Source organism: Protopterus annectens, chromosome 6.part0, assembly GCF_019279795.1.
Source record: "Protopterus annectens isolate FY-2018-M chromosome 6.part0, PAN1.0, whole genome shotgun sequence".
Taxonomy (NCBI): domain Eukaryota; kingdom Metazoa; phylum Chordata; order Ceratodontiformes; family Protopteridae; genus Protopterus; species Protopterus annectens.
The window spans coordinates 1,890,671,696-1,890,743,784 of record NC_056737.1 but is presented as its reverse complement, the minus strand read 5'-3'; positions in this window follow the sequence as shown (position 1 = coordinate 1,890,743,784).

Below are 72,089 nucleotides of genomic sequence, written 5' to 3'. Positions count from 1 at the left end.
AGCTCATCTTTAAAACTATCTGCAAACTCCATAAATGGGAGAGCCAACACACTAAAAAACAAACTTTTGTGACGCCCCCCCATGGGTGGTCACAAAATGTTCTGCAACCGAACTGATACAATTTCTTCTCCTAACATGCCCTAAGTGTTCCATAATTCTCACTTTGACCTTTCTTTTTGTTTGCCCAATATAACATTTGACCTTTTCACAACCACATCCTATAATATAAACAACACCCTGTGAATTACAGTGAAAAGCCTTTCTGGCTTTATAAATTTACCATTTATTTTGGATCCATCAAGATTTTGGACTCTACTGCAAATAATGCAATTCCCAGAACAACGCATGCCCACTCTACTAACTTTTGCGGGCTGGGCAAAATTACCATTCAACATTTCTTTCAGATTACTGTACCTGCCGTAAGAGAAGGTCACATGATTCTGGAAAAATCTTCCTACATTCCCATCTTTCTTTACCATATACCAAAATTTTCTGATGACATCCTACACAATATGGGAAAAAGGGGAGAATTTTGTCACGAAAAAAGAGTTTTTCTTCCTTAGTGACACTTATCAAACTTGCTTCTCTATTCAAAAAGAATCCTTGATTTCACTGAAAAAACATCTGCTTCTTCTCCGTAGTTCCCAAAATGCTGTTTTTCTTGCACTTTGCAATAGACCTTCCAAATAACCCCTCTCCCTCAGTCTATCAACAGTTTCTTCTAGAAATGCCTGTTTTAAAGATTCTTCAGCAGTATTACGAATAATCTGTCTGAATTCTCATGAGGTAAATCTTTAATCAAATGGGGGGGGGGTGCATGCTATCTGCATGTAGAAAATTATTTCCTGAAGTGAATTTTCTATACGTTTTAAATTGTAACCTATTTTCCTACCCAGATATAACTCCACATCCAAATAAATTATGCTGTTGGAATTGAGATGATGAGTGAATTTCAAACCAGGCTCTGTATTGTTCATATCTTCCCAAAACTTCAAAATAGCACTTTGGTCACCTTTACATATCATCAGTAAATCGACCATAAAACACAACATTATCAATGAAAAATTTATGGAGATATAGGAAATGATTCTTAAAATCACCCATATATACCACCATATAGGAAGGGACAAAAGCTGCCTCCGAAGCCGTACCACGTTTCTCCAGAAAAAAATGCTTGTCCTATCTGAAGAAATTGTGAGTGAGACTAAATTCTAAAAGTAACAAGAGAAATTATGATTGGGGACCCTCCTCCATCATCCTTTCCATTGCCTCTAGGCCAGTTTTCATATCAATGTTTGTATAAAGTGAACTGACGTCCACCATGGCCCAGTAATAGTCCTTCTGCCATTCAATTTTCCTAAGTCCCTCTCACAAATCCCCAGTGTTTTTAATATGTGCTGGTACTCTTTTCAAATATTTTTTCAAGTGAAAATCAAAAAACGGCCCCCCTCACATTTTCCAAATAAGAGCCTATCATAGAAGCAATAGGCCTGCCTGGGGGAGATCTTAAATTCTTATGAATCTTAGGTAAAACATAGAATTTTGGGTCCTAAGGTTCCTTGTTGAACAATCTCTTCACATCTTTATTAGTCAAAAAACCCAATTTTTCACCCTTCTCCAAAATTTCAAGCAGTTCCACATTAAAACTGCATAAGATATTGTCTACCAATTCAGTATAATCATCTTGCACTAGATTCAGGTCTTTAACCATTCTGTCATAGTCCCTCTTCTTCAGGATTACCCAGTTTTCCCCTTTATCAGCTTGCCTGAAAACAAATTCCCCTGATTTCAAACACATTTCCAGCAGTTCCAGCCATTCCCTTTTTCATAAGCTGTAGTTTTTGTGCTCTCAAGAAAGTTATCAAACTCATGCTCTGTTTACTTACAAATCACATTTTCAAACATCTTAATGCAAACAGATTGCTTAGGTGGCATGAATTTGTTTGTATTTAAAGAAGGTGTAGAACAATCAAATGGCCATACCCAGTATAAAACTCACTGCTTATTTCCACCACAGACCCACATTCACAGCCTTCATTAACATCATTTGACATTTCACAATAGAAATCAGTTTCATGGATGCTTACATTTAATAACTCATCTTCAACTTTTAAACTAGTTTCATCAATATTAGAAACACATTCACTGCTGTTCAATGAGTTGAAAAACACTTTCAAATACAGTTATCGACAAAAACGTTTTGCATCTAAAATAATGTCAGCCAGACAAGAAAGCCTGGTAGGAACAAATTTAGGACCTTTCAAAGGTACATTTTCAATTTTTTTTTTTGTAAGATTTAACTCAGACATGTTAATTTACCCTAACTCTCTCCCCACTATCAATGTCAAAACTTGTACCACTGCAAAGACCACCTATGCCCCTCTGTCTGTGCAGTCATGTTCTCACCAAGCATTCTAGCAAGAGCTACCATCATCAGCTTATCAGCATGGACAGCCAGTCCCAAGTCTTTCCAGTACCTGTATCTTTGCTTTATGATATGCCTTTGACCTTCAGCTAAGGGATTATAAATAGACCAGAGCTACAAGTTGGTTGAGACCCTCTACCCCCCCCCCCCCCTTAGAATAGACACACCCATTCTCTTGCTTCTGCTTTTAAATGTTTAAGCCACAACTCAAATCCAAGTCACCTGATCTATAGTCAGGGCTTCATTCCTCTATGTCATAGACAGTGTTTGGGCAAATTATTAATTCTTACTTTGGTACAAGACCATTATAAATTGTGACGACTGGCAGTTACAGCAACATATTTGGAAATTAAAAGACCCTACTAATTTGTGTAGATCTGGCTTAATATGGGTCCTTCTCCTTAATGTAAACTATTCCTAGCCAGTAACTTTTCAACCTATGGAATGACAAGAAATTTAGTATGAGATTTTTAAGTATTTACCTTTTCTGTGGTTGTTTTTGTATGCGCAATCATAAGTATTATAAGTGGTACCTTTCAACCTCTTACAAGAAGAATTCTGGACAAAGCCCAAAATAATGGGTGGACAAAGGAGCAAAAATGAAGGGCAGATTTTTAAATGTTGCTGTTATAAACTTAAAATGGTTTTAGAATGACAGGCTTTACATTAACATGCATCTGAAGGATATGAAGTTTAAATCTTAAATGAATGTAATTATTTACTGACCTCAGTCCTCAATGCTGGGCTAGAAAAACCTAAATCTGGATATTTCTTGAAATCCTAGAAAATTAAGAGGTGTGTGCTAGCCATTAGTTAAAAAAGTTGAAGTGGTGGTCAGATGCAGTTGCTTGGCTGGAAAGGATGGTGCCACAGTGCAGGCAAACACCTTTCCAACCACTGGTTGGATGTCTTATCCATCACTTGTTTCTTCCCCTTCCACTATAGGAGCATTAAATATACACACATACGTGTGTGTGTGTGTGTGTGTGTCTGTGTGTGTGTGTCTGTGTGTGTGTGTATGCGCGTGTGTGTGTTTGTTTGTGTGTATGTATATATATATATATATATATATATAGTATAGTAGATATATATTAGTAAGACACAAGAAGCTCCCCATGGAAGTGTCATTTGGTTTTGTGGGGATTGATAGGGTGAGTTCCAATTCCAACTCACCAAATAAAAATGACAAACTATGATTTCTGCAAATAAAAGAAAAAAATGTGGATTTTTTTTTAAATTTGGGGACTATTTATGGGGTCAATTTAAATGAGATGATCTGAAAGAATATATTTTGTAATAAATTCTGTTCAGATCTTTACCCATTTAAAAAAATAAATATTTATAATAATTAAATAATGTTCAAGTGGTGATAGCAAGTTCTGAATGGGTGATTTCTTTTTTTGTAATTGTATGTAGCTTTTATATATTTGGGTCAAATGTGTAACATATTTCTACCACTGGGTAGCATTATTTACATATGTATGGGTGGATTTGAGTTCACTGTTTTAATTACTTAATAATTTTCTACTAACTGGCAATGTTTTCTTCTTGTTGCTGATGATTTTCATGAATTTATTAGGACAGACTTTGCTTTATTTATAAAATAGGTTATATAAGTAGCTACATGAGACAGTACAAGTAGCACTGAAGAAGCTCCTCCTTTGAGGAGGTAAAATTGGTTTGTGGGACAGTTTTGGATTGTGCCTTTATCAATAAACATTGTTTTTTGTTTTGTAGCTAGGTGCTGTCTTACTCATTGGTGTATATTATCCACATGTGCACCCTATTTTGAATTTGGAGGTTGATATGTATATATACACACATACATAATATATTTATATATATATATATATATATATATATATATATATATATAGGTCCTTGACCCGAAAACAGTGAAATGGCACAATATCCAAGTGTCATATTATCAAACGATTGTGCAGTACAAGTGGCTGATTAAGTGAGATTTTATTAAAGCTAAGTTTTAGGTTTTACCCATTCTTAGCTGTAATGCAATGCCAGAGTTGGTATAATTAGTTGGCAGAGGTGTGGGAGGTATAGGGGCTTGTCCTTCTGCAAAAAACATGTATAGGTCATGTTTTGAGTGTTGGTATTTCCCTGTTTTATGGTCGATATTTTGAACACCAATGTTATGTTTTTGATATTCTAACATAGACCCGTGTGTTTACATATATATATATATATATATATATATATATATATATATATATATATACACACACACACAGACACACACACATATATATATATATATATATAATATATATATATATATATATATATATATATATATATATATCTATATATATATATATATATATATATATATATATATATATATATATATATTATTTCATTGAACGCTTAAAAAAGCGAACAATGAATAATCGACGCCATGTAAGCGAAAGCTTACAATCTCTAAAGCTCAGAACAGCGATTTTTTTCAAAGGGGAAAAAAATCGCTGTTCCAAATTGAAAGAATGCATAAAGTGGGGGCTTTGACCCCCACATCTCCCCTACTTAAATATACCAACTCCGAGATCACACTACAGTGCCGGAAATGGCAAAGTAATGGAAATGGCCAAGCTTTTTCTTTCCCTGGGAAAGAATTCGCATAAAAGCCGCTTTGCTATTTTGCCTTTCTGCCTTTTTGTTGTTTTAAGTTCAACCAAGACACATTCTATTGAATGCGTCTTTGGTCATCTAATAGGAACCCTCTCTCTCTCTCTCGATATATATATATATATATATATATATATATATATATATATATATATATATATATATATATACACACATATATATCTACATATATATATAGGAGTGTTACGTAATCCTGAATGCCCAAAATCCTGAAAATGAAAATCCTGAGACCAAAATCTTGAAAGTTCAAAATGCTGAAACCTCAAAATACTGAATCTCATAATGCTGAAAACATACAGGATACCAACACTTAATATATTCCAGTGCAAGTACATACAGAAACATATTACCATTCAACTATGACCTTTGGTGCAAGCCCCCGTGCACCCCCCACACCCCCTGCTACTTAAATATAGCAACTCTGAGATTGCACTTCACTATACTAAGTGCAATCTCGCAGTTGATATATTTAAGTAGCAGGGGGTGCTTGCCCCCTGCTTATACTTGGAGAAGAGTAATATGGTTTTTCTTTTCTTTGTTTCTGTATGGACTTGAGCTAGAATATAGTAAGTGTTGGTATCGTGTGTGTTTTCAGTATTATGGGATTCAGTATTTTGAGTTTTCAGTATCTTGAACTTTCAAGATTGTGGTCTCAGGATTTTGGGCTTTCAGGATTATGTAGTGCTTATATATATATATATATATATATATATATATATACACACACACACACACACACACACACACACACACACACACACACACACACACACATATATATGGTTCTGTTGGTTTGGTCGACAGGGACATTGGTCAACATCTATTTAACTGACCACATTTTGTCAACTATACAGATAGCTGACAAGTGTGCAAGATCAACAATCCACAGGTAGGGGAATATTTCCTTTCCCAGAGGGCTATGCAATCACTGAGTTAATATATAGAATTAACAGTGGTGTGGATGGCTTGGAACCCTGCAAAAAACAATGTTTTACAGTTGCATATACCAAGCTTTTTTCTCGGTGCATATGTACTAGGAAGTTGAGGTTTCTGTTTTCAACACAGAGTAGTTTACTTTCAGGATTCTGACATTCGTGTTAGTTGACCGACTGAAGACAGATCATATATAGATAAGCACTAATGGGCAATTACCAGAAAATCAAAAGACAAAGGAAAAACAGAGTACATTTTTTTCTGCAGGGGCAAGCCTTATGTACTCCCAAGTGTGTCTGCCTGTGTGTCTGCATGTGTGTGTGTGTTTGGGGGGGAGGGGCTCTCACATCCCCTGCTAATTATACCGACACTCAAAACATCACCTATACATGCTTTTGCACACCCCTGCTAACTATATATAGCAATGTCAGCATTGTACTATATCCGAGAATGGGCAAAACTTTAGACTCAGCTGTACCACAATCTAACATTGAAAACACCAGTATAGGCGATCCTCTGCCTTTCGATCATATCCGCCAGCTTTCTGTTTTCTCACTGATCATTGCTACATTTGACCTACTTTAGTGAACACAGGTTTGGTCGACACAGAGTTTGGTCATCATCTTTTCAATTGAGCACCATACCTCTAAACCTCCTAAAGCAAAACATCTTGACAAAGCAAAACATAATGGGGGAAGGCCAAAAAATAGGGGCAGATTTTAATTATTTCTCTTATAAACTTAGAAAGTTGCTAGAATAACATGTTTTGTGTTATCATTCATTTTTCTGAAGGATATGAAGCATGCAACTCAAATATCTGTCATTATTTAGTGACTTTAATCCCCAGTGGTTTGCCAGAAAACTACACATTTTATAAGGAACAGACCAAAAATATTAGACAAAACTCTGGACAGTTGAGAGGTATGTCAACTGCAGAGATAGATAGAAAGATGGAGTGATAGAAAGATAAAAGATACACCCCATGATTCAGCAAAATCTATGTAAGCTTCATCTAGAGCCTACATGGACTGTGCCTGTGTACACGGCCATGGTTCCCCCTCGGCAGCACACTATGCATATTAACTATGGCACACTGCCGAGGGAGATAACAGTGACACGGATATTGAATCCATGTAACCATTAGTGTAAAGGCTGTCCCATAGCTGTGGATTGTATGGGAAATTCATGGATGGGTGTTATGCTCAGGATAAGAATCCTTGTAATGTACTCTGGTAGTGTATAAATATGTTTGAATGATTATTGTTTCATTTTTTTATTTTTTTGTTCTTTTTATTTTTTTAATGCCCCTTTGTGTGGAGCAGCATGGTATTTAGTGGTGCCAAGCTGCACTTAAACAAATGCAGCTGTCACCTGCCAGACATCTAAAAATAGAAACTGGACGTAATTTTTTATTTATTTATTTTTTAAATATATTTTTAATATCCATTTAAATGGCGCAGCACAGTGTGCAGCAGTGCTGAGCTGCACTTATACATATTAATGTCCATTTAAATGGTGCAGCACGGTGCACAGCAATGCCAAGCTGCACTTATACATTCACAGCTGACACCTGCCAGACATCTAAAAATTTAAACTGGATGTTATTAATTTGTTGAATTTTTTTTGAATGGCTGTTTGCATGGCACAGTGTTTAGCAACGCTAACAGGTAGCTTAGTAGTATATGTGAAGGTATACTGATTGTATCACTATACAAGTAGCTAAATAGGTTGAGTTATGGTCTCAAGTGTAGTAGGTCCTGTGTGGTTCGAGTTCTGAGTACTCGTACCTTTTAAATTTTTTTGCCATGAAAATGTGTGAGGTGACCTAAAGAGTGGTTTAATACAAAAACAAAATTGTTACATTTGGAAAAGCTGTGCTATGTTAAGCACTGCTTAAACATGGTCAGTGGCTATTCTTGTTTGCGGGCTGCTAAGCTCTGCTGAAACACCATTGCATGAGTTTGCACAATGGTCAACTCTCCTGAAATGATTTGCGCAATGCTAAGCAATGTGGCACTTTTTTAAAAGTTGCTGTATGACGTGTAAGGGTGTGAAAGCAGTCTATATTAAGGCCAATAGGTGGGAATTCTACAGCATTCAGTGGAGTCAGTAGTAACCTGTCAATATGCCTGGTGGTGTTATTGAGGGAGCGCGCATTTTCAGGAGCAGGCATCAGGTGTGCAAAAGTCCAGAGTGTTTGTTGGAATCCTGGTCTGCAACTGTGAATGTCAGCTGCTGCAGGGTGATTACAAGGGCTCCGAATGTTAAGCCGAGGCCTGGGATTGGTTGGCCAGGGATCTTACCAGTGCTACTGGTATTCTCCACACTGATGAGCAGTGTAATCAACGCTATAATGACCTGAAGTGAAGGAAGAGGGGATTCTTAGACATCTGGTTCCAAGGGATTAGGACCGGGCATACCCCACAGATATGTAAGCATGTTTGCTACTACTTTATTAATATACAAGCTGAATCCATGTAAAACTGGCTTGCATAATGCTTTGCTTCTCCTCCAACAGCTCCAACTGAATGGGCTAGCAATGTCCAGTCTCATGCAGGGCACCTGTCCCCGATGAGGCTTGAGTGTGTTAAGTGGGGAAAATTTCTGATAAATGTAATGCAATAAACAATAATAACAACAATAAACAATACAGTTTAGAGCAGGACAGTGTTTTGCTAAATAATCTGTGCAAATAACTGCAGTAGGGCTGTATTCACTGCATGTGTGTTCTAATGTAACTCCAGTCAACTGAAAAAGGAAATTAATAAAGACTGCATAAATAATTGCCTGAGAAATATATTGCACTACCCACAGTATGGTTCTGGGCAGTCTGCAGGCCAGTTTGAGTCAAATAATTCTCTCTGTTCCTCCCACTCCAGGACCAAAGTATATGGGTAAGGTAGCACACATTCTGGGCAGATATCATATGTAGAGATGACAGATTCTAAGGGACATCAACAGTAAAGTTTAAAGCAGGATTGTGCTTTGATATGTAATGTGTGCAAATAACTGCAGTAGGGCTGTATTTACTGCATGTGCATTTTAATCTGATTGCAGTCAATTGTTAAATTAAATGCACATGTCCCCTGGTGTTACAGCTTTCGGGTTCTACTCCCATGCCAGCCAACTAAGACATGACCGGCTGTCTAGTCTACTTAATGTACATGAACATACCTCTCAACTGTCATGATTTTTCATAATGTAATGACAACTGTCCAATCTGTCTAGTCCTTCATTAGCAGATAAATGATTACCTGGAATGCAATTTATTTGCAAATCCATTTACAATACACCTTGGTAGAAATGTATGAGTACAGTATGTGAAACAGTTCCCTGTAGTTGTGTACTTGCATTTGTTAGTGCTTAGCTCATACTGTCCCATGCTAACAGGTTGAGAGTTCTGTACATGTAACATAATCTATACAAGAATCAGAGTCACTGTACTCACAACTAACACTGCACACCTGTAGAAGTATGTATTAGTTGTCTGTGTAGTAATATCATCTGCAAGTTCACTAATTGTATGTTTTTCTCTCTCTCCCCACCCTTTATCTTCTTTAATTTATTAATGTTATTTATTATTATGATTTGATATTAACATATTCTGTTAAAATAACTGTTATGTTGGCCTTATGAATTATTTCATACTTGTTTGCTGTTAACATACTTACTGTTATGGTATTTATTGTTGTGTTCCACATAATATACCTTAATATGCGTTTTGAATACTCAATATTATGTTCCATTATGTTAATACTACCATTGGTGTGGTTATTACTAATCTTAACTTGTTTATATCTAATTTACTACAGTGCAGCAAGGTAGGCCGGTCATAGGCAATCCACTTACCTTTGTTCCCCCCAGGCCTGGCACTATAGCCCAGCATGTCTGGTCCACAGCCTGGTAGTGCCCCCTCTGCTGCCCCTGCACTACCTGTGGTATTGGGTAGTTCCAACCCACGGGCTGGGGCTAGGCCCTCCTCTGGGACTGACAGTGGAGGGGTGATTTTGTCACCCATAATAAAATACCAGGTATGGTGTGCAGGTTGCTCCATCACACTGTTGGAGGTCACCTGCGCCGGATGAAGAGCATGCTCACCACACTTGTGGGGCAGCCTCAGTCTGGGTTCCAGCCTCCACCAGTGCCACCACGGGGGTAGTGAAAGAACAGTGCTGACAGTCCCATAGGTACAGAATTAAGTCATGCTGCTACCTTGTGGATGCTCCTGAGACTGGGATTTCACAACACCCTCCCCAACCAAGGTGTTCACTCCCCTCTTTTATCACAAACCAACCCTGTCTGCTGTCTGCTTGTCTGTCTTGTCTGTCTGTAAAAGCTTCCTCACCTTCCCAACTTACCTCCCCCACATGTACCTATGTCCCTTCCCCAACATTTCACTCTCACCTTAAAAGAAAGGGCACCTGTCCCAAAAAAAGAAAAAAATATTGTCCCATACATAGCTCTCCATTTCACACATGTTTCCACTGGACAAATGTAATTTGGTCCAATTGGCTTGACATCACAGTTAGGTTATCATCACCCCGCTTTGGGGGTGACAGTCCAAATTCAACTAAATGATCTTTTAGAATGCACAGTTGTTGCTGATGAAGAAATGGGTAGCTTTGGTTCATTCCTACGCCTGTCCTGCACCTGCCTTTCACTATGCTTTTCCCCTTGCTTGCACCCCTTATCACTGTCCTATCTCCCTATTTTTCTTTCCTTTAAAGATTTTTTTGAGTGATGCAGCACTGTATGCCACATCACTTAGCTATGCTGAATAGTGCTACATTGATGTATGCTTTTGGTAGCGTTGTCGCCTCACAGCAACAAGTTGTCACTTTCGATTCTCAGCTAGAGTGTCTTCTGTGTGGAGGCGTGCGTGAATGGGCGTGCCTACGTTGAAGGCTGTGCATCAGGGCTGGTAACTCAGCAGGTAAAAATCCACTACCAAACATTAGCGGACCAGAGTTCCGCTGTGGCGACCCCTAACCGGGATAAGCCGAAAGACACATTAATCATGTTCAAAAATTACACCTGCATCCTATTTTGAACCTAGGACCATTGCACCTGTAGAACAGTGGGTCACCCCAACAAGCCACACAGCTGCTAATAAAAACGTGTTTTAAACAGAACATAGTAATGCTGTAGTTCCCCCATTAAGTATTTTTTAAACAGTGTGGCACATTGCACAGCACTGTGCAAACAATCTAAGAGATTCATACAAAAATAGCACTCCAATTAGCACTCTAGTGCACAAATGCATCAATATAAAGGCACACACATAACCTTACACATAATTGAAGTATCCGATAGCAGGTAACCCTGCAGTTTTGTCTACAACATGTAAGAACTCACTTAATAAAACACTAATGGAAAGGAGGACATTAACAGTGACTCTGTTATACAAATTCACACTATAAGCCATTCACATAATACTACATGTAAGTGCAGTATTTAACAGCAGATAACTGTGGAATGATAACTACAACATGTACAAATTGAGTTACTAAAACACTGACTCTGTAGCTCAGTCTACGAAATGCATTGAAAAAAACAAACTTTTTGGTACACATGGTCCTGAGTTCAAGTAGAGCTGCCTCTACAAATGAAAATACATGTATGTGGCTATCAATATTATAAAGTTTGATATGTATGTATGTCTCATCACCTATTTATCCACCCAAAGCAGTACACTTGGAATATCTGCATCTATATTACAGAGGGCAGAGGCATACAGATAGGACCACTTTCATCCTACACCTACTGCAACAGGTAATGCAGTGGGCTGCATTCCCACTGGATGTTGAAGTGTATACTGAAATTGTGCCCCAGTAATGTCTCACTGCATTCCACAATGTTTGCTTGTGATATCAAAGACAACCACAGATGCACAAGTAACATACATATATGGTGGTCGAGCTAGACACAAGAGTTGCCAGCAAACTCTCAACAGGGGATTACCATGGCATAACGTAATCTGGCAGTTGTCCACATGCCTGACATTGATTGTTTTGTATGACACACCAAACATTTTGGCTTGCATTGTTTTACTGATACCGTTGGCTGACACACTTACCTGACATACATACCTTACTTCCCAGTGGGGTGGCTACATTAAATGTGGCTCTGCCTATAAAACAAGGCTACCACAGATTCCACACTTACTCATATAGCTTGTTGTCCTACAAAGTGTTCACCCGGTCTGCTTATGCCTCTTGCCTGCAGCATCACCTTCAGCTCCAGCCTGTGGCACACACATTCTTATGTAAATAGTAGCTGCTATAGACATCCTCTCTGCAATGATGTAGGATCTGTCCCCCACTATTTCCAAATCCAACATAGAAAAATGGGTTGTGATGTACATCGAGGCCTTATATCTTGTTCAGTGGTTGCATGGGATTGACTGATTATAATGCAAAGCAGATGTGCTGGCTGCAATTTGCAGTACAGAAGCAAAGACAGGTTCTGAGGCACTCACTCCCTAATACAGAACCATGTTAAAAAGGCAAACAGCTAGGGAGGGAAAACATTTGCATGAGAGTTGCTTTTTATGGTCAACTCATTGCCACAACATCTATATATCAGTATTGTTCAACAGAGGAGTATTGTACTCCATCAAGTATGTAACCATTTTGTTTCCAGCATGATGCATATTTGTCTATGTACTTAGGGGGAATGGGGATTACAGCAATAAGCCTTGTGTGGAACTGTACGTTCGACATGTCATTGATCTGCAGATGGGTTAAACCTACAGAGGAACTAGTGAACAGTACTGGCAGAATGTTCTCTGTTACATAGGTATGCCACTCACTTGGGAATTTCATGTTGATAGAGGTGGTAATACTATACTGCTATTTTTGTGGCACTGCTTGTTTCACATATTACAAGGGGGGGTTTATACATATAGGCCACAACTTAATGGACTTTTGTTTTGGTTGTGTGACCATACAACAGTATCTATTATGGCACAAGCAGGGATAGATGAGTATTGTCACTCTCCTACTCATATCCACACCCTTACTATTTGCATGCCATCGAATCTGAGATGTGTAACCAAGCAGTGATTACTGGCAGCCATCTGTTACTGCTGCATCTCTACATACTATACTGCTATGTATGTGGTCTTGACATACATTCCCATTTTGTTGTCTGTCAGGAGATATTTATCCGAGATGCCGGGGCCCTTTTACAGAGGCCGAGAATGAAGTTATTCTGGACACCCTGCATCAGCATCACCAACTCCTGCTGTCAAGGGGGAGGACAAACAGGGAAGAGTGAGCAGCATTGTGGGCTGGCCTGGTTCACAACATGAATGCCGTTGGACAGCTGAGCAGGACATACGAGTAGGTGTGACATTGTGCCACAGATATGATAAATTCTGCCCACAGAAGAGTAGCAGATGTAGCCAGGGATCATAGTGTCACCAGTGGAGGGCCTTTAGTGGAACAACCACTGTTAGCCACAGAAGAATCTCTGGAGAACCTAGGAACACAGGACTGCTCCCAGGTATCCATCACATGGTATGTTGTGGATGTGGTACCACTATTTCCACACAAGAAGAGTGTCCAGGTATGATTATTTGTTAAGTACTGGAATACTATAGCATTTGGTGTTTAACACTGTACATACTTTTATGTGGGTGGCAGGTATTGTTTTTTGTGTGGGGGGGTCAGTTGCAGTGTGAATCTCATGGCCAGATTGTGATCTACATACAAAGTAACATAGTATGCACTATAAATGTGAAATCTGGTGGACATATTAATCTGTCATAGTGCAACATAAATTTACATTACCTCTCCCTCAATTTTTGACAGAACCATCAAGAATCAGATGCAACAATGATCCTTGCTCCTGGTTAGCATAACACTGTTGTGATACAGATGTAGACAGAGTGCATTGTACTTGCTAAAGTATCATCCCAGGCCTGCCAGCTGGATTGATGTACTTTCTGCATGACTGCCAAGCTCACAGAGTTTTACTAATGGAACACAGTTTATAGTCATACCTATGCCTTGTAGTTGCAACCACACTGAGAGATTTGCAGTATTTGTAGGACAAGTCAGATTGCCTTATGTGTCAACTATGCAGAGTGTTACCAGATGTCAGCAGTGTACATCACTGTTACTCATAAGAGTCTTGAATAAGCAACTATAGAAGTTTTTTAGAAAGTAATGTCCTCAGGTCTTGGTATATGAGGGTGGGGGTTAGACACATCTGTAATACTGACAGCATTGTATACAGCTTGACATATATTACAAGATAGTACTTTAGAGCAAAGTAGTGCCTGTACTAATGTACACTTTTTCCTTTTTATCACAGGTGACGGGGGGGGGGGTCTCTGTTCCCCTCACAACCTGATGCCAGTGTCTCTTCAGACACTGATGATGAAGGTGGCCAAAATGAGGCATGAGGGGGCTTGCAGGGGCTGAATTTGTCTGAAAGGTTGACATCCCTCTTCTGCCCTCATTATCACTGTGCACAGTCAGTATGTTTATGCATACCCAGTCCCCGGAGACCACAGATATTGGACAGTCAGAGGGTGTGAACACTGAACAGGAAAGTGTGGGTACTTTGGCTGCAATGAGTGTTGATCCTGGCCATAGCCAAAGAGATGGTCAGGTTCCACACAGGTGGATTGATAGGGGTGCTCGTAGGAGGCCTGCTGTCCATCCACCACCTATTGTAGGTGTCCCATCAGGTGTCACTTGGCGTATCTTTAGGGCAATCAGGTAGGCACAGGCATGTTCCAAAAGGACTTCCAGACAAATGCTCAGGATTATGGATGCAGCACAATCTGACATCTGTGACTGCCTCCACCACATTGCTGATACCCTGGATTGGCTGACTGATGCAGTGGAAAGACAGTAGTTTGAGAGAGATTGCAGATTATCTGTCTTGGAACAGTCATTGTCTATGATGGAATGTCTGGTTGGAGTTGAGCATCGGACCCATGGACATAGTCCAGTAACTACATCAGCTGAGAGTTCACTTGGCCATGCTCACTCACACTCCCATAGTGGCAGTCCATCTAGTGCCCCAGAGGTAAGTGTGCTGTTCATGTCAAGACATGGCAGGCCATGGGCTCATGGTCCTGGTCATTCCCATGGAGGACATGGTCCCAGCAGACAGCAGTCACCCTCAGGTAGTAGCGCCACTTCTGACCTTGGGCATGGAGGTGCCAGCGCAACTCCTGGTAGAGGCAGTTCCCATATGTGGGGGCAGAAATGGTGAACTGACAGCTCTGCCATGCATGGCTCAAAGTTGTCCAGCATATATTCACATAGGGCTAGCACTGAGCTTGACTGTGTTCAAACAGACACTCACACACCACTGTCACAATCAGGTCACCTGCAGACACACACAGTGCTTTCCATGGTCCATCTTGCCTGCTTTCCTTCCTGACTCACACACACACACACACACACACACACACACACACACACACACACACACACACACACACACACTTGCCAACCTGTTGAGTTTGCTTTAGTCTCCTGCACCACCACACAACACCCTGTGCAAATGATGATACCTATGCCACATCCCTGTCATCTTTGTCATTGATGCAGGGAAAATAAGCTATGTGCCTGATGCACAGGGTGACTATCCAAATTGCTATGTAGTCCTTTAATCCACTGTTGTGTTCCACATGCTACTTGTACTGGTCACTGACAGATGTCTGCTGGCAGTTGTACTGTGTACACCACATTATGTTTTGTAGATTAAGTTGGATGATTTTGTAATGGCTGTATACTTACAAAAAGAATGGTGTCTCATAGAACTGTTTATGTTTCAGATTCTGGATTTCTTGGGACACACTTATGGCTACTTTGCTACAATATACCCATAACCATCAGAGCACAGGAAGGAATGTCAGCACAGAGCCAAAATGTCTTCACACAGATAAAGCATTAGCGGTGCATAGCTTCATATGTGCAGCACTGGCTAACAGGGACAATGGCATCATAGGGCCTATTTCTGCATCTGTAATCTCTGTAAGCAGGGTTCTGGGAGGTGACACATCTACAAGCTGTGGCATAGGAGATGCATCATCTACAACCCTGTGTCCACTACAGACATTTGTCCTCATCTGGTTATTATTGCCTTGTTCTGCATCCCATTGTGTTACTTACACATGATGTGCATTACAGCAGAAGTGTGGCTCACATGGATGAGGATCCTGTTACATGTAGTGTGTAGTGTCATGGTTACACACCTGTCTTCCCAGTGTAGCGTATTTATACCACAGTCAAAGTGCAGCTGCATAGAACAGGTACATCCCATACTAGTCCTTTCATGGATGTGTAGATGGTGCACAGATGGCACACAGTGGGAGATGACAGCTCTTTGTATGGCAGCCATACACCTCCCCTGCAAAGCACGTAGTGGACAGATTACAAAATTTTGGCCTTGACACATTCTGCATTGGACATGTTATGTTTACTGTGTATTGGGGTACTGTGGGACCTCTCTGGCTGTTACATGTGTCAGATATGCCTGTGTACTTGCATACCATAGGTGTCATTGCACTCAATGATAGATGTGATGAATGTCACATAAAGTTTTACAATGAAATTCTGGGATTTACATGCCATACCTTTATCTATAGGTTGTGAAACAGTGTTCCACATCTTACTGACCAGTGAAAGGCTACATTTCTTTCTGTGTTCATAAGTCCCTGCCTACTGAGTCAACGGTTGAATGTGAGCAGACAATATGGTATTGTCCAGGGGATGGCTGACTGCCAAAAGTATAGTATTGTGCATACAGTGGCATGTAGTGTTTGTTAAAGGCTCTGACAGCAACTGAATGTGTGTGCCAGCCCATTCTGGGTAACTGTTGGTTCTGTGTGCAAAACAATGACCATCCCTTATTTGCAATTATCTGCAAATGTAACCAGTATGAGGTCACTAACAGTAGCCGTGACTGCAGAGAAGGGAATGACTAGGAGGGGTAGTTCAAGGAACCATGTGTGTGGGTAGTCCACTGGTGACTGGGCTCATTGTAATGCTGGCCTACAAAAACTTATCTAACCAATAATGACTGTCAGACACTTGACTATCCAGTGGCTGACAAGCAAGTTTGTAAAACACCTCTACAGTATGTCGACAATGCCAGACGGCCTAATTTTGATGAATGTGTTGTTGGGCCATGGTAGGTGGGGTGAGTCATTTTTCCCTGCATATGTCACAGTCTGTATCACTTAATTCAGTACAAATCATAGGGTAGGCATGATCTAACCTTGAACAACACAAACTGCATTTGTGCCAGTGCCTGCAGGTGTAATACATTGTTAGTGATCATTTCCATAATAAGTGTTTTCATGGCTGTAAATGTGACACTACTGAGAAATCTAGGGACAGCCAGTTGTTACTGCATACTGCTTGCCCTGTGTGCAACTATGTACTGACTTTAATTCCAGCATGGTTTCCAAGAAGGCAGTCTACCAACATTTCTGTGTCTATAGAGACCATAGGCAAGCAGTGTGGGGGGGGGGCATCTTCATATGTACACCCTGGGAGAGGTAAGGAGGCACTGTTCACACAGTTATCCTGCAACTGCACACCACTCAAGCAGTGTGTACTGCATTGACACAATTACCTTGTGAGGAAGGCAGATATGAGGGGCGTCCCCTGAATTACTGGTGCCTGGCTACTACAACTGCTGCTCTCAGCACAACCACTCTCTCCTGGGATACCATGCCCCTAAACTGCATATCACACCAAAAGCAGAACATTAGTATCAAACTCCACATGAGGTGCAGGCCACAGTCTATTTATTCATCCACAGAGTTGTCCCACTTCATGCAAGGCTCTGTAGCCTTGACATACCATTTACCAAGTAGATGCCTTGAGTAGCAATCAGAGCAATCATTACAATGTGGCATGTATTATGCCTAGTATTCCAGGGTTCTTAGGTTTCAGTAGGGTAATGTGTGGCTGGTGAGCTGGAGCACAGCTGCAGTGTCAGACTGTGATGTACAATGTCTGGTGACATACACGTGTAAGGTTGCTCGGGCAAGCACCACAGTGGCAGTGATGCCTGTCAGGTCAGAATGTCACAGCAGTTCATGCAGCCTGACCATCATCAGCTTCATGGTGCATGTCTGAATGCCACGGATCTGAGGCATACTACAGAGGGATGGGCACCTTTGACCAAAATGTGTGTACCCACGCTTGTCCTATGTATGTCAGACTGTACATGTTCCCACATCATGTCACACAACATCCAGTGTGCTGTTTGGTAGTCTGACAGGTATTGCAGACTAGCAAGGCCAGAGTAATGACTACAGAGTTGAACAAGTTCTCTGTGCATGCACGAACATCTACATCTTCACTGCAAGGTGTGCCACCTGTACAACTGCATAAACTTGGCTGTAGCTGACAGGAGGACAAGAAGCACCTCATGGAACAGCAAAGTTGGAGTAGTCATACAATCTCCCAGTTATGTCACTCTCCCTCAAGAGGGTCTTCATGAACATATGCTTGTTCACATACTCATGGCTATAATCCCATGCAAGTGTGTATTTAGTATCATTTCTATCAGTAACAGCAATGTTCCTGGTACATATAACTTCATTAGCCACACATGATGTACATACTTTGGGGTGATATACATGGGCACACTGGCCTGGCCACACAGGTTTCCACCTACTTTACCATGAATCACCATGTCTCCACAGGGGTAAGACAGGTAGTATATCATGCTCGTGTCATCAGTGAGGGCACTCTCACTCAATAATGCTGTGTTTATAACCTCTGTGTGCTCTTCCCTCAGCATGCAAATATTTCACTTCAATGGCCATTTTCTCATGCACCTTTGCAAGCACCACTGGCAATTGGACACAACACAAACTTACTTCACAAGGGAACTTCAAGTCCCCAGTATGTGACCTATGGGGATTGTGTGAAATTACTGTCATTGTACCTTGTGTCATGTAGACCATTCAGAAATGATTTCTGTCTTGCGTACCGGGCACTGTGTGACCCTGCTGTATTGGACATGCTGCAACTCTGTGAGTGGAATGGTACATGTATTACCCGCTGTAAGGACATAGGATCATAGGAGGTTTTTAGGCTATTGACCCTGAGTCCCTTACAAGCCTGCTCAAGAATTTAGCCTGTGTTCTGACATATTACCACCGGATGCCCCTGTCCAGTAGGGGCATGGGTGGAATCCCTGGGGTGTATTTTCTGTTCAGAAACACAAACCCTCGCACGTACAGCTTGCCAGGCCCAATCCAATAGCAGAAAACACACCAAGGCCAGCAAAGACAGTTCCAAAACGCTTTATTAACAAATAAGGTGGTGCATAAAATGCACCCAGATAAATTGAAAGTCCTCAGACCAGTTTCGGTCCATACCTTCTTCAGTGAGGAGTAATATGAAGAATCATTCACCAGTAGATAGTAGCATATATATAGTAGGCAATAGCCAATGAGAAACTTGGTATCTTCCAAGTAATACATAAAAATGAGAACCTGTATAATTATGATAGCGCAGAAAGCACGCATATAGCAAAATGTCCCATATAAATCATAAATGAATGGTGACCTATAAAGAGTGCACATGAGCCATATAACAAAATAAAAAATAATAAATGACAATAATAAAAGTCATCTTGATAAATCATACATATATCCAGAATAGATATAGTGAACCATCACAAATGTGATTAATAAGGTGTGAAATACTAAATCAAGGGCTGTACTGGACTTTATAATAAAAATCCTACCATGTTTAACCTATCCAAATAGTATCTAAATCCCAATATAATGACTTCATAGATGGTCGTTGAGACCAGGTGGAAATAGAGCACCTAAATGTATTATCCAGTATTTATCTTTGTGGCTTAAAATACTCTGCCAACCAATCTGGTTATGTCTGTTTCCCTGAATCTTGTCAATGATCATAAACATAAATTTTGCTGATTTGTGTTTGATAGAATGCTGGTATAAGGCATTGGTGGATTTCTTGTTACGAATGTCACTACGATGTTCGCCTATTCTGATTCTTAAAGAGCTCGAAGTTTTGCCAACATAGAAAGCTTTACAATGACATGTGGCCAAATAGATCACCCAACTTGATGAACAGTTACCAAAAACCCGAACATCAAATACTTTGCTTGTATTAGCACTGGTAAATTGTTTGAGTTTGTTGACTTGGCTACAGGAAGTACAGTGGCCACAGGGGAAAGTACCTAACAATATATCCCCTGAGATGGTAAGTTGTCTATAGTTGGCACCCCCACTATCCTGATGTTTATAGTGAGAGAATAATGTGCCCAGAGTTTTGCCCCTGCGATAAGAAATTGAGCAAAAATTGCCCAAAATATGATGTAGATGGTCATTGGCTTGCAGAATATTCCAATGGTTATTAAGTATATTCCTGACCAATTGATGATTTTTTCCAAAAGTGGTAATAAATCTAATAGTCGCATCTGGTGTACAATCTTTCTTTTCCTTGTATGTTAACAATTCTTGTCTGTTTTGTTGGTCCGTCCAGATTCTGGCTGTATTAATGTCTGAGAACGAATACCCTCTGTCCAAAAATCTCAAATTTAGATCTTGTTTGGCCTCATCATAATCCACTATTGAGGAGTTGATACGTTTGATACGTAAATATTGAGATTTGGGAATGTTGCAGATGGTGTGGCGTGGATGCATACTAGAAGAGTGGAGAAGTGAATTAAATTGTGGGTATTTTCTGTGTATCTTAGTATTCAAGGTGTTATCATGATTCCGATAGATGGTAACATCCAAAAAGTCAATAGTCGACCTATCGTATGTTATGGAAAATTCGATACCCCATATATTGTTGTTCAAATGTTCCACAAATTCCAGCAGATAGTCAACGTCAGCACGCCACACCATCCAGCAATCATCCAGGTAACGCCTCCAAATGTCCATCTCAACTAAATAGATGTTGTGAAGGGGATTGTAGATAAGACATTCTTCCAAATATGCCATAAATAAGTCGGCATATATTGGGGCAAAGGAGGCTCCCATAGCTGTGCCTCTCAATTGCCAATAACACTCCCCTTGAAAATATAGGACATTTTTATTGAGAACCTGCTCAGACATACATATTAGTAAGGTGTTAAATCCTGGTGGGTATAATTCTGCTTTTTGGAGCCAAAAATCCAAAGCCTGAAGACCAGCCCAATGGGGTATGCTGGTATACAGGGATTTCACATCCAAAGTACACATGAGCCAATCCGGATCCAATTGGGTATCAGCAATGATGTTGAGAAATTTCGTGGTATCCTGTATACGGGCTCTGACCAAAGTCAACAATGGCTTCAAATGCTGTGTTAAAAATGCAGATAGCGGTTCTGTTAGTGATCCATGGCCAGACACTATAGGCCTGCCTGGTGGATGTGTGATAGATTTATGAATTTTAGGCAACAAATATAAAATCTGTTTGTGGGGGTCACTAACTTGGAGATGTTGAACCGTCTTTTGTGTAATAATCCCTTCCTGCAATGCCTCATTAAGGAACTGATCAATCTCCTGTTTGAATCGAGTAGTTGGATCTATCCCCATGTGCATATAACAGTTGGAATCTGACAATTGTTTAAGGCCCTCCTGTACATAGTAATCCATATTCAAAACAACTACAGCTCCTCCTTTGTCAGCTTGAAGAATGACAATTTTGTTGTTAGATCTGAGTTCAGATAAGGCCTTTCTCTCCTGAGGAGTAATATTATCAGGGGCTATGTTAGTGTCATAATGTGGGAAATGTAGGTCCTTCAATACCGCTTGCTGAAATATACCCACATGTTTGTTCATGGGAGGTTGAAAACTGGACTTTTTAAATGTGAAATCAGTAGATCTATGAGAAGAAGAATTGTCCTGGTCAGAAAAAAAGATACGTAGATTAAGTTTTCTACAAAATTCCATGACATCCACAGACACTGAATAATGGTCAGAAAAAAAGCTAGGGACAAAACCCATACCTTTATTGAGAATGCTATGTTGGTCAGGTGTTAATACATGATCTGATAAGTTCAAAACATTTTCAAATGTTTTCATTACTGGTTCAACAATGCCTGTACCAGTCCTGGCATTGAATCCGTGTTTGTTTCTGTTCTTATGTTTCCTCCCCCCTCTGGATTTCCTACCAAACCTAAAGGGAACTGAGGTTGGTTTTTCTTTTTTAATGGTGAGTGTGTCATCATACCCCCCTCGCTGTCAGTGTAGCATGACTCCTCTCCTGAAGTGCTAGTGTAACTTTGGTCACTGTGTTTCAAAATTGACCTTGGTCTCTTCTTGGACCTGCCTCTGATCATACCTGGTCCAGTGTCCTGGAATCGCACAGTCCTTTGTATTTGAAAGGGCTGACCCCTCTCATAATCAGTGACATCCCTTGTGAATTTTTTAATTTTTCTATCTTTTACCATTTTATCATACTGGATAATACATTTAGGTGCTCTCTTTCCACCTGGTCTCAACGACCATCTATGAAGTCATTATATTGGGATTTAGATACTATTTGGATAGGTTAAACATGGTAGGATTTTTATTATAAAGTCCAGTACAGCCCTTGATTTAGTATTTCACACCTTATTAATCACATTTGTGATGGTTCACTATATCTATTCTGGATATATGTATGATTTATCAAGATTACTTTTATTATTGTCATTTATTAGTTTTTATTTTGTTATATGGCTCATGTGCACTCTTTATAGGTCACCATTCATTTATGATTTATATGGGACATTTTGCTATATGCGTGCTTTCTGCGCTATCATAATTATACAGGTTCTCATTTTTATGTATTACTTGGAAGATACCAAGTTTCTCATTGGCTATTGCCTACTATATATATGCTACTATCTACTGGTGAATGATTCTTCATATTACTCCTCACTGAAGAAGGTATGGACCGAAACTAGTCTGAGGACTTTCGATTTATCTGGGTGTATTTTATGCACCACCTTATTTGTTAATAAAGCGTTTTGGAACTGTCTTTGCTGGCCTTGGTGTGTTTTCGTGTATTTTCTGTTCCCCATCCAGTTATCCAGATTACACTTGCAATAGGTAAATGAGGTACTGTGCTTTATGTTGACAGCGAGTCTATTCCCCACAAAAGAGGAAGTTTCTGGGACACAAATCTGTCCAGCCAACAAGTCCTATTCATGTCACAGGTCAAGTTGAGGTTGTGCATGTGAGTTACTCAAGTGGAGCTTGACTTGTGTATATGCAACAGTCCCATCAAGGCAGAGTCTCAGATTGCTGTGTATGCCAGACAGTGACCACCTCTGAGGAGTCTGTATGAGACTGAGTAGAGGGACAGGGCTGTTAGCCTATCTGTGTTGGTTAGATGTATGAGGCCCTGGATTATCCTGGTGACAACCTCTCTGGTCTCTACAGCTGCTGCATGTGCATTCTGAGGTACATGCCAAAAGGGACATTGCACTCAATAATAGGTCTTATGAAGGGAGAATGCAGGGATGTTATGACCTCCTTGTTCCTGGATGACATACCCTTTCTAATGAGGTGGGTCATGTAGAATGCTTTCTGTACAACAAAGGTAATATAATGGTCAAAAGTCAGTTTGCTATCAACCTGGGTGCTTACATCCTTGTTATTATTGTGATAATTTATGAGGACATCACTCTCCCCAAAGGTGATGTTCAGGCATTTTTTAGCATTCAGTTTAAGGCCATGTTTCTGGAATGTTGTTTGGATGACATCCTCTTGGAGGGTGCCTACATCACTAGGGGAATTGATGACAGTGGCCAGCTTGTAGTCATCTGAAAACTTAGTCGGCCATAGCCCACTTGCTGTGGCCTGCACCTCAGAAAACTATATCCCAAACAGCAAATGTCCCAGGACCTATCCCTGGCATACATCACTTGTTATGGGTCTACTGCTTGAGGTGGCTTCCCCTATTTTGAGTAGGTGGGTTCTATCAGTGAGCCAGTTTGCCACCCATCTGGTAACATACAGAATGCCTAGTTGAGAGAGTTTATCTATTCTACCCAAGTGGGGAATAGTATTGAAGGCTTTGGCCAGGTCAAGATAGGTGGCATGCATTGTCTTCCCCTCATCCATGGCATTGGAGACTGCCTCAATGAAGTTGACAAAATTTAACAGGCATGGCCTCCCCTGATGAAACTAAACTGTGTGGGATCGAGTGTTTGGAGGTTGCCAGTGTCCTTGTTAATGAGTTCCATAATACTCTATCCCATAGACTTGCAGATCAGGCTACTTAGGCTGATGAGTCTATAATTTGCTGCATTAGTGGATGCTTTACCTTTGTGCAAATGGATGACAGTGGCAGTCCTTCACTTGGCTGGGACAAAGCTGGTACTCAGGCTTTGGTTGCAAAGGGCACCTAAAGGTTCTGCAAGTCCCTGTCTGTGTTCATATATTTTGCAGCCTGGGATGTTATCAGGTCCACTTACTTTGTCTGTGACATAAAATTTTGAAACAGGCCAGCACCTAACGGCAAACAGTGCACCTCATTGACCATCCGCAGATGCAGTCTGTATAATTACATGGATGACTGTCAAGTCACCACAGAGATTCTGTGTGTGTCTCTTGTAGACAGGGGCAATATGTGCTGATTGTGTAAATATGGGTTAGAACATGACTAGAATTTTATGTCACCTACAGCCATTAGGTGATTACTGTCCAATGGTCCTATGATCCCATACTTATGTCTGACATTACCATGACAATTGGTGGTGTTAAGGTACATGACGTCAGAAGGCCTTGTGAAAGAGAAGGGCTTGGAGGCCAGCAGCACCTGCAAAGTCTAAAATGTGCAGGTCCTTTGAAATGTATATTTTACTTGTTTTGCAGGGGGATGCATGCACACTCATACCAGGTGAACCAGCGTGAAATTAGAACTCCTACCTATCTAGTGTTACACACTACAGATGACAGTATTTACACCATGCACCATGGCTCAAGTCTGACATCATTATGACAATCGGTAGTGTTAAGGTACATAACATCAGCTGGCCTTGTGGAAGAGATGAGTTTGGAGGCCGACAGCACCTGCAAGGGCCAAAAAGTGCAAGCCTATTGAAATATGGGATTCCCATTTGTTATGCAGGAGGATGCATACACACACACACACACAAAGTGGACCAGAGTGGGATTAGCACCCCTACCTACCTTGGTGTTATACACTACAGATGACAGTATTTATAGCACATGCCATGGCTTAAGTCTCGTTCTCACATGACTGCAGGCAAATATTAGTGGAGTACGTAAACTAGGCTTGTATTGAACAGCATGTGTGGGCTGCAGAGTGACATTGCTTCTCAACTGTTCTTCTCATCTAATAGCCTTGCAGTCAGATAACTGTTATTTATACTAGGTATGTGTCTACAGAAACCATTTTGCCCATATGTGGCTGTTTGTATTTGGATGGGCAAGCATGTGGGCAAAAACAATGTGCCCTGTCAGTGCATGCATACACAACATGTTACTTAATACCCCCTGTTCACCTGTTGGTGTATGTGTTGTGACATGCAACAGGCACAGGGGGCTGTAGGGAAGTGCATTATCTAATGCTGAACCCTTACATTTGATCCTATGAATAACATTATATATGTGTCATACTGCAGCTTTAATCACCAATATCAGGGTATGTTGGACAATACAGACATACACAGACATATGAACATATATTTGTAGATAACAGGGATGTGTGTTTGTGTGTGTGTGTGTGTGTGTGTGTGTGTGTGTGTGTGTGTGTGTGTGTGTGTATGTGTGTGTGTGTGTATGTGTGTGTATGTGTGTGATATATGTATATTTGTTATGCAGCTGTATGGGTAGAGACAGCGATATATGTGTCTATATATATATGTGTGTGTGTGTGTGTGTGTGTGTGTGTGTGTGTGTGTGTGTGTGTGTGTGTACGTATAGATTTTTATATACATTCATATATATATATATATATATATATATATATATATATATATATATATATAGGGAGAGTGAGAGACAGAATATGTATACATATATATCTGTATCTGTAGATATATCTGTATATAACAAGTCATTTTGAGTGGGGAGCAACAGACTTTAACTTTGCTTAGCAAGTGTATGAGCATGCCCAGAGGAGGTTTTGGTAGTTATAACCTGACTCCAGCCCACACTTACATGCAATCTAGTCCAGGATTTGTGTGTTACTCATAAAACATGACATCTGCCCCCATTTCTTCACTGCTGATTGTCACTGAACTTGGCTACGACTTTCTTCAGTTATGTGATGTAATTAATATGTCACAAAAGTTAATAATATTGCACCACACATAAGACTGACTGTCTGTAAAACAAAAAGTAGTACTACTTAACATCCAAAATAAGTGTCTATGGCTAGATTAGAACATGGAATGCCACTATACAAGCTAATTGCCCTAGTCTTTGAGGCACACAGGCTGTTTTATAGCCAGCAGACATTCATCACACATTCAACTGTAGACATATGTATATAATTATTCCTGTAGTTATTCCTGTGCTAAATAAGATATAGAGAATGTATGATCAATTTCTTTCTTACTGTCCTGAGACTACCTGGCATGCTGTTAGACCATTGCTGAGTTTGTGTTACAGAAGTTTCAAAGGAAAACCACTGTGTTGGAGATGGTGGAACACCACCACTTGTTCTGCTGGGCCACACAGTAGTCTGACTACCATGTCACCCACTGTCTAACATCTACCTTGAAAGATGTATCAGTACTCTATTGCATAAGATCTGCATGAGTGTTCCATGCATGGGGCCTATTGAATAATCCTGGAAACAAGGTAGTAGAATGGGTATATGTAGTCCCTTGTGGATGGAATTTCTGTGCAAGTAGCCCACTGTATTTACTTGCATAATTTACCAGACCCATACATACAATGACATATCATTATAATCCTTATGCATATTGTGAAAGATACAGACTTACCTTGCAAATGCAGTAGTTGACACACCCATAGATCAGGGCTGAGTCTGTCTGATGCAAGCAGTACACAGCCAATACATGAATAGGTACAGGATATGTGGTTTATCTGCCATAATTTTTAATTTCTGTGAGTAGGAATAAGGTGTCAGTCCATAGAGCCCTAGGTTGTCAGTGAATATGCTGTGGGATGCGCCTTAGCTAATTCCAGGACATACTGAGCATGCCTACATTCACCTACAGGAACATCAGCAGGGGGTTCCACCTCTGAGTCCCCCTGTGACTGTGGCTGTGGTAACCTAGACACTAGTGGGGGGCTGTGTATGCCTTCCCTTTGCTGCTCCTGCTGCATTTGTTTCCAAAGGATCATATTGTGTAGCATAGCACATACTGTGAATATATGTGTACGTGTATCTGGAGAATACTGCATGGCTACCCCAGATATATCTAGACACTGGAAACCGTGACTTCAGCAGCCCAAAAACACACTCTATGATGTTCCTAGTTTGTGCCTGTGTCTCATTATGTCATTCTTCTGTGGGTGTGTGTGCATTTCTGATGGGTGTCATCATCCACAGTTCCACAGCATAGCCAGCATTCTGCAATAAATGGTCATGTGGGATGCTCCCCCTAGCAAACATCTGATACAGCTGTGATGTTGGTTAAATATGAGAGTCGTGATTACTGCCAGGACTGCCAGCACACACATTCAGAATAATCCCCTGGATGTTGTACATGACCTGGCAGTTGATGGAGTGGTACCCCTTGTGGTTAACATAGATTCTACCCTGCTCACCAGGTGGAGCTTTGATATGTACATGGGTGCAATCTATGGCATCCAGTACCTCAGGATAGGGTGCTACATGGGGAAACTATTGCATATTGATGGCCTTTGCATTAGGGGAGAGGGGAAAAGCTATGTGCTCAGTGGCATGTGGTAGCATACTCCAACAGACAGGAACCAAAGTAAGACAAACTAGCGAAAAACAAAAAACAAAAAGACAGCTTGGAAACACCAAAGCAAATTCTCTCTCAATTTAATTCTCTTTCAGTTTAATGAAGCGCTTTTCATCTTGCACATGTGGCATCTTTTTATTTTTTGCATGTGGTAACATTGCATGCAGATGCCTGTGAGACCATCATGTCCACAGCTGGTCTTTGAAAAGTACCTGTGGCTAGTATCCTATGGGCTACACATACCTTACCTTTCTTTTCACTGTGATGGGTTCCCCTCTGTTTGCTCTGGCTCTGAGTTGAGGGTCAGTGAGCTCTTGTAATATGTTCCTGTCCACGCTGAAGCACTCTACAATCTCCAGCTCATGTAGATCCTGGAAGGTTACTGTCGGCCTGAACACTTTTGTCCTTCTTAGCCTAGGCCTACTGTCAGCAGCACCAGCAGCACTGACTTCAGCTTCTAGTACATGCAGATGTGTGCAGCAGCCCCTAGCCTTATCTCATCAGTTAAAATTTCCAAGTCAGTACTCCAATGCTTTTGAGTACTGAGGGAAGAACAGATTGTAGGGTGTATGCATACTTTATACAGGTCTGCTGTAGGTCCACAATATGTGGTTGACTATTTATTATGCATTTCACCTGTCTAAATTGCAATTAACATAATTTAATGGCCCTACTTTGGTGAGAGACGTGCCTCTGTGTGCTGAGTCATTCAGCATAGCTTATTCACTCCTAAAGAATCATCACTGTCCCATGACTAGTCTACCACACAGACACATTAAACTTCACATTAACATGCTCAGCTATGCGGCACACCATGCAAACATGTGCACCGGGTCTTAAACAATTCCTAAAAGTAACAGGTCACAGCCCCCTGCTGGCATCCACATCCAGTGGTAAGATCAACATGGTGTAGCAGCCTACATGGAAGGGATCTGTGGATATGGTTGTTCCTTTTAGCAATTCAACAAATTCACCTCATTTGCATACATATCAGTGCTGACAGCCTGGTAATTACATGGTTCATAGCCGCATGACCTAGGCAAAAGCACCAATGCACCATTGTACAAAACAGATGCAATGTCCTATAATACATTTCTGACAAGTATTGTAAAATACTTTTTTTTCCCTTTATTTTCCAATTTTCAATTAAGCATGTTTGTACAGTATGGCACAAAAAGCAAACATGCCGAAATTATTAAAAAAATATTATTTTACATATTCCCTTGCATTTTCTGACATTAATAATGCATTTTTCACACATCAATGTATGTGATCGAACCATTTCAGGGGAGTTATGCCCATATTTGTGGACTTTTATATCCTCTTCTTTCTGCGGACACTCCTGTACATGGACAATTTCTGAATACACTATGGACACAGGCATAGGCTCTACTTATGCTTATTGGATTGCTCCAACTGGGTCACTTGCGTAAAAGTCAGCAGCTTACAAGGTAATTTGCATTACATGGAACTTTTCTTGTTTTCATGTGCTTGCTAGCTGCTAAGCTGCACTTACTGAATCTAAAAATTTGCACTCATGTACACATCACTTCACGATGCATGCACACACCAAAAAAAAAATCACGTAGGCTTTATTGAATTCCCCCATAGATTTTTTTGTGTATGTGTGTTTGCAGAAGACAATGTTAACCATGCAGATGATCAAATTATTTTTTTGTATTTTTTTGGCTGACTACATAGGTTTCTAACCACTAGGAAAAGAAATGGAGAGAAGCTGCACTAACTTCATGTGGTAAGTACCATACAGTTTTCTAAACATAGTTTACTGACTCTTTTTAAAATCATAGAACTCCTCTGAAGATTCTGCCAAGTGCCAAAATGTTTATAAAGTTCATTTTTTTCCCTTTGGTCTTTGCTAGATGTTTTTTTCTTTTCTTATATGTTTTTTTAAGTCATATTTCTTGTATCTAAAATCAAATACTAGTCTAATCAGAATGCTGTGCAGTTGGCTGGTATCAGACAGATGAGTGTGTATGTGTTGGTGTTGTAGAAGGTATGAAGTGAGTGCATTTTGTAATAGAAATCATTACTGAGGTAATTTACTGATATGTGTGATTTCTGTCTGCATGGACATACCTCCCTTCTTTGAGTTGGTGCAACCATGGAGTTTATATATTTAAGTCCAGAGGATGTATGTATGAGGCAAGAGTGTAGAGAGGCTTGCTCCTCCACAAAATAAACAACTAAATAAATGTACTTTCATTTTATCTGTTAGCTTCCATTCTGTTTGCTAGAGTGTGTATATATCAGAGCTTTGTGTGGTTAATGTGGTTGTTTTTATTTTTTTTCAGTATTTAAAGGTTTGTTACTTTTTAGTTTGACTTTTTCTTATATAATTTTATTTATTTTCCAGTCTATGTATATATATATATATATATATATATATATATATATATATATATATATATATGGATCTCCTTTTATATCCTGTATTACCATTCGAATGAATGATGTAATAACGAGAAGATAAACTCAAAAGTTGTAGTGCCTGAAAGTTTAACACCTCACTGATCAAAATATCAAAAACTGTAAAGCTTGAGTATAAAAATATATAAAAAAACTTACAATTAATGTTTTCTTCCTGCCCTACACTAATAAACATCTCACAAAAATGGAATACTTTCCAATTTTAAAGCACAATTAGTTTAGCTTTCCACAGCACAATATATTTAAACAAGCAAAGCAACATTTTGAATGCGTACTTGGCTTTTTATCACTACAGTACCTCCCAGGATGTTCTGCACAAAAGTGGGTGCATCCTTGCTGATTGACATGTGAAATGGACATGGCCTAATATTAAAAAGATATATAATAATTTTTTCTTTCCCACTGCAACCCTCCCTTCCAAATTAAATATACCAACTTTGAGATCACACTACTTTGAGAAAAAGAGTAAAGTAGGAAGAGGCAATGAGTATTCATGCCACCATTGACATGAATATTAATTTACTTTCACCAATTGGTGAATGGTGGGCAGGGATTAGGCGGGACTTCCTACTATGAATCCTGTGAGTTAGTACACTAATACAAAACCAAGCATCTTAAACACGAAAACAAATTTTCAACCTAATACTATAAAACTTAAATGTTACATAGTTAAAAGTATACCGATCATTTTCACACATTATTCTTTTAACTGTTTAACACTTCCTAGAAATGAAGTAACAACGCTCCCTTTATTTTTCCCTGAATGATTTTACTTCCAGCCGAATATTCTTGCTGTTTTATGCTCCGCTACAAACCATAACTCTATCCTTCAATAATCAACACTTCCTTTAATTTTACACGTGGTTATGATTCACTCATATGAGCAATCGCACCACAGTGATTCGGCTTTGTAAAGGTAAACCCTGAGATGGAACATGCCAGTGCTATTTACCTCATGGTAATGCTGATGCTTGGTAAGCACTTATAGGTTATAACTGATAGGTTTCGGTACAGGGCATTGTGTAATTGGGGGATGGGGGGTGTATATTTAAAGGCTGTGGAATTATCAGAAAGACCAGATCAGGCAATTCCCATGCTTTCCTAATTCTATAGTATTTTAGAAGCATGGAAGATTAATTAATTAATTAATTAATTAATTAATTAATTAATTAATTAAGTTACAATTGTAGACAAGTATGAGGTCGGCATTATAAGGAAAAAAAAAACTAGAACTAAAAGTGTGAAAAAACCTATTACAGAAAAAAGAAACATTTATTTGAGTCAAGTTCCATGACGGGATCAAAATATAGCATGCAGTAAATCTGTTCGCTATATGAGATGCATGCAGGGAGAAAGTAGAACAGAGGGAGAAGTTAAAGAATAGCATAAGGAAAGTGGGGTAAAAGAGAAATGATGGGATGGGGAACAATATTGGTAGAGTAACGTAGAATAATTTGACAGAAATAAGAGGCTACAGGGAGGGGAATGGATTTAGGTTATGCTACCGCTTGCATAGCACCTACAGAATGCTTCATGATTCAGATATGTTTTAAGTTGTCCATGGAAGGTTTGGTAGGAAGGGAGTGATTGTAGTTTTAGTCAGAGGGATTTCTATTTGCAGGCAGTAATGTTTAGAAATTGGGTTAGTTCTGTGTCTACTCCTAGTAGTAAGCAAGGAGAAGGGTATTGTATGGCTGTGATCTTTAGTTATAGATAGTTCATATTTGACTTAATCTGTTTGCAAAAAAGATGAAGGTCTGTTGGTTAAAGAGTCTATAGGCCAGATTTCAGTGTAAGTCTGCCCTGATTGCAAAATACGTGCTCTCAGTCTAACTGATTTACTTAGGTGTAAAACCTATTTATAAGCAGGTTTACAATGGAGATCAGGTTCCAAAACACCTGCTCTCAGCCTGCTCTCAGTGTAAGTTGTCATTTACAGTAAGAACAAATCTTTTGGAATCAGGGCCTATATGTGAGGGATGGTAGAAGTACAGTACATTTTTATCAAAAATGGAAGCATTTTGCTTATTAAAGAACTTTGTAGTGATGCTTTCTTTTCAAGTCCAAGGAGATGAATTCTGTAAAGTTTGTGGAAGCTATTTATGGAAGTGCAGCATGCCGAAGGAAGGCTTCAGTGCACCTGATGTGAATGCAATTTCAGAGGACAATGCAACAACCCAGATTGTATCTAATGGCAAATATCCACTAGATGTACACACTGAGCATCAGACATAATACCTTACTCATAACAGGGTCTATTTTATACCATCTAATGCTTAAAAAAGCGAACGCTGATTGATCGACCTAATTTAAGTGAAACCTTACAATCTCGAACTGTCAGATCAGCGATTTTTTTCCCAGAGAAAAAAATCGCTGATCCAAAACGCATACACACAACACAGGCACACCAAACAAACAGAAATCCACACACATACACCTAAAATCTGATACCTAACCCTACACTAAACTATGCACACACCACTAACTACCCACTTACCTTAACCCAAACCCTAACCCTAAGGTCCGTCACTATCGCACACTCACCTCACTCGCTCCCTAACCCTAACTCACTTAAATCTGCCCTAACACTCATGTCCACTCAATCGCACATACACCTAACCCGAGCCCTAACCCTAACTCACCTAAATCACCCTAACACTCACATCCACACAATCGCACACTTACCTGAATCTGACTGGTAACTTTTCACCATAACACTGAAAATACCAAAGCAACAGAAACGGACAACCGAATTCTTTCCCTAGGAAAAAATTTGAGTTTCTGCTGCTGCGATATTTTGCAATTTCGCGAAAATAGGTTCGATCAATCAGTGTTCGCTTTTTTAAGCATTTGAGGATATAATATAGACCCTCATAACATAACATGAACATATGCAAATGTGTCACAATAGGGATCATCAACTCAGGGCACAGCTGACACAGGTATGCATACACATTCAGATTGTTGTATAACTGTATGGAAACAATAAGGGATACACATCAGTGCTACACATTCCTATCTATACAATATGATAACATGACAAAAGATAAACCACACAGGACATAATTCAGACATTTTAATATTAGAATACGCATATTACAGTAAAGTGGTAATTCAATAATATGAGCCAGCTATGTGTAGTGCATTGTTGGACACACTCTAATGCAGTTTAGGGCAACCATGCTGTTGTTTTACACCATGGTCTGCTCTACCCTGACCATGTACAGACACATGTTGCCCTAGTTGCAACACAGAGGAGATGCATGGGGTTACAACACCATGTTGAGATGAAAGACTATGACTTTGAGTCGAAGGTCATGTGATTGGCGGGACCACAACAGATGGGCCAGTAGTTGAAGTCTGTGCAGGTTGGACCACAGACAGTGATCATCAATGGCCAAAGGTAGGTTTGCAGACACATGGCCTGCCTCTCCCAGGTTGAAAACAAGAAGGATGTTTCATGCTTACCAAATGATTTATAAAAATCAGTGCATACCAAGATTATATATTCCCTGTTCCAAAGGCGGGATGGGCCTCCTTGAAATTGATTATATGTATAGATCTGCAATTGTGGGACTCCACACATATCTGCTGACCTCATAAGACCCAAATGTAGTGAAAGTTTTGAAAAATGAGCAGAATAAATCTAAGATGACTTCTCTGCTTACTCCAGCAGAAGCATATAGATGTCAAGCAGGAATGAAAATCAAACCAGAAGTAGATAAAAATCAGGCAGCAACTTGAATGTGCCAAAAAAAAAAAAAGAAAGAATATAAGGTGAAGGACAAAATGAGAAGGCAAGAAATGTGGAAAAAGCATAAATATAGTTGCAAGTATAGAAAACTTCTGGAAGAACCTCATATTGATCAGGAACGAATGTAGGAATGGTTGAGGAGAGGCAAATTCAAACCAAGAGATGAAAGGTTAATATTGGTAGCCCAAGACAGTGGGCTGCATACACATTGGTTTACAAAGTCCATTAAACATGGGGGATAAATAGACAAATGTAGGTTTTGTAAAACAGAATTGGAAACAGTCGCATACCTCGTTGCTGGTTGCGGCATACTAATAGCAGAAGGACTGTATACTGAAAGGCATAATAATGTGGCTAGACTGTTCCAGTGGGGATTGTGCAAACATTATGGTATTGAAGTGGCTGAAAAACATTGGAAACATGAGCACAAAGCATCATAGAAAATGAAGAAGTCTACATCACATGGGATCACCCATTACCAACAGTACAAAAGATAGATGATAGAAAACTGGATATAGTGGTCCAAGAAAAGAAGAGAAAAGTAGTATTGCTCATTGAAATCGCCACACCCAGTGACTACAGTGTCTTGCATACAGAGAGACACAAAGTCATAAAATATCAGGATTTGCAGTCAGAAATGAGAGCAATGTGGAAGAAAGAAAGCCAGATGGTTCCAATAGTAGTAGGAGCAACAGGTCTTATAAAAAAGAGTCTACAATCATATTTAGATTTGCTACCAATCCATGGAACTCCATACTAATTGCAGGAGTCATTACTAGGCACATTGTGGGTGCTGCAAAGAGCACTACTGGCTGACATCAAAGAGTGAAACAATACTAATTTCATGAACTTTAATCATACTTTGTCTTAGAAATGGAGTCCATTCCCATCATGATATTAGAAACCCAAAAGATTTGGTGAAATTAAAGGTTGAAATCTGCTGAGCACACTCAGGGAATGCAGAACCCTGCTTGTAATCTGACACTGCTGCAGTACTGTAGATGCCATGGTCTGACTGCCCATGCCACAGCTAACAGATTCTCATTCCGAACGGACAATGCAGCCACAATTTTACCATGTCTGTGCTCTAGTCCTTCATGCATGACATGTAGCTGGTCTGCCACATGATCTGTGGCAATGGCAAGTGCACAGACAGCAGAGTGATGCTGTTGCTGTGACCATTCACTTGCCTTCAGTAGGAGGCTGACACCTGGCCAGGCACCAAATCTGCTTGCCTACATCTACCATGACACCCTGGTTCTGGTTGTTGTGTAGAACTGCCATCAGCAGCTGACACACCCTGTTCAATATCAACAGTGCTAGCATCCTGCAAATGGCTAGGCAAGTTGATCTCCACATCTCAGGCTACTGCAGCTGCAGCAACATCACTGTCAACCTCAAGGATGGACTCTTCACAGACCTCAAGGTCCTCTGTGCCAAGGGCCATAATACCATGCTAAGACGCATCTTGAACCACATCATGATTAATGGATGGGCTGCTGGATGATACAGGTAACTGATGTGCTGCAAGATACAAAGACACAGATCAGTACAATAAATAATCTTCTTCTTCTTCTTTAGGCTTTTTCCCAGTCAGGGGTCACCACAGCAGGTCACCTGTCTGCTCAGGATTGGCAGTAGAGTTTTATGGTGTGGAGTTGTAAGCCTGGCTCCCAACCTGCCATGGAAGGCACACACATGCACACACTCACACCTAGGGCCAATTTAGCGTGTCCAATCCTCCTACAGCATGTCTTTGGGATGTGGGAGGAAACCGGAGCACCCGGAGGAAACCCACACGACCACAGGGAGGACATGCAGACTCCACACAGAAGGCACCCCAGCCAAGGATCAAACCTCTTGCTGTGAGGTGATAACACTAACCACTGCACTACCGTGGCCACCTCAAATAATGCAATAAATAATAATGACTTTAAATGAGGTCTACTTTATGCATGTTACAAGGAGTCTACATAAATGAAGTATGTGATTTGGTGACATGGCCAAAATGCATGACATACATGATAAATAAAACACACACACACACACACACACACACACACACACACACACACACACACACACACACACACACACACCTGACAACAACTTATAGGAAGATGGTGCTGTTGAAGAGGAATGGACTTCAACTATTGTAATGAAAAAAATAGCATTAGTGATCACATCATTGACACCATTAACAAGGTGAACACAGTTATAATATACAGAATGTGTGACATACACATACCATTCATATGTGCACTCAATGTTGTTGATGCAGACTGGCCTGGGAATAAGAAGAAGGACACAGTATTAATGAAGGACGGCAACAGGATTAACAGCAATGGCAGGTATAAAACATAATAACATACCACTGACAGACTCCTGCTGTGGAGGGGTAGTGGGTTGTACTGTGGATCCTGCAGAGTGAAAGCAAAGAGAAAGATATTGCAGTCACGTATTTAGCAAAAAGAATACTGACAGCATCACATACATAACACAGTAACATAGGCTGCAAATACTCACATGATGGATGTTACAACTGTACACCAGATGAGCCCATATTGACAAATCTTGACATAAATGTTAGGTATCACATGTGTGCTACACATTATCGCAAGCTATGACAGTTTTGCTGTAACACACCTGTCTGTCCGCACTTGAAACTGTATGGTTCAGGCTCCACTGGATGTACCTGTAGTGTACAATGTTAGGGAAATAACAATATGACAGTAAACAGCAGTGCTATGAAATGAGGCTGAGACAATATCAAGGTAGTGGTCACAGTAAAAGTATGGAGGCACTCACCTGCTGATTACTGTTTTAGTCCAGAAGTAGATGGACTTGTGAATATTAATGCAAACAGCACTACAAATGTTTGGACTGTTGTGTCTGTAATTTATTTGTATCAATACATGTCATTAGACCTTTGTTTATCATCCTTATAATTTGTGCATGTGTGTGCATGGTCAACACTTTTGCTGTAAATCAAAAATAACAATGCATGGATATGCATGTTACAGCAATATGCAGTGATTGTCACAATACAGAGCCATGTAATGGAAATAAAGATGTACATGTTCTGCCTGGAACTCCAGCTTCAATCCCACCACAAGAGCTACATCACTCTCGTCTTGCTGTATGTAGTGAGTCCAGAAATATTGTGATGTCATGGGAGGGGGGGGTCAATGGTGGTCCACCACCGGTGGCATACCTTGATCGCTTATAACCTCTCTTTTTATTGGCTGCATGAAGGATCCATGTCCAGCACCATTGTCTCAGGCTTCATAGGTTCAGTTGCGGCCTCCAACTGAATTGATCATGTTGGTGAGGTCAGTCCAAATTTCATTTCTTCAAACCTTATCACCTGAATGGCCTAGGAGTCTCCATCCATTTTGCTGGATTAATCAATTACTATGTCATTTTCCTGGGGGAAGAAGGTGCCACCCATAGGACAGTTGGCCATCTGAAAGACAGTGTTACACACATTATTATATTCCTGTGTGAGCCCATTTATGCCTTTGATTCTGTGAACAGCATATGTCCATATAAACAGTATGCATTCCTGTGCAATGCAAAGGTTTGTATACCAGTGCTGAGATAAATACTAATGTGACATAAAAATTAACAACAATGCCTTCATACTTAGCATTTGTAAAATCACCATACCTTGTTATTGCTTTACAGTTCATGAGCAGGATTAGAAAACCACATATATGTCAAATGGATTTTCAAGGAGAACAATGTCATGTTACAGCAGTTTATTTGCAGTTCAGATTAAAATATTACAACAAGTAGCAGTTGAACAACTTACGGAAAGCATCAGACTATCTCAGGATCTGTAAGTAGGCCACAGACAGTGCGGATCCTTAGTATATTGAGCCAGTAGTGATAACACCTTTGTTAAGAAGTATCATTGAAGACATATCCATAACAGCAACAGCATGTTTACAATCGTATTTAGATTTGCTACCAATCCATGTAACTCCATACAAATTGCAGGAGTCTTAACTGGGCACATTGTGGGTGCTGCAAAAAGCACTACTGGCTGACATCAATGAGTGAAACAATACTAATTTCATGAACTTTAATTGTATTTTTTCTTAGGAATGGGGTCCATTCCAATCACGGTATTAGAAACCCAAAAGTTTTGGAGAAATTAAAGGTTGAAATCTGCTGAGCACACTCAGGGAATGTAGAACCCTGCTTGTAATCTGACACTGCTGCAGTACTGTAGAGGCCTAGGTCTGACTGCCCATGCACAGCTAGCAGATTCTCATTCTGAACAGACAATGCAGCCACAATTTCACCATGTCTGTGCTCTTGTCCTTCATGCATGACATGTAGCTGGTCTGCCACATGATCTGTGGCAACAGCTAGTGCACAGACAGCAGGGTGATGCTGTTGCTCTGACCATTCATTTGCCTTCAGCAGGAGGCTGACACCTTCTGACACCTGGCCAGGCTCAAAATCTGCTTGCCTACATCTACCATGACACCCTGCTTCTGGTTGTTGTGTAAAACTGCCATCAGCAGCTGACACACCCTGTTCAATATCAACAGTGCTAACATCCTCCAAATGGCTAGACAAGTTGATCTCCACATCTGAGGCTACTACAGCTGCAGCAACATCACTGTCAAACTCATGAATGGACTCTTCAAAGACCTCAAGGTCCTCTGTGCTAAGGGCCATAATACCATGCTAAGACACATCTTGAACCACATAATGATTAATGGATGGGCTGCTGGATGATACAGATAATTGACGTGCTACAAGATACAAAGACACAGATCAGGACAATAAATAATCTTCTTCTTCTTCTTTCGGCTTTTTCCCAGTTAGGGGTCACCACAGTGGATCACCTGAATGCTCATGATTGGCAGTAGAGTTTTATGGTGTTAAGTTGCCAGCATGGCACCCAACCTTCCATGGAAGGCACACACACGCACACACTCATACCTACGGCCAATTTAGAGTGTGCAATCCTCCTACAGCATGTCTTTGAGATGTGGGAGGAAACCGGAGCACCCGGAGAAAACCCACGCGGCCACAGGGAGGACATGTAGACTCTGCACAGAAGGCACCCCAGCTGAGGATTGAACCTCTTGCTGTGAGGCAACAACGCTAACTGCTGTACCACCGTGGCTGCCCCAAATAATACAATAAATGATAATGACTTTAAATGAGGTCTACTTTATGCATGTTACAAGGAGTCTACATAAATGAAGTATGTGATTTGGTGACATGGCCAAAATGCATGACATACATGATAAAACACACACACACACACACACACACACACACGCACACACACACACACACACACACACACACACACACACACACACACACACACACAAAACAACTTATAGATGGTGCTATTGAAAAGGAATGGACTTCAACTATTGTAAGGAAAAAATAGCGTTAGTGATCACATCATTGACACCATTAACCAGGTGAACACAGTTATAATATACAGAATGTGTGACATACACATACCACTTATATGTGCACTCAGTGTTATTGATGCAGACTGGTCTGGGAATAAGAAGAAGGACACAGTATTAATGGAGGACAGCAACAGGATTAACAGCAATGACAGGTATAAAACATAATAACATACCACTGACAGACTCCTGCTGTGGAGGTGTAGTCGGTTATACTGTGGATCCTGCAGAGTGAAAGCAAAGAAAAAGATAGTGCAGTCACATATTTAGCAAAAAGAATACTGACAGCATCACATACACAACACAGTAACATAGGCTGTAAATACTCATGTGATGGATGTTACAACTGTACACCAGATGAGCCCATATTGACAAATATTGACATAAATGTTAGGTATCACATGTGTGCTACACATTATCACAAGCTATGACAGTTTTGCTGTAACACACCTGGTCTGTCTGCACTTGAAACTGCATGGTTCAGGCCTCCACTGGATGCACCTGTAGTGTACAATGTTAGGGAAATAATAATATGACAGTAAACAGCAGTGCCATGAAATGAGGCTGAGACAATAACAAGGTAGTGGTCACAGTAACAGTATGGAGACACTCACCTGCTGATTACTGTTTTAGTCCTGAAGTAGATGGACTTGTGAATGTTAATGCAAACAGCACTACAAATGTTTCGACTGCTGTGTCTGTAATTTATTTGTATCAATACATGTCATTAAACTTTTGTTTATCGTCCTTATTATTTATGCATGTGTGTGCATGGCTCAACACTTTTGCTGTAAATCAAAAATAACAATGCATGAATATGCATGTTACAGCAATATGCATTGATTGTCTCAATGGAAAGAAAGATGTACATGTTCTGCCTGGAACTCCAGCTTCAATTCCACCACAAGGGCTGCATCGCTCCCCTCTTGCTGTATGTATTGAGGCCAGAAATATTGTGATGTCATGGGGGGTCAATGGTGGTCCACCACCAGTGGCATACCTTGATCGCTCATAACATCTCATTCTACTGGCTGCATGAAGGTTGAAGGATCATGTCCAACACCATTGTCTCAGGCTTCATAGGTATGGTTGTGGCCTCCAACTGAATTGAACATGTTGGTGAGGTCAGTCCAAATTTAATTTCTTCAAACCTTATCACCTGAATGGCTAGGAGTCTCCATCCATTTTGCTGGATTAATCGATTATTATTTCATTTTCCCGGGGGAAGAAGTTATATAGGACAGTTGGCCATCTGAAAGACAGTGTTAGACACATTATTATATTCCTGTGTGAGCCCATTTATGCATTTGATTCTGTGAATTAACAGCATATGTCCATATAAACAGTATGCATTCCTGTGCAATGTAAAGGTTTGTATACTAGTGTCTGAGATAAATACTAATGTGACATAAAAATTAACAACAATGCTTTCATACGTAACATTTGTAAAATCATCATAGCTTGTTATAGCTTTATAGTTAATGAGCAGGATTAGAAACCTAACACCACATATATGTTAAATGGATGTTCAAAGAGAACAACATCATGTTACTGCAGTTTATTTGCCGTCCAGATTAAAATATTACAACAAGTAGCAATTGAACAACTTACGGAAAGCATCAGAATATCCCAGGATCTGTAAGCAGGCCACAGACAGTGCGGATCCTTAGTATATTGAGCCAGTAGTGATAACACCTTTGTTAAGAAGTATCATTGAAGACATATCCATAACAGCAACAGCACGTATTAACAGATTTGTTATGAAGCATAAATTAAGAAATATCTGCAATATCAACATCACATGCAAGATACGGATATTATCGGAATCCATAGGTTTCCATAGCTACACCACAGAGTGCAAGTAATTATCACAAAGAATTGTAGATAAGCTGTAAATCAGCCTTTATTAGACTGTTAACATTTGCAATATAAGTCCGTCTATACAACTGCATTTGGGACTGAAATTAATTATTTAAAGTAGCAACACCTGTATGCATAAAGTTTAAAACAACATCACTCCAGTAACTTATAATAACGTCTAGTAACAATTAATTTAAACAGATACCTTCGGAAATGACTGACTTGAAGAAATTTACTAATCACTGAAACAGAATTGATACCAATTGTTAATGTACCTCTCACTACGAATCACCTAATGTGTACCCACCTTTAAGTACCATTTGCGCCATATATAATTAATGAGGTTCATTAAAGTTCAAGTTTTTGAAATCCCATTCATGTACCTCTGGGTAAATTGGATTCAAACTTTGAAACACCCAGGTGTACTGTGTAAACACCCAATAGGTATCAGTAAACAGTTCTATGTGTGGCACGTGCCCATTATCTACCAATGATCTCATAACATGACATCTGTGCCACTTTTAAATATTGATTTTGATGCATTTATGGATCAGACCATTGACTGCGAACTGAGTGGTACCTCAGTGAGCATTTCTTTGTGTTTCTATTTTCCAGACTTCTTCAACATCAGGATCATGATGGCTACTTCCAACTGGACCAGTTAGGAGACTACACAGATGTTGATTGTGTACGTCAGATTGGAGCAGTGCATGAGAGCCAGACCCAAGAACTTTTCAATGATTGACATATGAAACTGGGTTGCCAGAGAGCATTGAAGGAAGATGTGGTCTACTGCACTGGAATACAGGTTTGTCGCCGCTATGATGACCTGTATCATAGTGGCACAGACAAGCCCATAGATACAGTAAATGTTAATGTTTTACACAGACCTAAGCATTTCTACAGATTTTCCAGAAATTTCTCTTTCCCATATATATCAGATAGATGTTTTTATAATCATTCAGTAGCTGCTCTGATAATTAGCTCATAGGGATAATTAAGTGGATTTGGTAAATGCTGCCCTATTAACTGTGGGTTTGATTACCATGTTGTAAATTTATTTAATAATAGCCATAATTATGTCCTTTTTGGATGTACATATGTTTTATAACATCTAATGACATAATTTCATGTAGCCACTGTCCTCGTGCATCACTGATACCTAAAGAGCCTAGGCAGCGGATGACTGTGCTCGTCATAGTTTTCCATTATAGTACCACAGTGTTGCTTACTGCAGTATTATATGTTGGAATAAAAATACGTGCATAACTTCATTAAATTATTCCTCCTAAGAAAATACACAGACACATTTAAGCTAAAAAGGAATGCCTGTTTGACTGCTTACAAATATGTTTTCATTTATGTATTGATAGTTGTTATTTCTTTACAATAAAATGTCCGATAATTGTTTGCAGTTTCTGTATTCATATGTTCACCACAGGACTTCTAATAAACACCTGTGGCATCTGTTTTCTAAAATGACACCCCTCCCAAATGTTCACTTTGCCTGTAAGGCAACCAAAGAGCATGTGTATATTTTGGTGTGATATGGGTTCCAATCCACACAGGAGAAATATATATATCTGTATCTGTTATCTTGGTTTAATTCACCCATAGCATTTTTTTGAGGAAACATATTCCAGTACTTGATATTAATGTTTCTGCTGTGCATGTTTATGAATACTGGCATTACTGAAATCCTGCAAACATGCACGTAATCCATAATGCTCTGATAACATTGGCTTTCAAACAAAAGGGTTTTTAGAGCAATACCTGTTAGTTTGTGACTAATGTGTGTTGACTGTTAGCTTGTCTGTAAGACAACAGGCCAGCATGTCTAAATTTTGGCAAGCTGTGTGTTCCAATCCACGGGGGGGGCTACATGTTATCTTGGTTTAATTTACCCATAGCACTTCTTGAAGAACTATATTCCAGTACTTGATATTAATGCTTCTGCTGTGCATAGTTATGAATAATTGAGTTAGTCTTTGAATTCCTAGGAATATGGCCATAATCTGTAACTCTGATAACATCAGCTTTCTTAACAATTGAATTTTACAGCAGTATCTGTTTGTTTAGGGATAGTATGTAGTGGCTTCTAGACAGGCCAGTATACCTGTATTTTGGTGTGCTGCATGTTCAAATCCTGAGAGGGGCACATATAATCTGAAACTATTATCTTGCTTCAATCCATCCACAGCATTTTATTTAGAGAAGCATATTCCCCTTATTGATATTAATATATATTTTGAGCATGGTTGCAAAGAACTTGGTTATTCATCAAATTCCTATAAACATATCCATAAGCCGTTACATCCTGTTGATATCAACTATTTCACAAAAGGGTTAGTAAAGCTTGCTAAATGCTGTTATATATCTGAGCAATTCTTTGGTTAATATTGTATACTTTGCAAAAGTGCTATCAAGGTCTGTTTTATCATGAACTATTACAGTCAATTCTAGAACATTGTATTGAAGTTTTGAGGGAGTGGGATGAACAGACTAACAGCTGAAATGCAGAACAGAGGAGATATATGTATTTTCCTAGTGATGTGCACTTTGGCAATGAATATCATGGTCCACACAAACACCTTACTGTGTCAATTAAGTAGAGCAACATGTATGTTTCTGTTCACAGAAGCTGTATGTTACATCTAAGTGCTTTGATGGGTGTCTATGATGCATGTTTTGGCACACTTGTATGTATGCATCTGTTGTCCACTGATTGATTAGTTGTGTATAGTTTGCCTATTCACAGAGTGAATGGGTGTCTGCTGTGCTAGTGTTTGTACTGCTGTTTGCAGACTATGTAGCATGCCCTTCAATTCAATATTAGTATTGCATCTGTCTCAAACTATTTGGATGTTGTTTTAGTAACACAGTTATAGCCTAGGCTTACTGACACTTGCAAAGATAGACATTTGCTTGCAGCAGTTCATTATGTTTTGAATTTTCAGGCTACTGATTGCTAATACTTTTAGTAGATAATGCATAAAGTTGTACACATACAATACGATATATTAGATTCTCATAAGTTACCAGCCGCATTGATTGAACATATCACATTGTTTTTACTGATGTACTGATTATATTGATGTGTGTTCAGTCAAATATAATGCTGCTTGTCACAGATGTTTGTCATATGGCTTGCATATTGCCCACAATATTGTCATATCACTTTGTCCTCATTTTAACAATGACACTTTGTGGCTGCTCATATAAATCATTTAATGCAGACAGTACAATCTGTTGATTTGAGCATTCAAATATTTGTACAAAAGTAATTACCCTTATTTGTGTGTGTCTAAGCATATAGAATTGTTCAAAAAAGAATATTGATGTCCTGTTTATGAATAGCACATATAGGGCCATGCATTTATGAGGTGACTCTGTCCATAATGGATGTGTGTCGGTCCCTGTGTAAATTGTCATCATAATCATATTCTGCTGTGATATGATATTCATGCAACTTTTCTGCATGAAAGAAATTTGCTTTTATTTTCTACTGTGTTTTGCAATCAATCTTTACAGAGCATGAGACCCATGGGCATTCTCAGATCCGAAGACGATAATGAGCCCATGCTAGGCCACTGTCAGTGTCTTCTGAGAATGACGGTGATGATGATGAACATGCTGAGCAACCTGGACCCACCCTTGGCTCAGCCATCATGCCTGTATCCTGGAGGAAATTTTGACATGTTGGAATCAAGAAGAGTATCAATAAGCGATTCAGAAAGTCATGACCAATGTGTTCCAAACACAGATGAGAGACATGCTGGGGTCCTTCTTTGAAGATATGGCATGCGTTATGTGAAATTCATTCAAGCTGATAGCTCATGAAGTCATTGGGGAGTCTGAGCTCCATCAGCCTGGTGCCTCCATTATGTAAGTATTGTTTGTGTGCTGCACGTGTGTTATGCTGCCAACATGGTCATTGCCATTTCATTGAGTGGACTGTATATGCACTCTTGTGCATGTATACCATGTATCTGTCATGCTTATGTTTTATTGTTGTATGATATTTTACTGGGTTTCACTGTGCGTGACACACACAAATATATTAACACTCTCCTCCCATATTCAACTGTTCATACATTTTGGCAGATAATCTGCAGCCAGTGCTGCAAGAGGTAGCCTATAAACATGTATCTTACTGGGACAACTGACAGACAACATATGTTGTCCATAATCCATCACTAACACTAACAATGTGATATACCTTGGATTTTTGTTTTGTCACATCAAGCTTGTGCAACAGATAGACTTGTCATTCCGCATTATTTTGCATGATGGTTCATTGGCATGATGGGCATTATGTGCATGGGTTGGCAGTACTGATGCCATGTGGGATTATATACAGGTGTGTGTGTGTGTGTGTGTGTGTGTGTGTGTGTGTGTGTGTGTGTCTGTGTGTGTATGTGTGTGTCTGTGTGTGTGTGTGTGTGCGTGTGTGTGTGTGCATGCACTCCTCTTTTTTTGACTGCATCAAACAGCAATGTAGTATTAATCTGTACACACTGTTACACATCACGCATTATTTAACAGCAAATTACATCGTGTTTGTTGATTGCAGCATTTCCACATCCATTACATACTGACATCAGCTTGCACCTTCAGCAAATATTTAGATATATTATCTGAATGTAAATTTGTGTGCAAATAATCAGATACATACTGACATACAAATGTAATTTTGACATGAGCATACTGTTGATGTGCTGTAATGATGATCACCGGAGCTTCCTCTGCTCCATAATGAACAGGGTAATTGACGTACACCTGCATTTCTTTATTCAACATTTGGATAATAGTACATCTGTATGTGGTTTTCATTTTTAGCTTACTTACCTGTGTAAGTTGATGTGACATGATTGCACATTACTGTGTATGTTTGTTTTATACATGCCCAGTTCTGTGGACATCAGCAGTCAAACTGGCCATTTCACATACATTTTCCATTTGGTTAAATGTATGCCTGTGTGGCTTCTACAGCATCCTGTGCTGTACACATGCATTTGCATTGTATCAGCTTATATTGTCCTGCTTTACCCTGATGTAGGCCCATGTCAGCCACCTCCCTCCGCCTTCATATTTCAAGATTATTTTTTGCAGATATATTTTCCCTTGTTGCAACTACTGACCATTGTCATGTACTAATTTGATGCAGTGAATATGTGCCACATGTATGGAAGACATATGCACACTAATTGCGGGCTAATGCTGGCAATATGTCCTCGTTCTCATTATACTTGTGTGTTACCTAGTTTAGTTATTTCACATCCATGTCCACAAATTACTATATTCATTATGCTGTACTGTTACTTTTTTTGAGCATATTATTGCATGTCATTGGTGTATGTATGTCTATCAACCTTGCTTTCATGTGCATTCCATGTATGCCACTGACAAACATATACATCTACACCTGTGTGTTGCCTTTGACATGGCATATGTGTGTAATATATACACATTTAATTACACATTTGTTTGGGCTGTGTGCAACTACTTGTGTACATAGCAGCCTTTGTTGCTCTTCTGCAGTGCTTCTGTTTGGCACAGTGCTTGGCTGTTTGCCTTTCACATGCATGATTGCAGGTTTGGTTCTATCCTCTGGTGGAGTTATCTACCATTGTTAGACCTGCATTTGCTCATCTGTGATGTTGCTTGGCTTTTACCTGCACAGCTGATGGACTAGTTCAAAATATGTACTGTAATCCTACTTTATTATTCTGAAACACACCTCTACCACTGGTCATACACCTCCAGGTATGACTGCCATATAGTTTGCGGCATATCATATTGTGATAATGCATATGTAGATATATTTTTCTGTGGGTGGCTGCGGTGGTGCAGTGGTTAGCATTGCCACCTCACAGCAAGAGGTTATCTCATTTGATCCTCAGCTGGGGTGCCTTCTGTGTGGAGTCTGCATGTCCTCCCTGTGGTCACGTGGGTTTCCTCCAGCTCCTCCGGTTTCCTTCCCAGGCACCAGGCAGGCAACTCAACACTGTAAAACTCCACCGCCAATCATGAGTGGACAGGTGGTCTGCTGTAGCAACCTCTAACCAGGAAAAGAAGAAGAAGATATCTTTTCTTGTATTTCACCATGATTGATATGCATCCTCACCCTGTTTGACAACTTTCCATTGTTGTACATTGTGCTATCTGTATAACTTACCTGTCTTTACTATTTTTTCCAACCTTTGTCCATCTTTTGTTGTATTTGTTCTATGGGTAGATCTGCTATGACATCCTATTCCTCCTCTTTCCCTATTTTTACCTTTCCTTCTATTCCAAAAAATGTGACCTATTTCCACCAAAAAAAAAAAAAATAAATACCCATGCCCCTCTGACTTTCCCTCAGATTTTCCTTTTCCAACATCCTTCTTGTGTGTACCTCGTTGGAGTTTTTTTGAGTCTGTCCATACAGGACAAGTGTTTAAGGCCTAGGATATTCTTTGTGAGGTACTTTTACGGCCTCTCCAGTTGTTGCAGGTGTATAGTGAGGTACATGCCAAATGGGGCATTGCACTCGATGATTGGCCTAATGAGGGTGGACTAGAGGGAGACAATGACCTCTTTCTTCCTGGATGCAAAACCCTTAGTAATGAGATGTGCCACATATAATGACTTTCTGACCACAGTGGTAACATGGTGGTCAAAAGAAAGGTTGCTGTCAACCTGTGTTCCCAGATCTCTTATAAGAACGTCTGTGTTTAGTGGACTACCATCAATGTGATAATTCAAGGGAACTGGGTTTTCCCCAAAGGGGATGAAGACACGTTTTTTGGCATTGAGCTTAAGGCCATGGTTCTGACACCAGTTGTTGGTCTCATTGAGGCATTTCTGTAGGATGTTTGCATCACTTGGGGAGTTAACAATAACTCTCAACTTGCAGTCATCTGCAAACTTTGTCAGCCAGAGTCCCTTTGTGTTGGCCTGGACTTCAGAGAAGTAGATACCAAACAGGAGAGGACCCAGGATCAAACCCTGTGGGACTCCACTTGTGACTGGTTGGCAGTCTGACTTGGAGTCAGCTACTTTCACACTGTGGGTTCTATCTGTGAGTTCGTTTGCAACGCACCTAGTGATATAGGGGTTGATGCCTAGCTTAGTAAGTTTTTCTATGATTTCTGAGTGGGGAATGGTATCAAAGGCCTTGGCCAGATCAAGATAGGCTGTATGAACAACCTTACTTTCATCCACAGCTCTAGTGACTGACTCAAAGAAGTCAACCAAGTTGAACAGGCATGCTCTACCCTTCACAAAACCAAACTGTGTAGAACCCAGAGTTTGGAGATTCCCTATATCCTTGTTTATTAGGTCCATGATGATGCATCCCATAGCTTTGCATATCAGACTCATCAGGCTAATGGGGCAATAATTCTTAGGGTCTGTAGTCACTCCTCCTTTATGGAGAGGAATGACTGTAGAAGTGTGCCATTCTGTAGGGACAAAGCCTGAGGTGAGACTGTGATTTAACAGGGCACACAGGTGAGGTGCCAGTTAACTGTGTAGTTCATGTAGAACACAGCCAGGGATACTGTCAGGTCCCACAGAAGCTGTATTCCTAGCCTTGGACAGTGCTGGTTTAACCTGTGCAGCAGTAATATTGGGTGCCTGGCAATCTACTGGTATTGTGATTGGTCCTTTGGGGGGTGAAAGGGGCAAAGTTATCACTGAATCTGTCCACCAGTATATTTGCAATATCTGTTGGCTCGGTATAGGAGGTACCATTGTGCAGTAGCTCAGAGCAAATCTGGGTATTGCCATGGAGATTCTTTACATAACTATAGAAGGCCTTGTGGTTGTCTTTACTATCTGCTGCAATTCTGTTTTCATAGCTAGCTTTAGAGGATTTGATAAGGGGTCTCAACCTTTTGTTGAGGCTGATAAGGGAGTTTTTCCAGTCATGGGACTTCACCTTATTCCGCATCAGTTTCCTCCTTCTGTTGTAGAGTTTGTTTATGGCAGGGGACCAACAGATTGGCTTCTTTTTTTTTGAGTAGACCATCTTAGTTCTATTGGCTATGGCGAGATCCATGCATTTGTATACATGTTTGCACAGTGCATTGGTGTATGATTTGGGGATCATGCAACTATTCTCCATTTGCATGTGTGCTGTGAAGTTAGCCATCTCTGTTTTTAGGAGCCCAAAGTTAGCACTGGAGAAGTGTTTCATGGTGGTTACCTTTGTTGGGGGGTAGGAGGGATGTGGATTTTCAAGGTGATTATCTTGTGATCGGATCTAACCAGGGAGGAGTTGACTATTAGTGTAGAGCAATGGTCGTCCATTTTAGTAATGACCAGGTCAAGGTTGTTGCTACCTCTAGTGGGGTAAGAATGAGCTGGTCCAGGGCATTGGAATTAATGAATTCCAGAAAGCATTGGGCAAGTGTATTGGTAGTTTTTCCAGTTAATGGAGGGGTAGTTGAAGTCGCCCAGTATGTAATTGTTAGGTTGGGCACTAATATTCTCCAGGGTGCTTAGGAATGTGGAGTGTAAATCTTGGGACATTGTTGGGGACCTATAGCAGGCTACAACCTGAATCAGTGTCTTACCCAATGTTAGCTGCACCTGAAGTATCTCAGATGCTTTATTTTGGGCTACCAGTCTGGAGATGTGCACATCCTTTATGACTATGGAAACACCACCACCTTTGGAGCTTTGGTCCAAGTTCTGGGGCTGAAAGGTGTGGCATTAGTTGCAGCCTGGAAATGCAGGGGTACTTTCTGCTGCCTTGAGCCAGGTCTCTGTTACAGCACAAATGTTGATGTTCCCTATTTTAAGGAGTACTTCGAGCGAGTGCATTTTGAGATTTAGACTTCCAGTGTTGAGTAGCATGACCCTCAAATTGCATTTGTTTGTTGCTGTTACAGTGGTAATCTGGTCTTTGGAACACCACCTAAAAAAGGCACTAAAGGGGTGGCAAGAGCCTTGGCCAGTATTCAGAAGCCCAGGGGTGACAGATGCAGGCCATCTCTGGCAAAGCATCAAGGTCTGTCAATCATGTCATCCCAGGCAGACGAATACAAATTCACCCCTGGGATCTCTTCTGTGTCCCTGCTAGACAGAGGCACAGTAAACTAATCTTAAAGAGTACCTTCTGTGATCTACTTTACAGAGGCACAGTAGGCTAATCTAATAGGGAGGCAGAAGCCAAATACACTCTGGCTAGGCGTATAAATGCCCTAGGGCAGATAGCCTAGTATCTACCTATGAACCTATGAACCTATACTGGATCCCCTTAGAGTGACACCAGAAACTTAGCCAATTGTTGAAATCAGTCATTTTCTGCTTGTACTGTGGTATCTTTCTGGGTGATGGTAGGATGCTGCTCAGGGCTAGGGTCATACCTGCCTGGGCTACATAATCTGAGAGCTCCTCCATGTCTCTTTTCATGTAGTCCAGGGAGGTATGTCTCAGGTCATTCACACCCAAATGTACAATGACAGAATCATATTTGTACCTGTTGTTGAGCGACCTGAATGCGTGCATTATGTAGTGGATCATGGTGCCTGACAGGCAGCTGATTGTTACTTTCTCCTTATTCAACCTAGTGAGTGGGTCATCAGTGTGCCTCACTATTGAGTCACTTATGACTATTGTGTTGGGAATGCTGTTTTGCCTCAGGGGCTTTGGTTGAGTGGCACACTGTTTAGGAGAGTTATGTGTCTCATGATTAGTGTTGTGTTGTGGTGGTTGAATGGGTTTCTGCCTTGGAGGTCTCTGCTGTTTGGTTAGATTTTTATTGAGATCCTCTGCAAAGGTGGGTGTGTGGTTTGTGTTTTTATGTGAAGGCAATGCTGGTGTATGTTCTGAAGGGCTATGCATTCCATGTGGTGTGGTGCAAGTGTTGACCTTCTCCTCTTGGCTGGAGAGTACATGGCTTCCAATTTGGATATATAAGTGCTCCTTTCACAAGTCTGATTGTTGGGGGTAAGAGAAGAGGGTTGTCAGTGTACATGAGGCAGTTGCTACATTGCCTTAGGATGCCCAAGTTCACCAGATTAATAGGAGAAAGCACAGGGAACTGACCTTTAGACATGCCTGGAGGGATGGGAATTAATAAGTACTGGAGCTGTTTCCTTGTAGAACGTTTAGTACTGGTAGCACTTTTGTGTACTACAATAATTGCTACAAGAAGTCTGGTAAAGTGCTAAACTAACAAGCAGGAGAGGAGAGATCTAGCAAATCTAAGGGAATCTAAGGGAATAATTGAAGAGCAGACAATACTGATATAACAAATGGCATTGCAGCTTAGAGGTACATATTTTATGTTAGTGGATGAATTGCAGAAATATACATTGTTGTCTTGAGACATTTTTGTGTTTATTCCTAAAAAAATCTGTATGAATAACATGCAGCTTATATTGGGATAGCTGGTATTTCTTTTTCTTTTTTTTTTTGGTACCACAATGGAGTCATCTGCATTCCATAGTTGGCCTTAACCTTACTGTACAGATTCTGTTATATATTTGGTTGTATAACTATCCATATGATTGAATTGTCATCATTTTTCAGAAACTTTGTACTATACAAAGTGATTGGAGAACCATTTCTTATTACTTATGGATTACTTGTGCATTTCTTTAGTGCGCCATTCATACTGCGATACTCCATTATACATTGAGCTATTCTGAGTGTCTTGTTGTACATTTACATACGACAACATTAACCACAACTTTTACACTGACATCAGCGTAATGTATTGAATTCTGTGAGATTTACAGAATCCTGCCCATTGTTAACAGTGGTTTAGAGGGAGGGCAGATTTTTTCTTGGAAGAATTGGTTTTAATTGGGAGGACATATTCTAGTTATGCCATCAGAGTCTCTTTGCTTATGGCTTCTATGATAGCAGAATAAAGGAATTTTTTTAGACCAGAAAAGTAGGCATTTGATTGGTTAAGTGGTAAAGGTATGATAGGTATTTAAATTCAGTGTTTATTTGTAAGAGAAGTTGGTTGCTAAGCTAAATATCCCATTCAGCAGCAACATAATTTTTTTTCTATTTGGTATTGAAGATTATAGATTTTGAATTATTGGTATGCAGCATAATTATATTTTGAGTAGCCAGTTCTAGAGGAGGGAAATTTCTTTGTCAAGTTGTGCTTCATGGCAGAAAAGTAATCTGTGTATAGAATGAGTAGGTGATTAATAAATAGGGAGAAAAGTAGAGGAGATAAGGTTTATTCTTGAAACACTCATTTGATTAAATGTGAGGAGTGAAAGAAAGAGGATGCAATTTGGAATTTATGATCACTCTTGTTAATGTTGACAGTACTCAAAGTCAAAGGCTTCTGTCGGACCACTGAAGCTATCACCTGTTGAGTTTAGAGTCCATGTTCTGAGGATATCATTGGTGAGGGGGAAGAGGGATATCATGATACCATCCCCAACTAATAGCTATGCTAACGTGGCAAAAGACTGATGTATATTTAGGTATATTCTGTAAGTTGGGTAAAAACTATATTTTTCAAAGATTTTTGCCTAGGGTTTGTAGGATTGATATTGGTCTAAAGTCATTTCAGCTTTCAAGTTTATGTTGCTTCAGTTGGGGTTTTACTATAGCTTGTTTCAACAGTAAGTATTAAGTAGCAGGAGGGGCAAATGTTGTATAAATGGTGAAGGGTTGGAAGTATATGATTTCTGCATAATCGAATAAACCAAAGCAGAAGCCCATATGCAACTATGGCGGCATTTCCTGTAATTTCTGAGTTCTAGTTTTTAATTTGTTTGGCTGTTACATTGTTTTAAGTAAAATGAAGGTTCATGTTTCAGGACTGGTGCATCTATGTGTTGTACGGTGAGGGAGGGTACGATAGAGAGCTTATCCATTAAGTTTACTTTTGTATGCTTGCCAGAGAGGGTGAGAATGAGTCTTTATGCAGAATATCGTTATGTAGACTGATTTCCACAACACCATTGATGAGATTTCAAAGTTTTTATGACTTTTGCAAGTGCTTTGTGAGTGAAGCAAACTAAGTTAACTTTATGTCCTCTGTTGGCTTTTTTGGCCAAATGTTTGAAGGATATACATTTGTACATTCTTTCAAGGGATGTACAGTTTTTTTTTCCATTTGAGGCAGTCTTTGTCTCTCAGATTGAATATGACTTTAAGTTCACCTATGAAAATTCATTATGTGTGTGTCTATGTACCTGGGTTACTTTGCAGGGAATATTTGTTTTGCAGATTGTGAATAATTGCTGTTAGGAAGAAAGCAATGTTGGTAGTGTCTGTGTTTAGGAGGAAAATTTGTTAGATTATGCTAATTCTTGTTTTAGAGATGCAATGCTCTTGGGTATCTTGGAGTAGAATGTGGCAAGATTTGGAGGTGGAGATTTATATATTGTTATTAAGTGAAATTAATTTGGGTCAGTAAGCGCTAAACAAAGCAAGAAGTATGGCAGTGTTCATAGTGTTTTTGGATTGTTTATCAATGGAACATGCAGAATGGAGTGGTTTGCTGATCTAAAATTGGGCCTGATGGGTTCTTTAAGTAGGTGATTAAGGCCAAGGTCAGTTAGGTATTCCATTGCATCAGTGTTAGCAATTTCTAGGATGTATAGGCTGAAGTCACTGACAATGATAATGTCTTTGTGTTTAGTAATATGTGAAAATATTTCATTAAGTAGGTGTTTGAATTTAGTAACATTGGGAACAGGGGGAGAGAAGTGAAGCAAGGGTTACTTTGCTATGCTTGTTTATGTATATCTCTCTAATTTGCCAGTCTACCGCATGACCATTTTTCAATGGTGTCTGGGTTGTGAGAGAGGTTTTGAAATTTCTTTTAGAAGTGGTGTGGCTATTGATATGTACTTATTAAGCAGTTTAATGAAGAGCACACTTTGGGGACCAGGGTGTCTATGTCATCTGCTTATGCTATTTTATCTCTTACAACATCCTAATTCTTTTTGAATCTCAGGGCACATTCATTATTGAAAGAAACATGCCACATGCCAAATGCTATGTGACGTACATCAAATAAAATTAATGAACTGCTTTTTTAGAAATATATATGTAATCAAGATTGCATTATTTGTTATTATTGACAGTAGTTTATGTAAACTGATACAAGAAAATATGTATTATTTATTTATTTATTTTATTTTATTTTACATTTGTTGACTGGGCTAGTCTAACTGGATATTTGTCCATTTTCAGTAGAGGCTCGGGGAGAAAAGCTCCACAACAATGTTATACAAATTTATATCATGAGTAAGAAAAGACATAAGGGGATCATTTCCAAAAAATTGATTAAACATAGAAAAAAAACTTTTAGTTAGGCTTATCTAACATAATATGACAAAAAATGGCACAACTAAGCAAGAACATATAGCTTAATATAAAAAAAAGATTGATACGAAACAGAATTAGAGTAGTTAGAACACAGAAGTTAAAAAAGAAACTTGTAAACTAGAAAAGGTTGGTCCTCTCTAAAGTGTTTCAGTCAGGATTAGTACATGGGCATAGCCATTGTGAATTAAAATATATGTTAAATATGCCATGTAAATAGCTCAGTCGATTAATTGCATAATATTAAATTGGAGGAAAGAGATGGGAGGAGTTGTTAAAATTATGCTGTTTTCCGATTAACATATAAGTATTTGATTGTAAGTGTTTATAAAAAATGTTCTACAAAATTTATTAATTGCTATTACATATGTACTTAATGCCTGGTGTATTTCAGTACAAATATTTGAACTGCTGTGAAATAATCATCTAATATCAACTAATTTCTTGTAAATGTGTTGAGAAGAAAATAATTTTCTTTTTCCTTGAAATATATTTTAGAGAGATTTTAAAGTATGTTTTATAGTTTCTGACGAACTCTGTGATCTAGTTTTGGACGTTTTATACTTTGAATAAAGTGCGGATTGTGTGCGCTGTCTCTGGATTCCTTTTGTTATCAGTTTTATAGTTTTGTATTACAGATGAATCCAATAATTTTTTTAAACCCCTTTATTAAATTATCACTTAAGACATAGGCAGACTTACAGTAATAGAAAAAGAAAACAAACCATATTAACATTTTTCTATTTAGATACATTATGCATCAAGTGTTTTCTTTGGTTATAACTATCATCAGTCTACATTTATTGGTCAATTCCTGCCTCCCTTTAATCCTTGCTGTTCCTCCTGAACATTATTCTGTGTGTATTGTTCCCACAATTTTCATTTGTTTCTATGTAATTTTTGCCTTTCCTTTTTTAAAGATCTCTCTTCCAGTTCTTTTATCTCTTTTACAAAATTCAATACTTAAAAATACAGTAGATTTAGACTTTGATTTCCATTTTCTAGTAATTGCTTTTTTGTCAGCCAAAATAATTGAATGTAACAAGGCCTTACTATATTTAGGCAATTCAGATCCTGTGTCCCAGCACAAAAGAATAATTTCCTAAGTTAAATTTGTTAACTCAACATTTCTGACAGAGTACTCTGTAGGGAATTTTTTAAATCTGCTATATCATTACACTGCTGAAAATATGTTCCTAATTATTTTGTCTTTCCCATAACACCTCCAATATTTACCATTAACCTGAAGAAAAATTATTTGAAGTCTGCTTGGGGTATAGAATACATACGCAAGCATTTCCAAAGATTCTAAACTTCTTGACTTTGTTGCATACCTGGGATCCATAAATATGTTATCCCATTGATCCCTTGTAAATTACTTTTCCAGTTCTCTTCCAAATCTTTTCTAACATCCTTAGATGGAGTCTAACAGTTATTCTGTAATATTTTGCATGTTTTAGTTAATTTTTATTTCAGGAATATTAGAGAATGAATGGTGGTTGTATAAGAGAGAGATAAATGTTATGCTAAAAGTATAGATAAGACTTGGGGGGTCAGAAAGGTATAGCAGAATGCAGATCAAAAAGATTCCATTTTTTCGAAACCATACTATTGAAAATAAGCTGACTCGCTGCACCAAACACAAATCCTGGTACCACAACAAAGAAGACCAATGCTGACAAGCAGAGAGTACGTAGAGTTCTTTAATTTAAGTGTACAAAAAATAAAATCCACTTTTCGTCTGGTACAATATCCCAACTTCCTCAGAATAAAACACATGGGCATTACTACTTCACATATCTTATATAGTTAATTAGGCCAAGTCACATGATTGACGAGTTAATTAATCTTTACACTTTAAAGTGGTAGGAATGGTGAGAGTTTTAGCTTGTATAGTTAGAATCTACTATGAATATAACATTTTTTATGACATCTATTGTTAGTAAATTTCTAAATGTTGATGAACCATATTCTAAAAGTATACATACGTATTCTGTCATATTCTTTCTAAAATCACGATAAAACTGTAAGATAGGACAGGGAGACCAAATTGGTTTATAGCCTGGACTTTTTTCGTAAATGTCAGGAATGTTTTCAATATTAATTTTAATTTTCTAAAATACTCCTTATTAAATTTTATTTGCATTTTTTCATGTTTTATTATTGATCCTTAATCAGTTCCCAAATATGTGTACACTCCTTCATTCTCAAGCTGTTTAATTTCACATTCCTGCCCCAGGCTGATGTTTTCTTGGTGCTACATCTTTCCTGCTTTAAAGGTTGCTTTTGCACATTTATCAAGACCAAATGACATTCCTATATCATCTGAAAAAGTTTTAACCACTTGCAGTTGTGCTTTAATTTCCTCATCTGATGAACTATACAGTTTTAAATCATCCACTAAAAGAAGACGAGAAGTCTTTACACTTTGTTGTTTTCTGGGAGACAAATTGTAGCTATGACCTAATCTGTTAAGTAGACAGCTTAATGGGTTAAAGGGAAGACAAAACAGCAATGGTAAAAAAGAGTCACCCTAAATATTCCTTTATGAAATTTTATTCCTAGAATAATAATTTGTCCTTTACCATGGCTTAACTGCAAAGTGGTTTTCCACTGTTTCATTGTTGGTATAATTTAGTTGATCAGTGCAGAGTGTGATTTATATATATATATTTAAGCACTCTTTTGTCCATGAATGTGGAATATTGTCAAATGCTTTTTTGTAGTCTGTCCATGCCATACTTAGCTTCTTCCCCTTTTTAACAGTTCTCCATCTTTGTTCCATATGACTTTCTTTTGTTGCCCTTTTGTTCTATTGCCATGATTGAGTTTTCATCTAAATGACTATAAACTCTGTTTGAATCAATTCCAGTGTCTATTTAGTATGTCATTGAAAGGCAAGTTATCGGTCTATAGTTTTTTTTTAGGACAGTAGCAGGTTTGCTCTTAAGTAAGAGTATTTTCTTGTTGTTAACCAGGTTGGTGTCTATTCAAGGTATGCATATAAATAGTTCTTACTTATGGCTAAATCTTCATGGAAAGATGTTAATACTTTTAGCCAGAAATTAGGTACTGCATCTGGGCCTGGGGTTTTCCAGTTAGCTTTTCTTAAATTTATTGTAATCTCTCTGGCCATTGGTTCATCCCATTTATATCCTGTACATGCAAACTTCTTATTCTTTCTTTTACTTTTTCTATCAACTCAGCATCTTTGTTATGTCCCAAAGGATTGGCAATTATTCTTTTTTTGCTGGTGCTTCAATTCCTTTTACCTTGTTTCCCAATTATCTATAAAACTGTTTTGGGTCATCAGTAAATTGCTTATTTTATACTTTTTTCTCCATGTTTATCTTCTGCATATCTTCTAAGTTTTTCTGCCTGTGCTGATATTTTTAGTTTATTATTTGTGATAGTGAACAATAGCTCCTGATCTAGTGTGATACTGCACATTGCCTTTATCATGTCTATCTTTCTGAGAATTTTTGTTGATCTATTCCCTCATCTATACTCTTCTAACAGTGACACCTCTTGTCTTAATTGCTTTATAGTTTTCTCTATTCGATACTTCCATGATGGCATTTGATTTCTCCCCTTCCTTTTCCTTACTGCCCTGTGTTTTTGTGGTAAGACTTTATCAGTCATTAATTTAGCTGCACAGTAATTTATCCTATTTACTTCTGTTATATCTCATGAATCTCTATGAACAGTCCTAATTACTATGTTAATTTTATCAAAATTCTAAATTTCTGAGTTTTATTAACTTTATGTAGTCTATTTCACTGATCTTAATATGTCTGTCCATCTCTATTAAACCAAGCAACTCTTCCCTAAATTCATTTTCTTCTAAACTGAGGGTACATTCTTTATTCTTCATTTCCTGTGGACACTCTACAGAAAGTTCCAAAGCATCTTCCTGTGCCACAGTCTCTTCAGTTTCATCCTGTGTCATCTGTTTCTCTTTCCTATAGGAACTCAATGGGCTATCAGTCCACAACATTGACCGTGTCAGAGTTGCCACAGTTTCCTGTTCCTTCCCTTGCTGTGGAACTCCAACTGAACTTCTGTAGTTGTTTTCTATGGAAGGTTCCAAAGTATCTTTGTATGGTAACTGGTCAGATGGTTCCTGCTCCACTGGTTTCTTCTTAATTTGGGGATTCTTTCCACTATAAAGCTGTGATGTTATCGTACTTAGATTTTATGCACTATATCTTCCACTTCACAGGTAATCCATAACCTCAGTTCTATTTCATTAACTTCTGCATTACTAATCCTCTTTTCTACTTTTCATTTTTATTTTCTTATTTTTTGTATTGTAAAATTTTCCATATCTGGATACCTTAGCCTATATTTTTCTTCAAATATCTTTGGTTTTGCTTTTTGTATTAATTAGTTTTGGTTTTTCCTTTGCATAAATATTGCACCATATTAATTCTCTTTTTCTTTCCCATGTCCATATTTCTTCTTCAGATGTCTTCTGCTCCTCCTGTGTCTCCTTACTTGCGAGATCATTGTTCCATCACGTTGTGATATAACCTGTGCTAGACTTTCTACACTAAATCCTTCACTGTGCAGATATTCCCTAACCTCAGCTTCTATTTATTTTAATCTCTACTTCACTAACCTTACATTTTACGTTCCCTCTTTGTGATCTTATTTTTGTATTGTGAAATTTTCCATATCTGAATGCCTTTGCCTGTATTTCTCTTTGAATATCTTTGAGGCTGCTTTTTTTGTATTGATTAATCTGGCTTTCTTCTTTGCATAAACATTCCACCATATCAGATCACTCTTTCTTTCCATGTCCATATTTCATTTTTAATCCTTTCAAAAATCTCTAGATTTTGTTGTTAATATTTTCACACTTCCTCAGTTGCCTTTTTTCCAAACCACCCAAGTTTTTTTTAACACATTTATTGAATTATCATTTGTGACATATATCAAATAACTAAAGCAACATTACATAAAATTATTCAATTCCTGCCTTTTTTTAAACAAGAAACATCTTTATTAAACCATCACTTATGGCATAGGCAATCAGGCAATCATACATGTATATAAATGAAAACAAACCATGCTGACACAATCCTAGTTGCAAGCATTTTATATAGGATCATAGGAGATTATTAGGCTATCGACCCAGAGGTTATTTCCAGCCTAGCTGGTTCATCCCGATGAAATGCCATAGAAATGTTAGTTAATACCCAAGATTGCATTTAGTGTTGACTGTCCATGTCCAGGAGGGTTGAGGGTGCTATTCTTCATAAATATTTATGGTGCCCCATTGACTCGCCCAGGTTCCTTTCTGACAGTGCCATAGAGGTGCTCTGTTTCACATGAATAAGTAGCCTATTCCAAAGATGCAACAGTCATTGGGATGTCCTGATTAAGTCACAGGCCATATATATGTCCCTGGCATGGGTGGTTCTAGTCCTGTTTGATTTACAGATATGCAGCAAGTTTATTAGGTTTGGGTTTCTGTCTGAAGTTGCTCTGCAGGCCAGGCATAAGTCTCCACTAAGAAGTCACTATGATACAGAGTAAAGTGACAGGGGTTTTAGTCGGTCTGTGTACAGCCCATGCTGGAGTCCCTTGATCTTCTTTGTTAGAAACCTCTGAGGTCTCTCCAATCGCTGCAGGTACTTTGTAACGGACATGCCAAACGGGGCATTATACTCAATTATGGGCTGAATTAGTGCTGAGTATGGAGGGATTATAACCTCTTTTGCTCTCAAGGTGATGGATTTACTAATCAAATGTAGTATGTAGAAAACCTTCCTTACTACAGTAGACACATGGTGGTCAAAGTTAAGGTCGCAGTCAACCTGTGAACTCAAGTCCCTTACCACTTCATGGGTACTTAGGGTATTGCTGATTTGATAGTATGAATGGGCATTGATTGTGCCAAAGTGTATGGTGATGCATTTCTTTGCATTGAGACCATGAGTAAGACATCATTTATTGGTCTGCTTAAGACCCTCCTGGAGTATACTGACATCATTTGGGGATTCAATAATTGCACCCAGTTTGCAGTCATCTGCCAACCTGCTCAGCCACAACCACTTAGTTTTGACCTGAACTTCTGAGAAGTATATACCAAACAGTAGCACGGGGGGCTAGCATTGACTCATGTGGCACCCTATGGTAAAAGGTCTGCTGGTTGATGTGGAGTCACATACTTTGATAGTGTGTGTTCGGTTTGTGAGCCAGTTAGCAACCCGTCTTACAACTCACAAACCTACTGTCAGACTCCCATCACTTATAATCTACCCAATTATTTTCAGTCAGACATTACACAGCTCATTTAAGTCCTGCCTTCTTCTAAACAACATTCCTTCCCTGTATGTATTGTTCCCACAATTCCCATTTTTTCCTATGTAGTTTGCTCCTACCCTTTTTGGTCTATATGTTTTAATGAACATACATTTTTATTTGAAGCTTCTGACAGTTTTTCTTGTGCAAGTATTTTTCTTTCCTCTAGTTTCTCTCTTATCTTTTTGTATATCTTCTGTCTGGAAATTCTGGGCTTTTTGCATAATTGTAACAATGCATAATTTCTTTCTTATCCTCAGTTGTCCACTCCACTCTGACATGGCTCTTGTTTGGCCTATCAGTTTTTGTGATTTTTGCAAACTACTACTTCCTTCTACAACAGGCGGGTCATCCTCCCTCTGAGCCTGGTGTAGCCCCATTGTAGGAATGCTTCTGTGTCTTGAGGATTCTACGCTTTAATTTTTTCCAGTCCTGGCACTAGTTTGCCTATCAGGATAGGGTATTTTTTTATTCTGGGTCTTGTGCACCCAGCCATCTTTTTTATTTTTTAACCTACTTCTGTCAATGATATATACTATATAAAATACAGTCTATATATCAGTGTCTTCTTGCTGAGATTTTGTGAAACACAGGGTCCACCTTGTGAAGGTACTCACCAAGACTAGAGGATGAATTCAATTCCAGCAATATTACTATTTGATACAATGATACTTTTGCCTGATGATTTATCATCTCTCCATTTGGACTATTATGGTATAAAAGACACTTATACATTTAGTAGATGTTGAACATTCAGCATTTTAAGAGGTGTATTAGTGGGTTTGTCATATAGATAATAAATCTTGTGATTAGTGATTAGAAATTCAAAGAAATGGCAGTGAGGGAAGGAACATGATAGGACAGAAAATGTTAATATTGTAGTTATGAGGTGGGGTATGAAGTAGTTTTGGAGACAATTATATATATGGCTGCTATAAGGTTTATACTAAAGGTGGCAATCAGCAATGTCACAAAAACTATGTATATGACTTGTAGATGCTAGTAAAACTATTCAGGTACTGGTGAAGACTGGCTCTGTGGTGTAGGATTCTAAGTAAAGAGAAATTGTTTGATGATATAGTAAAGTGGAGATTTCAGTGGCATTTGAACATTCATTGATTTGGCAGTTTAAATTTTAGTTGTTTTTTAAGAGATTACATTTTGAATGGATTTCAGTGGTGATCGGATTTGTTTAAATAGTTTAGCTACACTATTTGAATACAGGGAGTCACCTGCAGTATTAAATGATTTGCTTATAGTGACAAGTGATTTTATTCTAGAACACAAAATTATTTTGGGGACGAGTGCTATATTAATTTGTGAAAGGCTGTACAGTTTTCTAGCTTATAGAGGTCTGCATATTTTAGCTGAAAAAGAGCTAGGTGATGTGATAGTTCTAATCAGTTTAATTCTCTGAGAGCTAGGCAATGGTGTTTTCTGATGTTATAGTTTAGTGCAAAATTACTCTGGTTTGGAGAGTTGAGAGACTTGAAGGTTAGTGAAGATTGGGGCAGCATAGAGGAGAGATTGTAGTAAGAAACTAGAGGCTATATATCTTTTGGCTATGTCAGTATAGTAGGTTTTCATTATGTTTCAAATGATATGAAGGGTTTTGGTATAAGATCTTGGAGCTTAGAGAGCATTTTGGCAGACCAGAGTAGGGTCAAGTCATCAGTGTATTGAACTATGGTAGCATTATTTGTTGTAGTGTAGAGGTCATCGATGAATATGTTGAAAAGTATCAGGCTTAGTGCAGATCCTTGTTGGACACCAATAGTTATTGGCAAGAAGGTGGTGAAATAAATATTTCATTTCACTGCTTGTGCTCTGTTTGAGAGTTAGCTACGGAGCGTTTGCATTGAATAGTTGGTGAGCCCCAACGATGAGAGCTTATGTAAGACTTTCTACTGGAAGATAGTATCAATAACTTTAGATAAAGTCTAGGGAGACTAGGCTTATGGCATTTCTGTCGGTGTTGACAGTGTTAACAAAATTCATCAAAGAAGTAGTTGTACTGTGATGAGTGCAGAAGGCATGACTGGTTGAAGACAGAAGCTGGTTATCCATTAGACAGTTTTTAATTTAATTATCAATATATTTCCGAATATTTTTCATAGGGGAAATAAAATGGAAATTGAACTATAGTTTGTAAGGTCTGTATAGATTCTACAATTGTGTAGACAAATAATGAGAGATTTTCTTTGCAGTGAGAGGACTTTATTTTTGTATATGGCTTGGTTTATCAGAAATCAGACTGGATATACAATAGCCTCAGCACCTGTTTTAAGATATTCACCAGGTATATTGTCAGGCGCAGTTGTTGTAGGCTTTAATTTTTCTAGTATTTGTTAAAAGTATCTGGGAGAAATGGATGGAGGGAGAAATATTGAAGGACTTTGAGTGGGACATCAATAGCTTGACTACTTGCATGGTTGGTTAATGTCAGTGGTATCTGCATAAAGTGGGCATTGAAATGGTTTGCTATAGTATCATTTTGTTTCTATAAATATGAGGAGGATTGTACTATGTTTAAAATTTTAAATGCATGTTTTGTAAGGATTAATTGGTTAATTGATCAGGTGGTGTGTTTTGTAACTATTTAAAGGCATTAAATTATTTGTTTGAGTAGATTCTGATGAAGTCTTTAGCTATAAGCTGACGAAAGTGCTTAATCTATTTGTGAATAAAAGGATAATTGTTATTCTGGTGTGGACCTGCTGTGTACACTTGGACTGTTTAACATCATTTTGTTTCTGTTTTTTTCATGTTGACTGAATAGCTTGTCCTAGATTTATCAGTTTATTAATTGAGGCCCAGAATAGTTTGGGATTATTATTGTATGTGTTTTGCTTAGTTGAGTAATAAGTTTTCTTATCTTTGATGTTAAGTTTTTGTTGCATTTCTTAGCTGTCTATAATCTTTTAAATGGGATCTTATTTATTCTTTTGTCCAGGCCTTCCAACCTTTGTCTCTTTGTTTCTTGATCTAGTTCCTAAGGATAGCCATAGGGGAGGTTTGGCTTTAAGTCTTTTTTATTCTGAAGGGGGTGATAATATGCTTAGGACACCTAGGAATATTTTATTGAACTTAGAGGTAGTGTCATCTATGAGGAGAATATTTAATGACTCCCAATTAGGGAGATGTAGTATATTAATAAAAGTGTCTTCCTGAAAAGCAGTAAGCTTTTTTACCAGTCTGTAATCATGTGTTTTGAGGCTGTTACTTTGGTGCTTTATGGTATAGATTGGGAAGTAATTGCCTAAGCTGTCTGACAGAGTTTCATGGGATGTTATTTTATGTAGAGAGGATGTTAGGACTCAATCAAGACTTATCTGGCTGTGGCTTTGTTATACCTAGATGGCATGGTTATAAGTTGGGTGAACTTCTACAGACATATACTATTAGTTAGACCTTCAGATTGTTTGTTTTCCCAACATATGTTAACATCGCCAATATTAAGGTTTAATGGGTGATTTTAAGGAGGTCTGGCAGGGACTATCTTTCAATGTTTTAGCATTGTTACCTGGGGAGAGTTTATCTGCAGAAAGTAGCAGTTGAAATTTAGAGTAAGAGATTGTGTTGACGTTATGCTTTATAGTAGGTGCCTTTGAAATGTATGGGTATTTAACAGCAAAGGCACAGGGAATATTGGTATGATTTAATATAAATGTATGTGGTTGATATGTGTAAGTTAAGTTAGTAAAGCAAAAATGTTGACAGATTGAGGGAAGAGGGGTTTAAGTAGAATAGTGAGATGTGAGGAAGGCCGACAGGAATTATACAAGAAGAGATAATCTGATTTCATTTTATGAGAGGATATAAATCAAGTGAATAGAAGAAGAAGCAGACTTTTGTAATTTCCACAAACTTCCATGAACATGTGACTTTTAGCACTGAATGTAAACAGTAATCAGAAAAGTGAGTCCCTGAATAGGCAGTTAGTGAAAACTGCAAAAATCTGAACTTGACATGTCTCTTTTGTAGATCTTAAGAATCAAACATTTCTGCAGTTCATATTTCATTTAAAGTTGAGATAATAATGTGAAAAAGAAGAGATAAGTGTATCTGTCTATTTAACTATCTTTCTCTACATTGGAGACATGCATTTAATTGATATGCACTGCACTGACTTGCAGTTCTGACTGAATATTGATGCTGTTTTGGTATATAAGTGAACAGCAATGGATGTCTGTGTGCCATTCACTTATGCTGCAAGACAAAGCTGGTGTTCTGTTGGCGTGTAAGTGAATATGAAAGAATATTTGTATGCCATTCACTTACTATACAAGGTGATGGTTTTGCTGGTGGTTTTGTGAGATAAAGAGACAGTGTGGTAATCCTTTTCTCCACTGTTGTGTAATTTTGAAGTTAGATCATACCTCTCAATTGTCCCTGATTTCCAGGGTTGTCCCTGATTTTGACTCCAAAATTTAGCTTTGCCCCTCTTAATCCCTCCTAAAACTGTTGACTCTTGGAGGAAAGTGGTGAATTATACCCAATAAAAAATGGCAGTAAGAGTTATAGATTTCTTTTATTTCACAAAATGTATAGCAGTTAACATTCTTTTATTCTGCTAATGTTTCAAGTTAATATAATATTTTACAAATGTCCCTGATTGTCCTTGATTTTTTCTGGGTTTGTCCCTGATTCTGTTGAAATATGCCCATGACTATTTAAGAGCTATGACGTTAGTATATTAAAGGTTGCAAGGGAGTTGGGGTACAGGAGGATTTGGCCTCTTGCAAAAGCACTGTTTTCAGTGTTTCATTTGTTTGATTGGTTCAAATTCAGCCTGTCAGTTTGACAAAGTACTTTTCAATATGTTGCATTATTAATATAGTGCAGACTGATAATTCAGCCAAGCTACTAAATTCCCAATAAGTCACTTAAGTTATAATGTCACTTAAAAATAAAAATGTACACACTGCACATGCAAAACACAACATAAGTATACCTAAGATATGATAATACATCAGAAGCACCACAGACCGAAACAAAGACTCATGTAAAGCAAAACAAGTAAAAGAAAAAATAAAAAATAAAGAACAAACAGCATTTGTCATTCAATTTACTGCAGAAAAGTAACTTCATACACAAATACACAAAGGCAACCTCCCAAAAAAGTAATCCTCACACCTATCTACCCTCAGAAATGAACATATTTGCTTTTAAAATAAAAAAAATACACTAAAAGAATAAAACACTGACTGCAACTAGTCTGTTGGAAAATGGCATTATGAGAAAAATGATGTGGTTCTGTTCATTCATTTATTGGCTGTTTTAAAAAGCCTAATTCTTGGTATTCTATACTACAATAAAAATGCATTGAAAAATTCAGCTGCACAAGATGTACAAAAGTTATGTACTTACCACAATGCTACATCCTTTCATTCATGTCCATCTGATATGACACATATCCTTGGAGGCACTTCTCAGATCCAACCAGCAACTTCAGTGCTCTAGCTTTGAGCCCTTTAAGAATTTCACCTCCCCTATTGCGTATGCCCACTATCTACCTCAGACCTTGACTGACTCCAGCGAGTCAGATGTGTGATACTGAACCATTGTTAAGAATCAAATAATCCTTCAGGTCTAAGAAGAAGGAAGGAGTTGGTGAAGGGTTTCATGTCAGACAGACATGAGTGAAAGGATTTAGCTTTACTCTAAGTAAATAACTTTCAGCCTCTATTTTTTTCATTCCATCAGATCCAACACATGGAACAGAACCCCCAGCTATGCACTTTCTGACAGAAGACCTCTTAGGACAGTAGCACCAAAGAAGCTCAGAGTCTGGAGAAGCAGTCCAGTTTATAATGAGTTATGATGGTATGCATAGATCAAATAACAGCATTGCATATATCACTTATGGGAGAAGACCTGATGAAAGCTTTAGAAGTGTCAATAACACTAGATGAATGAGCTTTGGGTTTTCTTGGCAATGTCACATTCTGGTTGTTGTAGACAAAGCTGATAGAGTCTGACATCTATTTAGAAAGGCAATTTCTGTTTCAGTCTGTTAAGAGCAAAGGAAACAACAGTCACTCATCTTTTGTAAAGGATCTGGTTCTGTGCAGGGAGAAACACACCTGCCTATGAGCATCCAATTTATGCAGTAAAGAAAATTTTGATTGTTATTTTGGTTTGAGGGACCATTTGTGAGGCAGGAGGAGGGTCCTGCTGAGGCTCTTCACCAAGCAATTAAAAACTCTGTAGATGTGTAAAACAAACACCAACAAACCAATAACCTCACTAAAAAGGCAGCACAGCAGAAGAAAAAAAATGGAATAAACCAGTACTGGAAAATGCAGCTCAGTCATACAAGTTGAATCAACATAAAACCATTTCTTGTAAGCGCTTTTGTTTGGAATACTCTCCAAACTTCCTCGGACAAAAGTATTTAAAAAAACACACCCAATTTATACATGACATCAGCAAATTCAAAACTTTTAGACCAATGAAACCCTAGAATAATGTCCTAAGCATTTTGACCGTCACAGATGTGAAGTTATGGAACTGTTAGTCAAACATAACAGTTCCACCATGGAAATCCTATATTCTGAGATCAAAGAACTGGATAAAAGAATAACTAGCAATGACTTCTTTGGGACTTCAAAATTGAAATATGAAAGTATTTTCAAGGATATTGACAACTTATGTAATTCCATAGTCCATCGTAAAAATAAGAAATTACAAAGGGACTGTTTAGCTTACAGTCAGGGTAAGACTTACACCTTCTCACAAAGTGGGCAACAAAGGCACAGGGATGAGAGGGATGGTCCTGAAGAAAACACTGACATTCCAAATGGACATCAAGCCGAGGAGGAGGAGGCCCCTTTAGATGTGCCAGTAATACAATGCTCAGAATGCATTCAGAATCAGAGGTACGAGAATCAGCCATATCCACAGAGGAATCAGAGAAATGGCAGAACCAGAGGAACACTATGAACAGAGCTCACAGGTGACTTTAAATGAAACTTTTTCTATAATTTATAATGCTGCATGAGACTTTAAAATCTATAATTATAGCTCTGCAGAGTTGACTTCATTTCATGCTGATTTTTTAGTAAAGGACATACTTTTGTCCCTAGTAAACAAGTGGATATGGTACAGCTGTTGTGTGATCTTAAAATGTATGTTTGTAATTTAAATTTGCATGTCATATATGGGGGGGGGGCAACAATGAACCAGTGGACAATTGTGTTATATGCATTCTTAGTACTTTTAATCCTGACATAAATAGTGATTTAAAAATGTTTGAGAAAGTATGTGAAACTGATTTCAGATATCATCTTGAATACATTAAGTGGCAGGACAATATGTCCACTGAAGTAGATTTTTAATAAATGATTTAAAAACTTACAGTGATTTGGGATGCATGCAACCAGATAAAAGGGAAGGTTTGGTAATAATACACCAGGATGATTATGTACAAAGGATGTTCCAGCTTTTGTATGCCGAAACTTATAGGGAAGTTTCTTTTAATGAAGTTCATGTAGCATATCAAAGAATTGATTGAGAATTGCATGATATGTTAACACAAGATCAGATTTCTGTTACTGAGTACAACTATATGTCCACAGAGAGTCCTAGGATCCCTTGCATTTTTGGTGTACCAAAAATTCATAAAGACCTCAATGCCCCTCCCCCCGTATGACCAATAGTGGACTAGGGTTGGTCCAAAACTAGTTATATTGCCTGTTTCTTGGACAAACAGTTGAAGCCTGATGTGTTAAAAATCCCTCATACTTGTCAGGATTCCTGGCATTTCCTCACTTTATGTAATGGGATTTTACCATTCCAACATGGGGTTTTTATAACCATTGATGTGAAAGATTTATTTAGTTGTATTCCACATGGAACAGGTATGGAATGGCTTTCCTTATATTTATTTGAGGAATTTAGTTTTAGCCAGGACAAAATAAATACATACTGTCAATTGATGGAGCTAGTACTAAGTCATAACTATATATATTTTGATGGACACATGTTCAAGCAACTCAAAGGTGTGGCAGTGGGGGCCACTTGTGGCCTCCTTTTGCCAACATTGTTATGGCCTGGTGGGAGAGATGCTATTTATATCCTAGCCCTTATTTTCAGCATATTTCTTTGTATTTCCGATATTTGGATGATCTTTTTGGACCCATGGCCCTTGTGGCTGAATTTATTGAGTATATCAATCAGAAAACTGAATTTTTAAATTTACCCATGCTATCAGTCCAGACCAGAAAGCTTATCTAGCTGTGTTAATTCCAAGAATGAGACCAGAACAGGACTAAGGTCTACCATACACAGAAAGTCTACCTCTTCCAACAACTACCTGCATTTTTTCTAGCAGTCACCCCTTACATGTTAAGCGGGTGTAGTTAAGGGACAGGTGGTGAGGGCAGCACGTATGGTATCTGAACACAGTGATTTTGTGAATGAGCATACTTATATTGCCAACCTGTTTTTGAATAGGGGGTACCCTCATCATCTTGTGTCCAGAGTGCAGGAGGAAGTTATCAATAAACGGGAGAGCAGTGTATATGTTGCATTATTGTCCAGTAACATCACTGCATCTATGTCTGATAAAGGTATGGTCTCTGATTACAACCAGTATTCTATTGCAAATGTCAGCGAATCTGGAGATGGTAATGAACAAGGGGAAATGGTTTGTAACAGTCCGCTGAATGTCAACAATTCCAAGAGTGTGGTTTGTCCTTTTGTTACCACCTATAGTAGTAACAGCTCTATTCTTTCTGACATACTTAGTAAAAATTGGAACATCATTAAACATTATGTTGATATGGTGGACTTATTGGGGCAATGACCTAATATTGTATATAGGAGGGGTCTCAATATAAAAATACTTTTTGGAAAGAGAGAAACAGCTTAGTAAAAGTGGAAAATGACCCCATGTGGTATGTGTAATCAGTGTTGTCATGTATTCTCTGGGTCACAAATTAAAGTAGCTAACAAGACAATTTCTATAAGGGGAAGATACAGCTGACACACACAGGCTGTAGTTTACATTGCATCTTGCTTACAGTGTCCTGATTTCTATTTGGGTAAAACCCAGCGCAAACTAGCTCAAAGAATTTATGAGCATTCTTATGAGGTTTCAAGAAAGAATCCAGTGCACTATGTTTTAAAATTTGTAGTGGTGCATAAGGTTAAAAGGGATTCTGGGAGGGGGTCCCTGGAAAGTATTTTTAGAGCAAAAGGAAACCTGGTGGCAAGTGTTTTTAAATGCAAGCTTTCTCCCTGGTTTAAATGATGCAATTTCCATTTCCAATTTACTAAAGTTAAAAGTTTGTGACAGGCACTATTCCTGTCAGTTTAGGTAAAGGTTGTAACAGCAGAGAAATACACATGCATGTATATACATATATTTTTTCCAGCATAAAAATGGTTAAAATGCTTAGGACATTATTCTAGAGTTTCATTGGTCTAAAAGTTTTGAATTTGCTGATGTTATGTATAAATTGGGTGTGTTTTTTTAAAATACTTTTGTCTGAGGAAGTTTGGAGATTGTTCTAAATGAAAGTGCTTACAATAAATAGTTTTATCTTGATTCAACTTGTTTGACTGAGCTGCATTTTCCAGTACTGGTTTATTCAACTCTGTAGATGTGTGTTGCCACAAGTAAGCAGTGTTAGGCCATCTTCCTTTGCTAGACCCTCATGGCTTCCTGACACAAGGGGTAAGATTTGGGACCCCTTGCTTGTTAATGTACCGAACTATCATTATATCGTCCATTTGTATGGAGATTGTACCTTGGGGAAGGTGGTCCTGGAGCTCCTGCAACACTAGGGGGACTGCCCTCTTTCCAAGACATTTATGTGTGAACTTGCACTGACTTTACACATCCTTCCTTCATAACGGCCCTCCAGCACACCAGAGAGGAGGTGTCCATGGTTACAGGTGCTGCTGATTTGGGGGCACAAAGGGTTTGCCTGCCAATACCAGAGGTGAAGACAGACACCATCTAAGATAAAAACTAGTATGAATTTGTGATAGATATTGTTTTGGGTAGGGGGTGCAGGTGCTCATACCACTGGTGTTGAAGAAGCCGCTGAAAGATTGTCATATGAAAGTGTGCTGTCCTAGTATGTTGAGAATCAAAGATGCTGCAGGAGCAGTAGAAAGAAGGAGCAATTGTATAGCCTTTCTCAGTGTCTGAATTCTTTCTTGTGACAGAGAAACTCTGGACTGGTTAGAATGTAGCCCGCACTCTATAAAGGTGGGTATCTGTGATGTTGTAAGGCAGGACTTTTGCAGATTGACTGCACTTCCCAGATAGGAGCAAAGGTTGAGTGGGTAGTTACTGGCTCCATCGAGGGAACAGCTAAGAACTAATTATCCAGGTACAGAGAGATTTTGTACGTCAGAAGTTGTAGGTGGGCTGCTACAATGTCCATGTATTTGGCAAAGCCCCTAGGAGCAGTATTGAATCCAAATGGTAGAACCCTGAATTGATAATGATTGGATCCTGTGTGGAACCATAGCTACTTCCTTGATATCTTTGCAATCTTGATGTGAAGGTAGCCATTTTGAAGCTATATGGAACACTTCTAGTTATTTGCCCTGAGACTGTGACCACACTGAATTAGGTCTTGTGAACATATATGTTGAGAAAGCTTAAATCCAAGAATGGCCTGAGGTCCTTTGTTTTCTTGGGAACAAAAAAGAATTAATAATAGAAGTCTGACCTTATCTAGTCTGGTGGGATTGCTCTTTTTTTCTAGAAGAGAGTGTGTCTCCCTTAGAACTGTTTTTGCCGGAAATGATGGACTGTCTTACAGTGACTCAGTTGTTTGGGATGGGGTTAGGGAAAAGGGAATTTAACAACCTCTGGATATTATCCCTCTCATCCATCTGTCCTGTGTGATGGCCTACCACATGTAAGTATAGAGGGAGATATGTCACAGTGGATCAGTTGGGTAGAACTTAATGATACTCTTGTTTGTGGTCTGAAAGGGATTCATGGTACCTTTGGTTCTGCAGAACCCCTCTGCCTCTGGGCCAGTATCAATTAAAGGAGCTTCTTCTATTTTGGTCTACTCTATCAGAAGTTGAATCAAATTTTGCAAGGCCTTGA